The sequence below is a fragment of the Jaculus jaculus genome, chromosome 12 (genome assembly GCF_020740685.1).
Source record: "Jaculus jaculus isolate mJacJac1 chromosome 12, mJacJac1.mat.Y.cur, whole genome shotgun sequence".
Taxonomy (NCBI): Eukaryota; Metazoa; Chordata; class Mammalia; order Rodentia; family Dipodidae; genus Jaculus; species Jaculus jaculus.
The window spans coordinates 51,418,938-51,481,197 of NC_059113.1; the positions used below are offsets into that span (position 1 = coordinate 51,418,938).

Below are 62,260 nucleotides of genomic sequence, written 5' to 3' on the forward strand. Positions count from 1 at the left end.
CTAACTGAGCCAGCTCCCAACCACCATCCAAGCACTCTGAAGTCACTGTGTGAAACTTTGGGAAATTCATGGAAATAGGTCTAATAGCCTAGTCAGGCTGCCCTTAAGTCCACACATACAACCCCAGAGCCTGGGCCCATCCCAGGAATGGGTTCTGTGGGTCAGAAGCAGAACACCTGTTCAATGACCTTCTCTCTCTCCCTTCTTCCTGTTCCTACTTCTCTAGCTTTCTCTCCATTTTCTTTTTTTAGAGCTAATGACATGCCTCAGTTGGTAAGGAGCTTGCCTAGCATGCATGAAGCCTTGGGTTCAAGCTCCTGCATCACAGAAACCTGATGTGGAGGACCACATCTGTAATCCAGCACTTGGGGGGGTAAGCAAGGTGATCAGAAGGTCAAGGTCGTCCTCAGCCACATAGCAAGTTTGAGGTCAGGACACATGAGACTCTGTCTCAAAAAATATATAAGGGCTAGAGAGATGGCTTAGCAGTTAAGGCGCATGCCCGCAAAGACTAAGGACCCAGGTTCGTTTCTCCAGGTCCCACATAAGCCAGATGCACATGGTGGCACATGCGTCTAGAGTTTGTTTGCAGTGGCTAGAGGCCCTGGCACACCATTCTCTCTCTCTCCCCATCTCTAACAAATAAATAAGTTAATTAAATAAATCTTAAATATATATATATAAAGATAAAAGAATTTTTTAATTCCTTATTGTTATTAGTATCTGCAAGGTCACAATGAGGTAGAACATGGTTAAAAATTTGGGGGGTTTTGGAGAATATCTGAATTACTCAAATAACAGAGCCCTGGTATGATACTTGGATTTTAATTATTCAGATAATTGTCCTCATGCTTCACTAATGGAAAGCCATGGGCTTAGAAGGGTTTAGAGACACACTTCCATTCCCCATTGCTTCAAGAAAATCAGATAGCAGTGCCTTTTTCCAGTGCAGCAGTCTCAAAGTGAGGTGCAGGCAGGTGTGAGCACCATCAGGGTTCTGCTAATGGGCCTCTGAAGTCATGATAACATTGCTTCCTTCCACTTTTGTCCCATATGAGTCTGCAGTAGAATTTTCCAGAGGCTACATGAAGATTAATGTCACAAAAGATTGAACTCAGAACCAGGTAAGAGACTCCAGCTGCCCTTGATTAAAGCAAGAACTAAAGACATTCAAAATATGTAAAACAATGTCATTATTTTCACTAAATAAAACTTTATTTTGTAAATATAGTGACATTTATAAAATATACTATTTATATGATTTACTCTTGTTTTAAATGAATTAATGGGCTAATTTTCTGAGATTTCTTTGTTTTAATTTCTGAACTGATGAATGTATCAATAAACAAAATCATCATAAATGAAAGTTCTTTGGTGCTGGGGGTTTAGGTCATAGGCACATCTATGCAGATATTTGGGTGCACATGTGTTGCAGTCCGGTTCGCATTGCTGGTAGAAATCACCCAACCAAGAGCAGCTTCTGGGAAAAAGAGATTTATTTTGGCTTACAGGCTCGAGGGGAAGCTCCACGATGGCAGGGAAAAACGATGGCATGAGCAGAGGGTGGACATCATCCCCTGGCCAACGTAAGGTGGAACACAGCAACAGGAGGGTGTGCCAAACACTGGCAAGGGGAAACTGGCTATAAAGCCCATAAGCCCGCCCCCAACAATACACTCCCTCCAGGAGGCATTAATTCCCAAATATCCATCAGCTGGGGAGCTAGCATTCAGAACACCTAAGTTTAAGGGGGACACCCATAGTTTTTATCAATCTCAATGATGTTCATATATCCCCATAATTCAAGATCTTTTAACTGAGCCACAATACCAAAATATAACCTCAAAAAACCCATAATGGCACAGAATAAATATTCACACTGCAAAAGATGGCATTGGGCATAGCAAAGAAACATTCAACCAATACAAGATTTAAAACAACCAGGGCAAACATTTGTAGCTTCAAGTCCAACAACTATAGCCAGTGAGAAATCTTCAAGTCCGCTAATTCTAACCAGCAACATGTCTCTGGCATTCCAATTCTGCCCCTCCAGCTAGGCTACTCACAGTGCTGGAAAACTTCACTGGGGCCGGTAGCTCCTCGGCAGCCATCTCATGGTCCCGGCATCTCCACTGGGTCTCCACTGCAAGCCACGGTTCATCTTCATGGCCCCATGGGGTCTCTATGCAGGCAACCAGCAAACCAGCTTCACACTGCCCATGGCCATTTCCAAAACACAAGACCGTGTTGCAAACTCAATGACCCTCTTTCCAGCATTTCTTATACTCCACAATACCAGGTAGGGTGCCAATTTGTTAATCCAGGGGGGAATAAAGCAGACTTTGAAGAACAGGACTCCTTGAGCACTCAGGCCCCTTCAAAAGAGTCTACATTCTTCTTGTTGCCCTAGCGCAGGTCAGCTAGCCCAGTCTCAAAGGTTGTAATCTCTCAGTTGCAGCTGAACGGGCAGCAGTTCACCCAAAGATTTTCCTTTCTGTGCCATATCCCTCTGCTCACACCAGTTCATTTCTACGCAAAGCAACCCTGCACAACTTCTCCGGACACAGGTACAAGAACAAGCTTCTCACACAAACTGCTAGCCCAGTCCAGGCACAGCTCTTTCTCACCCTCATAAGCCAAACCTCACAGTCCATAGTTCTTACTGCATTCAGGTCTTGGAGCTCAGACCAGAATAGTCCATTAAGCTGTACTTACAGCACTGCAAGGCATCTCTTAGGCCAAGGTTTCAAATCCTCGCTGGTAGAAATCACCCAACCAAGAGCAGCTTCTGGGAAAAAGAGATTTATTTTGGCTTACAGGCTCGAGGGGAAGCTCCACGATGGCAGGGAAAAACGATGGCATGAGCAGAGGGTGGACATCATCCCCTGGCCAACGTAAGGTGGAACACAGCAACAGGAGGGTGTGCCAAACACTGGCAAGGGGAAACTGGCTATAAAGCCCATAAGCCCGCCCCCAACAATACACTCCCTCCAGGAGGCATTAATTCCCAAATATCCATCAGCTGGGGAGCTAGCATTCAGAACACCTAAGTTTATGGGGGACACACCTGATTCAAACCACCACAACATGTATGAAGAAGTACACATGCACATGTGCGCACATGCATGTGGAGGCCAAAGGTGGACATCAAGGGTCTTCCTCCATCTCTCTCCACCTTATTCTTTGAGATTTGATTCAGCTAGACAAGCCAGCCAGTAAGTCCTGGGGATACTCTTTCCTATCTCTTCTTCCACAGCCCTGGGATTACACCACCATGCTCCACATTTATGTGGATACTAGGGATCCGAAGTCAGGTCCTCATGATTGTGCAGCAAGCACTTTGCCCTCTTGAGCTAATAGCTCCCCAATACCTCTTCAGTCAATTTTAAGAATACAAGAGGCAGGCTGAGAGATGGCTCAGCAGTTAAGGCACTCGTTTGCCAAGCCTGACAGCCCGGTTTCAGTTCCCCAGTACTCACATAAAGCCGGATGCACAAAGTGGTGCACGTGTGTGGAATTTGTTTACAATGGCAAGAGGCTCTGGCGTGCCCGATCTCTCTCTCTCTCTCTCTCTCTCTCTCTCTCTCTTTCTCTCTCTCCTCTCCTCTCCTCTCCTCTCCCTCTGCTTGCAAATAAATAAAATATTTTAGAAAAGAATATAAGATAATACACACAGAGAGAGAATAACATTGTTACAATTAAATCAAATAATTTTTAAGTGGTCTCATTTTATCTTTGCCTTGTCTGATATAATAAGCTTAGAGCCAGACATGGTGGCTTTGTATGCATGCTTGGCTAGGCTGCGCTGCATTCTTCACAAGTCCCCTCGTGTGTGTTTCAGGTTAAAACCAGCCTCAGAGAAGTTTCTGTTGTGTTTGATGGGGAAAGTAAAAAGCTGCCATTTCATACATCATACACACACCCCTTATTGGTGACCCGTCTCCGGGTGAACCAAGCCTGCTGCTGCTCTGCCTGGCCTGGATTCCTCGTCTGTACCTCTGGTTTCTGAGACAGACATGTGTCATGGAGGTTTGGTTTCAGCGCACCATCAACATCATAGGCAACAAGACTGGATGGGAATTGCAGTCAGTTCTCACAGGCTCCACTTGTTGATGTGGTACCCAGCTTCTTGCTTTCCACATCACCATCTTCCCTTCCACCTGACCTCCCTGTGTGGAAGACCAGAGCCCCAGAATGCACTACACTAATACAGTGACTGGAGTCTCACAGAAGGTGGAGCGCAAAGACAAGAAGCCATCAACGCAGTTGCAAGGAAAGTTTCATGACCATGGCTTCTCCCCCTCAGTGTGAAACTGTCATGCATTCTCATGTGTGAGCTGCTGAGGCTGTCCCTCAGAAATGTGGCCACAAAGAGAAGCAGCTGGTGGGGAGATGAGTGTCTCCAAACTCAAGTTGTAGGAGCTATTTGCATTTCAATGTGTCTGAAGCCATCGTGATGAGAGAGGAAAAGGAAGGGGTGAGGAGGCGGAAGAGGGAAAGGTGTGGGGAGAAGGAAGGCTCCTCACTTGAAACAGTGGCTCCCGTCGTCATGTGCGGAAGCATGTTTGCTATCAGGCTGTGGAAGTTGGAGCAAAGACCTCTGTGTCGCATTCTGGCCATCTGTGCCAGCAGACAGCCAACATCTGGCCTGGAGTTAAAGGATACCTGTGCTGTGAACATTCAGCTCTCCTTTCTTTCACTTGCAGTTTTGTTGCTCAAATCTTTTTTAATTAAGCACACCCCCGTGTGGCCAGCACTGGAAGATTTCATGGTTAAAAAAAAAAAGACTTCATGGAAGATTTCATGGGTAAATACATTTGGAGGGTACATTTATTACTTTATGTTGCAAAAACAAATTTCCTCCAAAATTTGATAGCAGAATGCAGTGACACTTATTAACCTACAAAGCTTTGGAGGAACATGGCTGGGTCTCTTCGGCTCTGGCTCTGACTCTCTATCATGGTCATAGCCCAGATGTCAGCCATTGCCCCGTCACCTGAAGGTTTAACTGGACCAAAGATCTGCATTCAAGGAGTAGTACTGTGACTAAGATTACTTACATTGGCTCTAGGTCCCTGTCTTACAGGTCTTATTATACAGGAAGATGTCTTCTCCCAGAACAAGCAATGAGAGAGAGGCATGGGTAGGTAGAGAGGCACTAATATCTTTCATAAACTAATCTGAGAAGCAGTATGTCATCAGTCTGGCTGTACTCTATGATCGCATAGGGAAAGAGAGACATGGAGAAATAGAGAGTCACTAACACTTTTCATAACCTAGTCTGAGAAGCAATATGTCATCACTCTATATGGTCACGTAGGGAAAGAGGCACTAACACCTTCATAACGTAGTCTGAGAAGTAATGTCATCACTCCTGCTGGACTCTGGTCACTTAGGACAATCCAGTCTTCAGTGGTGGGGCCACTATGGAGTTGAGTCATCCTGTGTGGCCAAGGGGAGATAGAACAGTGGCATACAATCCTTCTGCCACATAATTAATTATAATTTATGTTAATTTACTAGTTCATTTGAATTTCATGGGAGAAAATATGAATATCAGCAAGGAAAGTTTTTAAATATTTTATTCATTTATTTATTTGAGGGAGAGATATAGAAGAAGGAGAATATAGGTGCACTAAGACCTCCTGCCTCTGCAAATGAACATCCAGATGCATGTGCCATGTTGTGCATCTGGACTTATATGAGTACTGAGGAATTGAACCTGGGCTGTCAGGCTTTGCAAGCAAGCAACTTTAACAGCTGAGCCATTTCTCCAGCCCCAGAGGAAGTTTTTAAATCAGCCCTATTTGCAAATGAGAAAAATAAAGCAAGAGATCTTTGACATTAGTGGTTTTCAAATAATGTCCCCTCTCCCTTCCCCACACATGTTGTTCTGCACTTAAAACCAAATTATGTTAATTTTTCAATAAATTTACATCGACAGGTATTAAATAGAATCTTCTCTCAATGTTGCATTTTTCTTGTCTAATTTTTTTCTTAAACTCAGGAGTCTAATACCAACTATCTAATAAAAGCTGATAGAAAATAAAATGAATAAGGAAGAAATGAATTGGCTAACGCCCAAACACCACCAGTAAGCTTGTCACGTTTTGAATGTGATTTCCAGTGTGCTTGACATTACCTTGTAGTTTGCAGATTTACTATCACCATTATTCCACACTTGTGCATTTCATTGGGGTGTTACCTGTGGTTGGCAGAAGACTACTGTGATTGCCTAGAGACTGGCTTCCTGAGCTGGATCCAGACAACCACACGACAAGGTGCATTCAGAGGCGCCACCTCTCTTGGCAACCAGAATGCTAATCCAAAGCCAGATGGCTTAGTGGGTAGAGGTGAGATCCTGAGTTTGATCCTGAGAACCCATGTAAAAAGTTGGTTATAGCCATGCATGCCCGTCACCCCAGCACTGAGATGGATGGAGACAGGACTGTCCCTGGGAATCAGTGATCAGAGTCAACCTGAGAGACTTTGTCTCAGGAAAGTTAGGTGGAAGAGCAATAGAGGAGGACAGCAGACATTCTCCTGTGGTCTCTGCACCATGCACATGCGCATGCACGCATACAGACACACACACACACACACGCACACACACACACACACACACACGCACACACCACCACCACCACATCATGCACATACCAAAGGTAGGGAAGATAAGTAAAAATATGCATTGGGAAAGAAAAGGTTTAAATGCTCAGACTCTATAAATTTAAGAGAAATGCCAGAGTAGGAACCCCAGGTCAGCTAAGCATTCCAGGGCTCCTGGATTTTTCATCGTGGGACTTCTGAGGGAAGAAGAGGCTTTTCCACCACATGCAAATCCTTTCTTGTCCTCTCTGGTCACGTCATGTGCAAGCCTGTCATTAGCAGCCCTTGTGAGGTGGATCACCTCCCCGAGTACATGCTCTGCATCCTCAGCCTCCTGCACTACCTGACACGGGAACCCTGGCACAGGGAGATGCCCTTTCTTCCAGTCCCCATTTCCCTGAGGGCCCTCCTCAGTAGTGTTGTTGGTGTTGATTGTGGGGTAATTAGGGCCTCTGCCAGTCTCTGGGGTGGGGAGAACTGTACCTTAGGATATTTCTTACAATCTTCCCACCTCCTCTTCCTCAACAATCCCTAAACCTTGGCTGGTGTGTAAGTAGTTTGTTTTAGTGTTGAGTTCTCTGTTACGATGTGTTTTGGGTCACCTCTGTGTTTGTTGCTGTTTCTCTGGAGGTGGTTGTCAAGTTAGTATTGAGAGCAATACTCATGTCACTGCTTCCTCAGGTTTCTTCTGGACCCCGGTGAATGTAGTAGAGGTGGCACATCCCATTATGAGCAGTCTGCTGCCTTTTCTTGTCATATTGATGGGTCTTGGTTCTCCTCAGTATTCTATGCCATCTGTAAGACAAAACAGAATCTCCAACCAAGGGTAAGAGTAGCTCTGATTAAGGGAGATATGCACAAAAGTTTGAAAGACATTTGATGAGGACACCCACTCAACTTGCCCAGAGCACAGTGGGGCCTTTTCTCTGGGGGTTGTGAGTTTCCTGCCTGTGGGGTGTTGACTTGGCTCCCAACTCTCCCACTGTGCAGGACTGGTGTCCAATCAGAGAGCAGCTGCTCTCTCACAAAGGCTGTGTGCCACTACTGCACAAGTATGTACTTCTTGTCCAGCTGCTGGATTACATAGCTTGAACGGTTTCCTGCGTATTCATGCTGTTGGTGACCATTGAATAAATGACTGGTTGGTATAAACATGGGTAAGATGTTCAAGTTCTTGTAAATAATCCTAATTAAACTATTGTATAATTAATATGCACTCATAAGATATTAAATGAGGTATTTAAATATGTGGAAATAAATAAATGACTACTGCCGAAGGGCTGCTTTAATTCCCAAAGCTTTCTCAGTTAAACCTTTCTCAGCCAGAGAAATTAGCCAAGAGACGTAATTTGTGTATTTTCTCATTTTTTTCTTCTTTTTTGGTTGACAACATCAGTACTTACAGACAACCATGATATTTCCCTCCCCTTCCCCACTTTTCCCTTCACAATTCTGCTCTCCATCCCCTGGCCTCACTTAGGCCTTTCCCCTCCCTGTAATCTGTTCTTCGACTTACATATATACAATACCATCCCCTTAAGTCCTTCCCTCTCCTCCCTCCCGAGTAGCCTTTTTCTAGCTTACTGGCTTCTGTTAAAAAATAGCTTAAAATCAGGAATGGTGATACCACTAGCCTTGTTTTTGTTGCTCAAAATTGTTTTGGCTATTCAAAGTTTCCATGCTTCCAAATGAGTTTTAGGATTGCTTTTTTCTATTTCTATGAAGAATGCCATTGGAATTTTAATGAGGAGTGCATTAAGTGTGTAGATTGCTTTTGGTAAGATTGACATTTTCACAATATTGATTCTTCCAACCCAAGAACATGGGATGTCTTTCCATTTCCTTGTGTCTTCTGCAATTTCTGTCTTGAGTGTTTTAATGTTATCACTGTAGAGCCCCTTTACTACCTTGGCTAAGTTTATTCCAAGGCACCTTTTTTTTTTTTTTTTTTTTTTTTTTTTTGAGGCAATTGTGAATGGGAAAGAGTCCCTGATTTCATCCTCCACATGTTTGTTGTTAATATATAGGAAAGCTAGTGATTTCTGTGTATTTATTTTGTATCCTGCTATGTTGTTAAAAGTGTTTATCAGCATTGACAGTTTCCTGGTAGTCTTTAGGGGCCTTTATGTATAGAACCATATCATCTGCAAATAATGATAAGTTGATCTCTTCCTTTCCAATTTGTATTTCTGTTTTGTGTGTCTCTTGCCTTACTGCTATAGATAAGACTTCCAGTACTATATTAAGTAAAAGTAGGGACAGTGGACACCCTTATCTTGTTCCTGAATTTAGTGGAAAAGCTTCAGTTTTTTCTCCCATTTAGTATTATGTTGGCTGTAGGTTTGTCTTAAATAGCTTTTATTCTGTTGAGATATGTTCCTTCTATTCCTAGTTTCTGTAATACTTCTACCATGAAAGGATGTTGGATTTTGTCAAGAGCCATTTCTGCATCTCTTAAGATGATCATGTGATTTTCTTCCTACAGACCATTTGTATGATGTATTACATTTATTGATTTGTATATGTTGAACCATCTCTGCATCCCTAGGATAAAGGCTACTTGCTTGGGGTGAATAATCTTTCTGATATATTCTTGTATTCTGTTTGCCAATATTTTGTTCAGAATTTTTGCATATATGGTCATGAGGGAGATTGGCCTGTAATTTTCTTTTTTTGTTTATCTTTGTTTGATTTTGGTATCAGAGTGATGCTAGCTTCATAGAAGGATTTCAGTAGAAATCCTTTCTTTTCTATTTTATGGAAAAGTTTGAGAAGCACTGGTGTCAGTTCTTCCAAGAATGTCTGGTAAAAATCACCAATGAATCCATCTGGGCCTGGAATTTTTTTAGTTGGGAGACTTTTTTTTAATTTTTTTGGTTTATTTTTATTTACTTATTTGAGAGAGACAGACAGAGAGAGAAAGAGGCAGATAGAGAGAGAGAATGGGCTCACCAGGACCTCCAACATCTGCAAATGAACTCCAGACACATGCGCCCCCTTGTGCATCTGGCTAACATGGGTCCTGGGGAATCAAACCTCAAACAGGGGTCCTTAGACTTCACAGGCAAGTGCCTAACTGCCAAGCCATCTCTCCGGCCCTTAGTTGGGAGACTTTTTATAACTGCTTGGATCTCTGTACTTGTTATAGGTCTGTTTAAATGGTTTATTTCATCTTGATTTAATTTTGATAGGTCATATGAATCAAGGAAATCATCCATTTATTTCAGATTTTCAAACTTAGAGGTATGTATGTTCTGAAAGTATGTCCTTATGATTTTCTGAATTTCTTTAGTATCTGTTGTGATGGTGCCTTTTTCATCTCTAATTTTATTAATTTTTGTCTCTTCTCTCTTTCTTCTGGTCAGATTTGCTAAAGATTTATCAATCTTGTTTATCCTTTCAAAGAACCAACTCTTTGTTTCATTGATTCTTTGGATGTTTTTTTGTTTCTATTTCATTAATTTCTGCCCAATCTTTTTCATTTCTTCCTGTCTACTAATTTTTGGTTTGCTTTTTCTTTTTTTTTCCAAGGCCTTAAAGTGAAACATTAAATTGTTTGCTTGAGAACTATCTAATTTCTTAATACCGGCACTTAGAGCTATAAATTTCCCTCTTAGGACTGCCTTCATTGTGTCCCAAAGGTTTTAGTATGTTGTGTTCTCATCATCATTTGAGTCTGTTAATTTATTGATTTCCTTTTTGATTTCTTCAATGACTCATTAATCATTCAATAGTGTACTGTTTAGTCTCTATGAATTTGTGTATGCTCTGTAGTTTTTCTTGTTGCTGATTTGCAGTTTAATCCCATTGTGGTCAGATAGAGTACAATGGATTATTTCAATTTTCCTGTATTTGTGAAGATTTTCTTTGTGTCCTAATATATGGTCTATTTTAGAGAATGTTCCTTGTGCTGCTGAGAAAAATGTGTATTTTGCAGCATTTGGATGGAATATTCTGTATATATCTGTTAGGTCCATTTGATCCATGATGTCATTTAACCCAGACATCTCTCTGTTTATTTTTTGCCAGGATAACCTGTCAATTGATGAAAGTAGGGTATGGAAGTCATCCACTACAAGTGTGTTTGGTGTTATCTGTGATCTTAAGTCTAATAGTGTTTGTTTGATGAAATTGGAAGCCCCTGTATTAGGTGCATATATGTTTAGGATTATAATGTCCTCCTGTTGGAGTGTACCTTTAATCAGTATAAAGTGACCTTTATTTTTCCTCGCTAATGTTGGTTTGAAGCTATTCTGTCAGATATTAGGATAGCAACCCCTGCTTGTTTCCTAGGCCCATTTGCTTGAAATATCATTTTCCAACCTTTCCCCCTAAGACAGTGCCTATCTTTTATTGAAAGATGAGTTTCCTGGAGGCAAAAATGGCAGGTTCCTGCCTTTTAATCCAGTCTGCAAGCCTATGTCTTTTGGTTGGTGCAGTGAGGCCATTGATATTAAGAGTTATTATTAAAAGGTGTGCATTTATTCTTTTTTTTTTAAATTTATTTATTTATTTATTTGAGAGCGACAGACACAGAGAGGAAGACAGATAGAGGGAGAGAGAGAGAATGGGCGCGCCAGGGCTTCCAGCCTCTGCAAACAAACTCCAGACGCATGCGCCCCCTTGTGCATCTGGCTAATGTGGGACCTGGGGAACCGAGCCTCGAACCGGGGTCCTTAGGCTTCACAGGCAAGCGCTTAACCGCTAAGCCATCTCTCCAGCCCTTATTCTTGCCATTCTTCTTGTTTTATAGTGTTTCCTGTTTTCCCTTTACTCACTTGTTTTAACTGTTATTTGAGTGTGGTTTATTTTTTCCTATTTCCTCCTGGGTGTGTTTTGTGTGTTTTGCTTTCTCTTCAGTGTGAAGGAGTTCTTCAAGTATTTTCTGTAGAGCTGGTTTAGTTGTCATAAATTCCTTTAGCCTGTTTTTGTTGTAGAATGTTCTTATTTCTCCATCGATTTGGGTAGGTAGCTTTTCAGGATAAAATAATCTTTGTTGACAGTTGTTATCTTTTAGAACTTGGAATACATCATTCCAAGCCCTTCCAGCATTTAATGTTTGTGTTGAATAATCTGCAGTTATTCTGATGGGCTTGCCTTTGTAAGTGACTTGTTCTTTTTCTCCCTAACTGCTTTCAATATTTTTTCTTTGGTTTTTGTTTTATAATATAATTATAATATGGTGAGGAGAGGTTCTTTCCAAGTTTTGTCTGTTTGGTGTTCTAAAAGCTTCTTGTATATATACTGGCATTTCATGCCCAATTTGGGGAAATTTTTCTTCTATGATTTTTGTTGAAAATGCCTACTAAGCTGTTGCAGTCTGGGTCGCATTGCTGTTAGAAATCACCTAACCAAGAGCAGCTTCTGGGAAAAAGAGGTTTATTTGGCTTACAGGCTCGAGGGGAAGCTTCACGATGGCAGGGGAAAACGATGGCATGAGCAGAGGGTGGACATCACCCCCTGGCCAACATAAGGTGGAACACAGCAACAGGAGGGTGTGCCAAACATTGGCAAGGGGAAACTGGCTATAAAGCCCTTAAGCCTGCCCCCAACAATACACTCCCTCCAGGAGGCATTAATTCCCAAATATCCATCAGCTGGGGAGCTAGCATTCAGAACACCTAAGTTTATGGGGGACACCTGAATCAAACCACCACATAAGCCTCTGGATTGAAATTCTTCTCCTTCTACTATACCCTGAATTCTTATGTTTGATCTTTTCATAGTGTCCTGGATATCTTGAATTCCCATTCATACTTCCTATTAGCTTGTTTTTATCTTTGTTGGACTGTATTAGGTCTGTCACCTGATCTTCTAGTTTAGATATTCTGTTCTCTCCATCCTTCTACTAGTGAGACTTTCCACAGAGTTTTTTTTAATTTAATTTTTTTTGTTTTTTTATGTTTATTTATTTGAAAGTGACAGACAGAGAAAGAGGGAGAGGGAGAGAGAGAGAGGGAGAGAATGGGCACGCCAGGGCCTCCAGCCACTGCAAACGAACTCCAGATGCATGTTCCCCTTGTGCATCTGGCTAACGTGGGTCCTGGGGAATCGAGCCTCAAACTGGGGTACTTAGGCTTCACAGGCAAGCGCTTAACTGCTAAGCCATTTCTCCAGCCCCTCCACAGAGTTTTTTATTTGACTGACTGTGTTCTTCAGAGCTAGGATTTCTGGGTTTTCCTTCAATATTTCTATTTCCTTACTCATGTCTTATAATGACCTTCTTATTTTATTAAGCTGGTTTCCTGTGATCTCTTTCAGAAGTTTGTTTTCTTCTTTAATTCCTTTATTTTCTTCTTTGATGCCTTTCATTTCTTCGTTGATTTCTTTGAGTATAGATACAACCATGTTTTTTTTAATCTTTGTCAGGCATTCCACCTAAAACAGTCTCATTGGTGATCATTTTTGATGGGTTTTGTAATTTTTGGTGAGAGTGTATTATCTTAATTCTTTGTGCTTCTTGTATTACAATGTATTGACTTTTACATCCTGAATTTATTTGATGATTGGGTTTTCTACTTATGTGTAGTGTTCTTAGATGTGGTGATCCACCTATATATGCTTTCAGAATATGAGTTTAAGGTGCCAGGTGTAGCTCTTATACCCCAATCCAACCACAGAAGTAATACTCGGTGTTGAGTTTGCCTGCTACTAAGTATTCTAGTGGATGAGGTGAAACAATTTACTGGCAAATTCTAAACTTCAATTGAGCAATATATACATTCAATAAAAATCAGCACAGAGTATACAACTGTGGGAACTAAAACAAACACATAGTCTTATAAAGCCAGAATCCCTAAGGGCGCATGTTGCTCTATATCCTTAATCCTGTCAGCTTGGAGGTAGAGAATTCTGTTCTGAATTGCGTTCCAGGTCACCTGGATCTGAATACAACACTACCCCCAATAATGACAGAAGCAAAAGACAAAGGCCCTATAAACCTGAAAGCATCAAAGACAACAATATTCAAACCCCCCCACAATATAGCTCAATTGAAAATGGTAAAGCCAACCAAGAATAAGTAACCCATAACCTGCCCTGACATGGAAAGAGGGATCAGCATTTCCAATGAAGACCTATGTACCTGTTTTATTTTGTCAGCTTCATTACCTTTTGGGATGGCTTTCAATTTCACCAATGCTGAGTGCTCCCCTCAATCCCTCCATGTAGTGGTGTGGAACTGGAGTTCTGGTCAGCTGTGCTGGATGCCCTGCCACCAGGGGCTGAAGCCGGGGGTTCACGGTTCTGATGGTTGGGGGATGGGAGAGTGCAGGGAGCCTGGAGTTGTACTAGAGTTGCTCATGCAGTCCAGGCTATATCCCTTTCAGTAGCTCCTCAGCTGATCTCAGCTGTCTTTCTTTCAGATTTCTTGACTTTGCAAGGAGGTTGATGAGGTTGGAAAATCTCTTGTTTGGTCTCTGCTTCTGCTGCTTGGTGCCTGGCAGGTGGTGCCAGGTGGGTACATGGAAAGCACAGATCAGGAGGTGCAAGTGCCTTAGTGGGATTCTGGTAGATCTTGGTCTCTCCTCCTTCTCTGCTGTGTCTAAGAAGAACCTATACTCCTTTGCTTTTCAGAAGAAGAGTGTATTTTGCCATGGTTTTGTCCCTCCCTCAGCTGCTTTGGTGTGGCTCCTATACCACCATCTTACCCAGCTACTTTGTCAGTTTTGCTAAAAAAAAAAAAAAAAATTATAAATGGAGAAAGTTAAGCTAATTTGTCATGGACAGTGATTGTTTTAGGGGTTCAGAGCTTTAGTCAACCAGGAATCTGAATTGAGATAGAGAAAGAAAAAAGAATGAAGAAAAATTAACAAGACCTCAAATACATTTGAGACACTATCAAGTATACTAACATATACATACTAGGAAAGTAGCTAACTCATGGTATGTGCAGCATGGTGTGTGTGCATGTGGTATATGCAAGTATGTGCACAGATGCACATGCTTAATGAGTACACATGCAGATGCCAGAGGAGGATGTCAGGTGTGCCACTTTATTGCTCTTCCACCTTATTTCCTCAAGATGAGATCTTTTACTGAACCTGGAGCTTGCACCATTTTTTAATGACATTGGCTGTCCAGCAAACCCCAGTGATCCTCCTGTCTCTGCTATCCTCAGCATTGTGATTACACACATGTCAAGCCATGCCCAGCTTCTTCATGGATGCTAGGAACCAAACTCAGGTCATTGTGCCTGAGCAGCAAGTTCTTGTTCCCACTAAGCCATCTCCTCAGCCCCAAAGTAGCCATTTTAAATGCACAGCAAGCACTCTGATCTTCCTCACTTGTCTGTTCTCAAAAGAAACTATATTATGGGATCTAACTCAATGGGGGTTTACCAGAGCCTACCACCTGGTGGGGTGAGCAAGCATACCTACAGACCCCTCTAAGCCCTCCACACTAGGGAAGGGGAGCCCAGCCCCACCTCCTTCTGTGCTGCCCACATCACCCTGGGAAGGGGTGAACAATGAGCAGCACTGTGAGGGTCACAGCAGGGCATATGGGCTCAATATGACACTGAGCCCTGATAATGGGGCAGTAGAGTGATTCTTTCCTCTCACACTGTGAATACATAATTAGGAAGGAGAAAACTGGAAGAACTACACTTGTGAGACCATCAGTTATCCCCACTGAACCACCTCATAAGAAATGCTCATTAAAACTTCACTAGTAACATAAATAGTCCCTAATACTGTCACAATGCTGCATAAATCACCGCCAATTCTTTTATAAATATTAGTCTATGGCCACACCACCCTGAACATGACTGAGCTCTTTTTGCCTTTTTGTTTTGTTCTGTTTTTTATTTTTCGAGGTAGGGCCTCACTCTAGCCCAGGCTGACCTGGAATTCACTCTGTATTCACAGGGTGGCCTCGAACTCATGGCAATCCTCCTACTTCTGCTTCCCAAGTGCTGGGATTAAAGGCATGTGCCTCCACACCAGGCTGAACTCATTTTTATAAATATTAAAAAATACATATTAAAATAGCTGAAACTATAAAATTTTCTATGGGATATAGAATATATGTATATATTACAATGTTAATATAATTGATATTATTATATTATATACATTTATAAATAAATATAATGTCACGTCAATGACCCAAACTATGAGGAAAGGAAAAGTAAAATAAGGGCCTTGACTCAGTGGCTCTGCACTTGTCTAGCATGTGTGATGCCTTGGGTTCAAGCCCCAGCACCACAAAATAGTGAAAAGATACAGTTTTGTAAGCAATTTAAGACAGTTTAAAATAGCATAATGACTATAGCTACTAATATTGCATTCTGTGCTAGAAATCTACTGAGTAGCTCTTAAATGTTCTTCCAAAAAATTATGGTGACTAAGTGAGGCAATGTGTTAACTAACTTGATTGTGGTAATCATTTCACAATATATGTATATAAAAATCAATGTGCTGTATACCTTTATACAATTTTATTTTGTGAAGTATACTTAAAATGGAAAAGAGGCAAGTGTTGGCAAGGCAATATTGCAGACAACATCAGAAATACTCATTACTTGTGGTTGATAGCCACGTTGAAAGACAGATTGGCAACTTCAGACAAAACCAAGCATATTCTGACCATATGACTGAGGAATCACACACCTGGGTATTTCTCCAAACAAGCTTATAATTACCTCCACACAAACATTCTCATGAGCATTTATAACAACTTTATGTATCACTCTCCAATGCTGAAAAACATCAAGATAAATTCGGTAGTGAATGGATGAACTGTGGCATATTCATACAGTAAGATATTTCTCAGCAGTAAAATGGGATAAGCTATCAATCCATGAAAAGATGTGGAGGAGCTTTGAATACAAATTACATGGCCACCTCTGTTCTTAAGATATGAGCAAGATATTAACATTACAGTGCACTAAATTAAAGAAACCAACCTTAAAAAGACAGCATGTGAATTCAACTATTTGACAATCTGAACAAAACTGTGGAAATAGTAAACAAGACCAGTGGCTTCAAGGGTTTGGATGAGAAAGACAGAAATTAATAAGTAGTTCATAGGATTGTTAGCACAGAAAAATTGTTCTGCTGTAATTGTTGTAATGGTGGACACATGGTGTTAAACATTTGTCAAAATCCACAGAATTTACAAATACAAAGAATAAGTCCTAGCATAAATTGTTGGATTCAATTCATAATAATGTATTAATAGGGTCCATCAATGATAATTTATGTATATTCTCATATGTACTTTATATATATCACCTCTATTATATCACATGCAGTTCTGTGAAAATAGTTGTTACAACATATTATTTAGGAAATAATGATGAGGGAAAAGTTTAGTGCAGGCACAATTTTTTCCAAATTAAAAATTAATTGTAGCCTAGTATGGTGGCACAAGCCTTTACTCCTAGCACTTGGGAGGCAGAGGTAGGGGGATCACCATGAGTTCAAGGCCTTCTGACACTACATAGTGAATTTCAGGTCAGCCTGGGCTAGAGTGAACCCCTATCTCGAAAAAAAAAATAAAAAATTAATTGCATACGTGTGTGTGTGTGTGTGTGTGTGTTGTGTGTGCATATGTGTATGCATGTTCACTTGTGTGTGGGAACATTTGTATATGCAGGTAAATGTGGAGGGCAGAGGTTGACATTAAGTGTCATCCTTGATTGCTCTCCACCTTATTTATTGAGACAGGAAAGCAGGACTGAGTAAAAACATCAGCTGAAGAGTCTAATCATACAGGAATTTTTACCACCCTGGCAGATTCATGCCATGTTCTCCCTGGAAGTGTGAGCTGGAATCCCCAATCCCAAACCTTCTCATATCAGTTTTTAAATATTTTATTTTATTTAATTACTTATTTGAGATAGAGAGGCAGAGAGAGAGAAATAGAGAGGGAGAAAGATAATGGGTGCGCCAGAAACTCCAGCCACTGTAAACGAACTCCAGATGTGTGCACCACCTTGTGCACCTGGCTTTATGTGGATTGTAGGGAATCAAACCCTGGTCCTTAGGCTATTCAGGCAAGCGTCTTAACTGCTGATCCATCTCTCCAGCTCCTGAACCTTCTCATATCTTGATAAACATCTTCTGAAAAGGTCTTTATTTCCAGTGCCTCTGAGCATGTAGGGAAATAATAGTGAGATAACATCAAGACTTCTGCTTTGGTTTCTCTTTAGAGACAGGGTCTCATTATGTAGCATGGCCGGGCCCTAGAACTTGCTATCCTCCCACCTCAGCCTCTCCAGTGCTGGAATTACAAACACATGCCACCACTTCTGGCTTTCACTGATGCTTCTTACCATGAGAACAACCCTGAATTTCCTAGAAAGAGTGACATGCTGCCGGGTATGGCATCGCACACCTTTAATACTAGCACTTGGGAGGCAGAGGTAGGAGGATCACCATGAGTTCGAAGCCACCTTGAGACTAAATAGTGAATTCCAGGTCAGCCTATGCTAGAGTGAGACCCTACTTCAACAAACCAAAATAATTTTTTTTAAGTGGCATGCTATCAGGTGTGGGAACAAGGAGACTTTCTATAAATACATACCAGTATTTTGTCCTCTAGCAATGCAAGTTTAATCATGGATCTATAAATTTGAGCCTCTGCCCAGGAACCAGCACAAGGTGCTCGGCTGGATACAGGAGCATCCTCCCCCAGAGATGGCCCTCTGCTTGATCTTCAGGAAGCCGCACTCTGGGAAGAGTTTGCTGCTGTTGGGAAAAGACACAAGAAATCCAGATGGCAGCTCAGGGTCTCTGTGGATGTTCTACCATGAGACCTTGCCAAGGCTATATTTAGCACAATCTGACTGAGTAAACTCAGCCCAGAATATCAGCTATGATTTACTTTCAGAGCAAGTAATGAATCTCCCAGTTGGAGTTCTATTCTGTGGCTACTGGTTATGTTCTTTGTCCATTGTGTAATCCCACAAGTGCAAATGTGGAGAAGAAAGGTAGACATGAGATAGCCATGTTTACATTGCATCTCTGTACTCACAGCTGTCTGCCCTACTTAGGACATTTTGTAATACAAGATGAAGCCCTTGAAATCCCTTTATTAATTATGGCCACTTGTTCAATGATGCTGACATGAGAAGGGAAAAGCAGCTCCTAGCAACACTTACTTCACAGTAGATTTTCCACTAAGAAACATAAATTCTGGGATTCGCTCAGCTACTGGAAATGGCAGTTCCACTGCAGCAGCAGAGAAATGACCCTAGTAGGTAAAGATATTTGAGCCAAGCTGGAGTTTGAAAACATGGTGACCTGCACTTGAGGCCAGGGAAGTTAACTCCATGTCCATTTATGGGAATTGAATTGGAGCTAGGGCAGGGGTGTGCGGGCATGCTGTGCAAGTGGTAAGTTGAGCAGCCACACTCCAGGAATAATAACCTGACCCATCCCAGGATATCTGCCCAGGACATCTGCTGACGTGCAGGCGCTCCCTTCCAGGTGACTCAGAATGGCTGGATCAGAAAATGACACAACCCAGTATATAACCCAGATTGGATAAGCCAATCCTTGCTTTCAGACAGGTAGGTGTGTGTGTGTGTGTGTGTGTGTGTGTGGGTGGGTGTGTGTGTGTGTGTGTGTGTGTGTGTGTGTGTGTGTAGTTAACAGGGAAAATTTTCCAGGTGTGAGCAGCTTGCTGAAGCAGATGCCCCAAGGATCCATGCAGCTTCTTACACTTGGCCTTCCCGGGACTCTATATAAGTAGAGCCAATAAACTTTTAGACACATGTGCTAAATCACATATATTCTCTCGGTTCTTATCTCAACAAACTCAGCCCATGCAGTAGCTTGGTGTTCTTATAGCTTCCACAAGTTCATGTAGTGATCACTGTAAACTTCAACAAAGTTTCTGAGCCATTACATGGCCCTGAAGGGAAGAAAGCCAGCCTTCTAGGTAGTCATGCATGTCATGACGACTGACCACAGTTAAGATGGCGGTCCCATAAGACTAGATTCTCAACATAATAAAGCAATGTATAACAGCATCCTTAGTTTGCATTGGACATGCTCTGTGATGGCCATAATACCATCTAGGGGCTTGGGGTTCATTTCCTCTGCTGACTAAAGAACTAAAAGGAAGGAAAGGATTTAAAAGAATAAAGTTTATTTCAACATGAGAGAAAAAGAAAGCAAAAAGAACAGACTTCCCTGGGAGAAGGGGATTCCAGAGCTGGAAAATACACAGTACCCAGTGGGAACTAGATTTTTGTTGGATGAGGGAAGCCCCCCAATCCAGAGTCCATGATTGGTCAGCTAAAATGAAGGTAAAGGCACTGGTTGATCCACGATGCATCTGGTACTATGCAGGTCCCACAAAGCCCTCCAAGCCAACCCACCAGGGGCAGAATTCACTTAGGCCAGGAAGGAGGAAGTGGAGTCACCCTCTTCAGCATCTTGGGTTAGAATACAAGGGCCCCGTTCCCTATCTGCCTGCCTAGCCAAGGAACTGTCTACTGTAGTGTTTGTCACACAATGATGAGTTCTCAGTATGCATCCCGTGCTTTTGCATCAGCACGACCATATAAATGTCTGTGATTGACAGGAGCATACAGAGCCCACTCTGAGCCTAACAATTCAGGCAGCATAGCAGATAGCCACTGGTCACATCTGCCCAGGGGCTTTGGCACACCCCACTATGATTGGAAGGTTTCTCACAAGGTGAATCTTCAAGTTCTTTAGAATGTGGTTCTGTAGCCATGTGAAAACTCTTCACCAGCCAGATGGAGCCATGTAAACCTCTCCTACCCAACATCATAGATGGAAACCCTTCAGTGGGCAGAAGCCTTAATGATCATCTCCTTCTGCCAAGGCCATGAGCAGCAGGGAAGCACCAAGGGCTGTTCCGGTTGCTAAAAAAGATGCAACAGCCATGCAGATGTGTTCCCATAGGAGTCCAAGTCTATTGGGAGCATCCTGAGACAACGCATGGTACTAGACTGCTACCTCTGGGTGGAATATCACCCAGATATCAGTAGTTGGGCTGTAGTCATATAAGAAAATACCGTGTGTGTGTGTGTGTGTGTGTGTGTGTGTGTGTGTGTGTGTGTACATGCATGCCATTGTGGGCATGCAGCAGTCAGAGGACAAACTCTTCTTTCATTTTGTTCAACAAAGGGTCTCTCATGGGCTGGGGAGATGGCTCTGTGGTTAAAGGTGCATTTGCTCAGAGAAAGGGTCTCTCTTGTTTGCCATTGTAGATGCCAGAACAGCTGGCCTGTGAGCTCAGGGGTTCTCCTGGCTCCACCTCCCATTGCTGTAGGTACATATGAGTGCATCTCTTTGTATCCAGCTTTAAGTGAGGGCTGAGGATCTGAACTCCAGTCAGCAGCCTTGTGCAGCCAGCGATTTAATCACTGCGCCATCTCTCCCCAGCCTGAAAAGATCCTCTTTTGGACATGCAGCTTTTGAGGGTGATGGGGCCTCTCTCAGCTTTCAAGTTCATGTGGTATGCCAAAGAAGTAAAGAATGTGGACAAGGGTGTGAGGAGGGTAGAAGTAGACTTTATTAAGGAATATATAGAAAAAAAGAGCCCAAGGTAGTGGGAGGGTTCCCCCAAAAGAAAGAGAGGGGGTTGCTGGGTCAGACCAGAGAGGTGGGAACATATAGAACTCCAAAATGTCAGAGCAAACCTGCCTAGGATTTCCACTGATATCCAGGGAAGAAAAAGAAAGGGAAAGGAAACAGAAAAGTTGTGCTTGCTCTTTGAGTTAGAATTCAGAAGGGCAGGCAGGCTTCATAGTGAGGGTCTGCAAGTGACTGCCCCAACGGAAGGGCTTCTTGAAGGTGGAGTACATTATCTCATTAAGGGGATAGCTATTCCTCATGTCTCCATAGCATTCTGTAAATGAAAGGTAGTCACCTGACCAAGTGAGTGATTGACAGGCTCAGGACCAGAGGAACAAAGTTTTCTGGTCTTTTCCCTTTCTAATATTACCAGGGAAACAGGAGGTGGGCTCTTTCTTCAATGACCTTTAAGCCTAATGTCTGCTACCTATAACAGTATCAAGCTACAAATGATTCAGAAAAAGTAGAGGGTATATGTATGTTACAATATGATGGACATTTAATCACTATCCCTGGCTTCTGCTCCTAAATTTCTTTTAACTCCCTGAGTTACTGGAGTGATAGAAGCATCTTTTTCTTCTAATGAGGTAACTCTGGCTGGTCCCACAGATGTCTTATGGTCAAAAAGCCAAGCCTTTGTGCTGGAGAGATGGCTTAGTGCTTAAGACACTTGTTTGCAAGCCTGACTACCCAGGTTCAAATCCAAATGCATGAAGTGGTACATGCATCTGGAGTTGATGTGCAGTGGAGAGAGGCCCTACTGTTCATTCTCTCTCTCTTTCTGTCTCTCTACCTCTCCTTGTAAATGATAATAAATAAATTCTTTTTGTTGTTGTTGGGGTTTTTTGTTTGTTTGTTTTCTGAGACAGGGTTTCACTGTAGCCCTGGCTGACCTGGAATTCACTATGTTGTTTCAAGGTGGCCTTGAACTCACAGCAATCCTCCTACATCTACCTCCTGAGTGCTGGGATTAAAGGCATGTGCCACCATGCCCAGCTATAGTTTTTTTTTTTAAGCCAATCCTTCATTAGAAGCCTGGAACTTTCTGCTCCACACCCAGGCTCATGCAAGAGGAGAGGAGCTATGGGTTGATCATGAACAGCCACTTATTTAATTAATCATGCCTACCTAATGGGACTTCCAAAGTAAACACTAAATATGAGGTTCAGAAAACAACCAGGTTGGTGAGTACATGGAAGTGCTAGAGGAAGGGTCCCCCGAGAAGGTGTGGAATCTCCCTGCCATCCCCCATACTTTGCCCTATGCATCTAGCTATTCCTGAGTTGTAGCCTTTATATGAAAGGCAAGACAGTAACAGTAAGCAGAGTACTTCCTTGAGCCCCATGAGTCATTCAACAAGGTACTAATTTTGAGGCTGGGGTTGTGAGAACCACCTCCTGTGTATCCAAGTTAGGCAGAAGTCCAGGTAATGGGGGGACTTGGTTCTTGGAGCTGGTGAAGTGGAGCGGGGGTAGGGGGGAGTCTTGCGGGCCTGTGCTAATGCTAGGAAGGGTCAGAATGGGATGAAACTTTCATTGCTTTCCCATTGCTATGACCAAATAGCTGACAAGTAGCAACTCAAGGAATGATGGGTTTGTTCTGGCTCACAGCCCAAGATCACAGTCCCCATGGTGGAAGGGACGGTGGCAGGAGCATAAGGCAGTGGTCACAGTGCACCCACAGTCAGGAAGCAGAGAGAGATGAATGCCGGTGCTCAGCAAGCTCTCTCCATTGTGTTCAGTCTAGGACCAATGGAGTACTGCCACGCACAATTCAAGTAGGTCTCACTACCTTCACTTAACCTAAACAAAATAATCCCCCAAAGCCAAGCCTAGAAGCTAACCTAATCTAGGTCATCCCTCACAGGCATGTTCAGAGGCTCATTTCCTACATGATTCCAGGTCCTATGAAGTTGACTGTCAGTATAAACCACCACGGACACCCAGCTGGTGTTCTGGAAGAACCCACACTCTCAGCGTCAGGAGTGTCAAGAGCAAGTTCACTGTGTGTGTGTGTCTGGTATATTATGAGCAAGATCGCTCTCTCTCTCTCTCTCTCTCTCTCTCTCTCTCTCTCTCCCCCGTGTGTGTGTGTGTGTGTGTGTGTGTGTGTGTGTGTGTGTGTGTGTGTTCATATCTACAGACAGAAATGATGACACAGCAACTATGGTGAAAAGTGAAAACTCGGGGACCCTGGCCAGATGGTGTCAGGAATTCTTTCATGGCCTTTGCAATTTGGAACTGTGTTGTCTGAGCCCTCTGTGCTCCTGCAGTGCTCCCTCTTCTAGTTTGTCCTCTAGCAATGCCTACCTTCCAAATTTAACTTCAACATGCTTTACTGAACTGGGAGCGTGCAGTCCTGATAGTCTTCAATGCTGTGTAACAAGTCACAGTGCTGCTTATCAGCTCCCACTTGTCACAGCATGGCTCTGCTCTCCTCTCAGGGTCTCGTGAGTCTGGAAGCAAGATGCCCACAAGGCCCACAGGGGCTCACCTACAGGCTCTGGGGAATATTTGCATTTGCCCTAGCTTAGTTTCCTTCTTCTCAGAAATGACTTCCTGGTAACCATGGGTCAGAGGCGCCCATCTCCACCTGCCTTGATATTCTGCCACCTCTTGATGGCACCCTGCTTTCTCTCCAGCCAGTCCACAGAGAAGGTATCTTTTTATTGGGACAATCCACCAGTCTCCCTGCCTCAAAATTAACTGTACATATAACAAGCTAGTCACCCAAGTCAAACAAATTACCTTTACAGTCCCAGGAAGGACACATCATTGTGGATGCCATAATCCTGCCTACCATCGTGGTTCTAGGGACAAGAATTGCTCACATTTTTTAAATTTGTTTATGTATTTATTTATTTTTATTTAGTGAGAAACAGAGAGAGAATTGGCATGCTAGGGCCTCAGCCACTGAAATAGAACTACAGACACATGTGCTACCTAGTGGGTATGTGTGACCTTGAACTTGCTTCACCTTTGTGCATCTGCCTTACATGGGATCTGGAGAGTTGAACATGGGTTATTAGGTTTGGCAGGCAGGCAAGCCCCTTAACCACTCAGCCATCTCTCCAGCCCCAAGAATGTCCCATGTTTGAAAACTCACAAACTAAAATGAAACGGACTAGTCAATGCATGCATCTAGGAAAAGCATTAATCTCATTGAAAAATAAATAGATTTGGACTTAACTTCATGATAAATAACAAAGTAAGTGCTTAATGAATTGAAGAGTTAAATATAAATCCAATTCCATAAAACTTTGGAGAACAGAGATCAGAGAGATGTTTGATGGGTAAAGTGCTTGCTACCTCAGCATGAGGCCTGAGCAGAGCCCCAGCACCCATATAAAAGTCAAACATGGTGGCTCAGACTTGCAATTCCAACCCTGAGCAGATGGAGACAGGAGGATCTCTAGAGCTTGCTGGCTAGTCTGTCTAGCCTAACTGCTGAGTTTCAGGTCCAGTGAGAGACCCTGTCTACTGCAATGAGGAAGACACCCAACATCGACCTAGAGAACAATGTTGGTGAATAATTATTTTCCCTTTCCATGGGGACAGAATACAGAGACTGTCCATGATTTTCTACAGAGGACTTGAATATCCCCAGGAAGTCCTCGAACCAATCCCTCCAAGGAATGGCAGGTGGCTACATTTCAGGAGCTCATCAACTAACTGATCAAAGGACTGACTCAACCTTCACAAAAGAAAGAAAAAGGAGAAACATAGGCTGGAGAGATGGCTTAGCAGTTAAGGCACTTGCCTGAAAAGCCTAAGGACTAGTGTTCAACTCTCTGGATCCCATGTAAGCCAGATGCACAAGGTGAGGCAAGCACAAGGTCGCATATGCACACAAGATGGCACACGCATCTGGAATTCAATGACAGTAGCTGGAGGCCCTGGCTTACCAATCTCTCTCTCATAGAAAAAAAAAAAAAAAAAGCTTGCCTCAAAATAAAAAAAAGGAGAAACACAAGTGTGCAAATAAGTATCAATGTTTGACCTCATAGGCATTAAATAAAGGCAGATTTATGGACTTGAATTCACTGAAATGGATTTTTACTTTTTCTCCAACATCCCACCCCCTGTATGTTAGAGATGGAATTCAGAGTATTGTGCATGTTAGGCAAGTACTCTTTTTTATTATTATTAATTAGAAAATTTATTGTATGGACAAATCATGTGTTGGTCCCCTTTCTCTCCTCCCTGTCCCTGTCCTACTGAGGGCTGGACTCTGTGGGGTTTATGGGTTATGAGTCTTGAGAGCAGCAGTCATTGTGGGGGGGGGGCAATGCCTCTGGATACTCCTTCACACCCTGTGGCTCTTTCTTCAATGTCCCCTGAGCCGGTGAGGGTTTTATAAATCTACTTTAGTGTTAAGCTATCAGAAACTTCTGAGTTTCTACTTTGATACATTTTGTGTGTCCTCAGTGTCTATCATCATCTAGCCGTGAGAACAGCACTCGTCCTTAACCATTGGCCCATATGCAAAAGGTGGCTCCTCTCATGATATGGAGTCAGCTATCTTTTCTTGTCTGTCATGTTGATGGGTTCTAGTTCTCCCAGGTTTTAACTGCCTTTGGTAGAAGAGGAAACAGATTCTCCAATGGAGAGGAGAGCAACATGAGTTAAAAGGGACAGGCATGATTAATTAAGAGAGATTTTGATGGGCATATCCTGTATTTTGGCCAAACACTAGTGGGACTTCTCACTCAAGCCCATGACCCTCATCTCCACAGGATTCTGACTTGGATCCCAGTAGAGCTATTAGTTCTTTCCCACTGAGAGAATCTCTTATCCAATCATAGAGCAATTAATTACCCACCTAGGTTGACTGCCACTATTGCACAGGTATGTACATCTTGTCTGGCTAGTTGATTTTGTCCTAGGAGGATCCCTGTTTGTTAACAATGTTGGTGGCATTTTCCCCCAGCAGCTCATGTAGCACTTTCCAGCACTATGAAGGCTAGCCATCAGGGAGCTGGCTTCCTTTCAAATTCCAGCATGATCTCTCTATGTTCTGTGTTGGCAGGTTGTGGTGTCTTCATCAATAGTTTTACCTTTTAGCTCAGGCTGAGCTCCACCTACAGCTTAGGATTGTATTTTTTTTTTTTTTTGAAGTTCATGAACATGAAAAATTATTTAATGACAGTAACCTTGAAATTACACATGTCTAAAAATATCACAATAGTCCTACAAGAAGATTTGTTTTGGGGGCAAATTAGGATGGCATTTTTTACCTTTCATACTATAAGCAAAATTAACCAAAATTTCGTAACAGACATTATACGATGGAAAGATCACTCCCTACCATGCACACAAGTGCAATGGTAAATGGGAGCAATGTGTCTGAAAGTGAGAACTTCATGCACATCAAGACCATGTGCACCGTGGCCACCAGGGTGTGGCTCTTTAGGACAGCACTTGCCCAGCATGCAGGAGTCCCTGGGTTTGGTCCCCAACACAAGAAAGAGAAAGACAGAGGGTGAGAAAAAGAAGATAGGGAGAGGGAAAGTGGGGAGGGACTTAAAAATCTTTAAATCTTCTAGCCTAATAATTCTACTTTTAGAACTATATACAAAAGAAGTCAAGAGAAGAGACAGATGCTGTATCAACACAGACATTACAAGAGTGTTACAGAGTTGGAAAGATGGCTTAGTGGTAAAGGCACTTGCCTGCAAACTCAAAGGACCCAGGTTTGATTCTTCAGGACTCAAGTAAGCCAGATACACAAGGTGACACATGCATCTGGAGTTTGTTTACAGCAGCTGCATGCCCTGGTGTGCCCATTCTCTCTCTCTCTCTCTCCATATATATATATATATATATATACACATACATACATATATATATATATTTACTTCTTTCAAGTAAATAAAAATATTTTTAAAAAAGAGTGTCATATCTGGTATTTTTAAAAAATAGGGGATGGGAAGATGGCTCAGTGATTAAGATATTTGCTTGCAAAGCCTAATTGCCCAAGTTTAATTCCTCAGTACTCATGTAAAGCCAGATGAACAAAGTGACACACACATTTGGAGTTTGCTCACAGCTGCAAGAGGACCTGCAATGCCTATTCATTCATTTTCTCTCTCTCCTTGAAAATAAATAACTGACTATTTTTAAAAAATAACAAAAACTGCCAGGCATGGTGGCACACGCCTTTAATCCCAGAATTTAGGAGGCAGAGGTAGGAGGATTGCCATGAGTTCAAGGCCATCCTAAGACTACATAGTGAATTACAGGTCAGCCTGGGCTAGAGTGAGACCCTACCTCGAAAAACAAAACAAAATACCAGGGCTGGGGAGATGGCTCAGTGGTTAAAGGTACTTGTTTACAAAGCCTGTTAGTCTGGGTTTGATCCCCTGTACCCTCGCAAAGCCAGATGGACAAGGTGGTGCACTCATCTGGAGTTCATTTGCAGCAGTAGGAGGCCCTGCCATATACATACTCCCCATCTTCTCTCTTAAATAAGTAAAGTATTTTAAAAAGCAAAACATGGGAGGCAGAGGCAGGAGGATTGCTGTGAGTTCAAGGCCACCCTGAGACTCCATAGTGAATTCCAGGTCAGCCTGGGCTAGAGTGAGACACTACCTCGAAAAACCAAAAAACAAAAAAAAACAAAAAAAAAAACACAAAATTGTCATGGTATGCATGGCCTCACAGTGGCTGACACTTACCTACACAAGACCTGCATAATAGGAAGGGAAAAAAAACTGATGATAATCAAAATAGAAGACTAGTTGGAAAGAAGTGATTCAGAGGAAGAGGGCCTAGGGAGGGGGAGGGGTGAGGGTAGGAGGGGACCATAAACATGATAAGTTGTCTACAGTTATAGAAGTTGTCAATAAAATTTAAAAAAAAAAAAACAGGAACCCCCTAACTATCCAATATACGCTAGGGTTCTGGTTGTGAAGTATTATGTAGACATTAAGAGTTTGGGGAGAGCTACCATGGAGGGAGCTTTGAAAAGCACTCATGTCTAAGAAAGGCTGGAAGGACAGGCAAACATCCATGCTGACAGATGAGAGAATATGGTTTCTTTTTATTTCCAGCACTTTGCAAATTTTTCTCCTAGGGCATTCTTAACTTGGAGTTCTAGGCCCCCTGCTGGTGGAGCAGTCCCTGAGACCCCTCAAAGCTTATTGCTGAACTCAGGGTGTATGCACAGTTCTCCCTTTGAGAGAACAAACTCCTGGATGATGAAGCAAGTTTTCCAATTTGACCCAATTAAGAGGGTGGAGTCTTTTTTCTTTTTCTTTCATTTTTAACAAGAAAATAAAAGAACTGGGAATATGAGTCAGTTGGTTAAATGCTTGTCTAACATGTACAAATCCCTGGTTAAATCCCAGCACCTCATTAACCAGGTGCAATGGAGCATATCTGTAATCCCAGTAGAGGCAGGAGGAACAAAAGTTCAAGGTTATCAGCTGTATGTTTGAGGCCAGCCTGGGCTACATGAAACCTTGTCCAAAAAGAAAAAAAGAAGTCAAGTTCTAGGTTCAAGATAGAGGCATCATGACAAGCTATTTCTTGAACACAAAACTTCATGTATTTTACTTTATTTTATTGTTTGGATTTACAAGGTAAGGTCTTGCTCTAGCCCAGGATGACCTGAAATTCACTATGTAATCTCAGGGTGGCCTTGAACTCATAGTGATCTACCTACCTCTGCCTCCTGAGTGCTAGAATCAAAGGTGTGTGTCATCACTCCCAGCTCTAACTTTCTTTTAATTCCAGGAGATGCTGGTGAGATGTGGACAGAAAGGCATTAAGATTGATATATGAGGGCTACAGAGATGGCTTAGTGGCTAAGGTGCTTGCCACAAAGCCAAAGGACTCAGGTTTGATTCCCCAGTACTCATGTAAGCCAGCTGCACAAAGTGGAGTATGTGTGTGGAGTTCATTTGCAGAGACTAGGCCTTGGCATGCCCATTCTATCTGCTTCTGCCTCTCCCCCCCCCAATAAATAAATAAACAAATTTTATTTTTTTAAAGATTGGCATATGAAAGAAGCCAGTTGGCAGAAGACCAGAAACCCTCCCTCACCTGAACTGCAGGTAGCAATCTAGCATGGGGGTGGAAAACCCTCCTAAACAAAAGCAGGAGAGTGCTACAGACTCCAGGCCCAGACAGAAAGCATGACTTCCCAGCTCCCCATACACAGTCACATGAAAACCTCCCTCACCGTCCACTGAGGCAGAGTCTCTCTTGTTTGCCATTGGGTCCACCAGGCCAGCTGGTCCATAAACCTTGGGATTCTCCTGTCTCCACCTCCCTCTCCCCATAGGAGCACTGGGATGACAAACACACTATGCATCCATCCCCACTTGACATGGCCTCTGGGAAGCAGAACTCAGGTTGTCGTGCTTGATACACTAAGTACTATCCCCAGTCCACCTTTTTCTTTCGTAATAAACTGTCTTTATCTGTTCACTGACCATATGTCCCTGGTGCTGAGAGTTCTTCCTGGGCTTGCTTTCCACCTGGCGGGTGTGTCTGCTGTCCTCCTGCAGGGGGCGACCTTCCTCACAGAGTGTGGAGGGAGAAGTGTGTTTGATCTCGTCCCGCAGGGGGCGTCCTTCTCCACAGCATGTGGAGTGAGAGGCAGTGCTCATCCCCACCAAACTCACCCAATGCCCACCCAGTGTGCCTGAAGGAGGCTTCCACACACCTAGACTGTAGGGCTTCTGGGGGAACCACCTGTGCATGGATTCCAGGTGCTGGAGAGAAAGGGGAGGGCAAGGCCTCTGTGCATGATCATGCTCAGTCCTCCCGGCTCCAGGCTCTGTTTAGCCCTGTCCCAGAGACACCTATGGACTCCATCCAGAAGGGGGCGGCAGAGTAGCAGAACAAAGTAAGATTAGAAGTCAAATTCAGTCCCACTCAAAAGGTCCCCAGCCTTCTCCTCATGCTATCCGAGGCCCAACACTTACCACAGTCCGTGACAGCACAGGCTATGGTGCCTAAGGCTACAGTAAGAGCCATTTTCCTAAGGTGACAAAACTCTCAGCCCATGCCTGGTGACCTTCTCCACATACAGCACACAGGGACGGTCTGAGGCTCAGGGATGCTGTCTCACAGCCCAGTAAGAGTACAGGACTAAATGAAGTCTCCAAGTCAACATATCACGGGGATACTTTGTTGTTGGAGTAAGAGCCTCTAGATTCTAACATTCTGTCCTGGAAGGAGGCTACCTGGCTTCAGGAAATAACTAAAACAAAATTTACAAGGTCCCCACCCAAGGCGGGGAGGGAGCCTCCCAGATAACAAAGTGGCCTGCAATTAGTGCAGGGAGCTCCAGGGATGCAGCTTTCCCCGGTCATCACCCACACTGGCTGGCGGGGGGAGGGGGGTGTTCTGGAGATACAGCTGCCTTTGACTTACCCATGTGCCTGTAAGCAACCCAGCCAACTCCTTGGTTTGCCAAGTTGGATATCAGTGGAATCATTTCTTTGGCCTCTCATAGGTTCCCTACCAGATATGAGTAAACATTTGTTCATGTGACCCAAGGAAAAAAAAATAACACAACACACATCAGCGTTTATTGTATACACAGTAGTTCAGTGTCCAACAACAGAGAAATAAAGAAAATGTATACTTACACAATGAAATTTTTCAGACATGAAGAAGAATGAAGTTACATCATTTGCAGAAAAATGGATGTCATGGGAGATAATCACTCTACCCAAATTACGAACCCTACACTCCAGAAGCAAAGTGTCCAGTCTCCAGGGAAATGCAGACTAGTGGACCATATGATTCAGGCACAGGATTAACCCTGGCCAGATTCTCCCTGGATTGGAGGTGGACTCCTGGTCCCAAACTTGTATTTTTTTCTTGCTGGGTATTAGATGATTGTGTCAGTCTACCAGCACAAAATGCCACCAACCCAGAAGCTTGAACAACAAACATTTATTTATAGAGATGGGAAAGGTCACAATCAGGGTGCTGGTGAAATCACTTGCTAGTGACACCTATTTTCTGGTTTTTCAGACAGTCATCTTGTCCCTGTGTCCTTGTGGTGACAGAGAGAGACAGCCTACACCAAACTGTCTATCTTTTCTTGTAGGGACACTAATCCTACAGGATGAGGGCCCTGCCCTTCTGACCTTACTTAATCTTAATCACTTGCTGAAGACCTACTTCTAAGACTATACTGGGGATTACAGCTTCAACAAATGACTGGAGGGTGTAATTCCTTCCACAGTAATGAAATCAGTAGCAAACCCCAACACCACCAGCGGAAGTCTAGCTTCTATCCTGAACCTCAGAGCAGCTCCAGGTCAGCACCACTCTGATATTTGATGCTCTCCAAATAGAAGTGTCTGTAGATGCATCTCCAGTGAGCATCTGGTCCTTCTGGGGTGCAGCACCTTCTGCGGCTCCACCTCAGGACAAAGTTAACATGCAGCTTCAAATCTCTGTTCCTGGCTCACTCCTTTAATCCAAGCTCTTGGGAGGCAGAGGTAGGAGGATCACCATGAGTTCGAGGCCAGTCTGGGACCACAAGGTGAGTTCCAGGTCAGCCTAGGCTAGAGTGAGACCCTACCTCAAAATATAAAATAAAATAGAAATCTCTGTTCCTGATGGAGCTCTTTTAAGGACAGTGGGTGGGTGGGGAGAATGGAGGCAATTTCCCCTGCACCCTTGCAGACTGTATCCTGCTAAGAGTGAATCCTAAAATTACAAAAAGACTGTAAGAAAATAACATGCCAAGCCTTCAAGTCTTGCAGCCCACTTCAAAGACAAAGAGCCTGGTTTGAAAAACTCTTTCTTTGCCATTGACAACCTTCCTGATTTTTCCATTCCATGGCGTACCTGTTGATAAGTACCAAAGGAATCCAGTGAATGGTCTGGTTTCATTAAAAAAAAAAAAAAAAAACGCATAGGGCAGCCATGCTGAGAAAACAGCTTCCTGAGCAGAAGATAGGGCGCATGGGGAGGTGCTGCGATTACTTCCCCATTGCTGAGCCAGAACACCTGACCAAAAGCAGCTGCCAGGAGGAAAGGTTTTCATTTTGGCTTAGTCTCAAGGGGAAGCTTCATGATGGCAGGGGAGAGAGCATGACCTGAGCAGAGGCTGGACCTCACCTCTGCCACAGAAGGTGGAAAAGAGGAAAAGGGAGCTGAACTAACACTGGCAAGCTAGGGGCTCATAAACCTCAAGGTCCACCCCCAACAATGCAGCTCCTCCAGCAAGGCTCCACCTCCCAAGTTGTCATCATCTGGGGATCAAGAATCCAGGGCATGTGAGATCATGGAGGACACCTCACCCAAACCACCACAAGAGGGAAGCACCCAAGGGTATAAGAGTTGGGACCGCCTTCGCCACAGTGCCTGACAAGAGCCCTTGGCTCCAGGGCACAGAGCAGCTGCCGGAAATCATCCTGGTCTCAGAAAGCTTTGTAGGCTAAGCTGTTACAAAGGCAGGACAGAGGCGTCCCCAGCATTCTCAGGAATCAGGCTAAAGCTCTACCTTGAAGGCTAACACAAGTGCAGAGCCAAGGGGGCAGTCACTGCTAATGGCAAGGGCAGTTAGCCTCTCCTGAGGGTCACTGTGGGCCAGGCTCTACGCAGGACATGTGCAAGTTCCATGGACTGCAGCAGGACTGCAGACTGTTTTGGTGCTCTCCCCCACCCCCGCCCAGATTCACATGTTGAAGACCTAATGTGAGACCGGCTCTTTAAAAAGGTTAAATAGGGCTGGAGAGATGGCTTAGCGGTTAAGCGCTTGCCTGTGAAGCCTAAGAACCCCGGTTTGAGGCTCGGTTCCCCAGGTCCCACGTTAGCCAGATGCACAAGGGGGCGCACGCGTCTGGAGTGCGTTGGCAGAGGCTGGAAGCCCTGGCGCGCTCATTCTCTCTCTCTCCCTCTATCTGTCTTTCTCTCTTTCTCCCTGTGTCTGTCGCTCTCAAATAAATAAATAAAAATTTTAAAAAAAAAAGGTTAAATAACGTCTCCCCGCCTCCCCTCCTTCTCCTAGCTCTTCTCCAAAATGCAGGACCAGCTCCAAAAGAACACTGAGCAACCAGCACAGGCCTTTGCTATAATCCCATAAGGAAGTAGCAGAGGGCCCAACACGCAGCAAACTTCCTGCCTGTCCCCGCCGCTGCGCAGCCATTCCGATGTGGAAGCTACTTCTGTGGCGGCAAAAGCTAGTCACCTAACTATAGCAAGGTGCCGTGGAAGAGACTTAACAGACTCCATTCCTTGGAATTCTAAAATAACCATGAGAATGATCCTGCCACAGAATAAGCAGCAGAGAGGACACAGGCACCCACCTGCCTGCTTCCCACTGGCCACAGACACGCAGGACTGCCTGACAGACACTGTCAAGGTGACTCAACCTGAAATAAATGCCACAGCCAAAATATGTGAAAAGTAACAAAACACACAGAGAACCTGAGTGGATAAAATTTAAACACTCCAACAAGAGGGGCTAAGCTGGAACCTCCTCCCCGCTGACTGGCTGTCATGATTCTGGAAAGCACTGTGCAGCCTGTTGGGGGAGAAAAGTCATTAATGGACCCCGCAAGCACCATGGCTGGCCAGCCAGAGCAAACATGCCAACTGGTACAATGGTGGCATGTCTGTAATGGTGGAAATCAACTGCTCTCTGATTGGACTTGATGTCTACACCACAGGGGAGAATTCATGGTTGGCACTGAAAAGCTAATCAACCTATGGCCAAGGAGGTCATAAGTGCTGGGGGGGTGGGGGGAGCTACTACTGTTGCTGGCCAAATGCATATATTATGCCCACCAAACTGCCCTCTAAACACTTATGTTTATGCCCATATTCTAATACTACTCTCACTTTGGGTTAGAGAATCTTCTCTTTTCAGATGGCAGTGCCCACTGGGATAACTCAAAACTCACCGCAGTGCTGAGAAGTGACAGTGCAGAGTGTCCAGTACTACACGAGACTTCTCTCGCTCCCTCCGAGGGTCAGGGACCATTGTGGAAGAGGTAGTGGAAAGAATGTGGGCTTTGCAATACTATCTTCCAGACACAAAGTGGAAATGACATTTGCGAACTTACAGTGGGTGACATTACCTATATGAGACCGGCACAATTTTTAGAAGAGGGAAGCAATGACATTAAAATAGAAAAGAAGGGATTCAGATGATGGGATAGAAGGAAAAGAGGATTGGTGGGAAAGGACTCTGATCATATGATCATGGCCTATTGTGTATAAGTATGGAGTTGTCAATAAAAAGCTTTTTAAATGCAGCAAAAGACATAAAACAAGATGAATATACAGCAAAGACAAACCAGATGCTGCATGCCTGAAGTCCCAGCACCAGGGAGCCTGGGACAGGAGGATTATGTTTCAGGACAACCCAGGCTACACAGCAAGACTCTGTCCCAAAAACAAACAAACAAACAAAACAAAAAAACAGAAACAGTAGACTAAACTCGGATAGAATTGTCTACACTGAACTAAGCCAGTTCCCATCAATCCATATTGTGTGTCTTCTACTGAGGCTTGTTTTGGAATGAGAAAGAAAAGTCAGAGCCGCTCAAAGTGTAAGTATTTGTTTATTAAAGGACACAGTCTGAAAACGTGTTTAATAAATGTCTGTAAAGCTTATCATGAAAAAATGATAGACCCTGTGTATCAATAACTGATCATTTTACCCAAAGAAACCTGTGGGAATAAAATGATGCATAGATTTCTGGTCACCCAGGGCAGATACACAGGCCCTGTCTAGGCACAGGAGATAGTGCTTACAAAGAATATAGATCACTATTACTCAGCTATGGGATCCACACAGGGAGGCTATTTTTCCCCCCCTGAGTAACTTTTACTTTCTAATACAGTTTAAATAAATGAGATAAAAACAAAATTCTGCCAACAGAGAGTAAAACAAATGTCTCCTCCTTTGCTGAAGTTCGAGTGGCTCTGTCCTGGACTCTAGGGTTCCTAGAGAGTCAAACCAAGAAATTCTGGAAGATGTCGGCCACCTCGACCCAGCTCTGGAAGCAGGCTGGCCCGTGTTCCCTGATCTGCTTCCGCCCTTTGTTGGTGATGACATCCCCATTTTGCTTGACAATCACAAGCTTGGGGATGGCCGTGATGTTGTATCTCCTCCTCAGTTCCCTGTGGGAGAGAAGAGGGGCTAGAGTTAGCTCTTCAGCAATCTGACACCCCACTCACAATGAGGCTACCCATGGGCGTGGTGGTTCCTGAGCTTGTCCTGACCCAGGCTATCGTCTGCAGTAAGTCATTCTTGAACTGTACTACCAACATCGTGGCCACCAGGAACATGCTCAGAATCTGCTGCACGTGCCTAGGTAAGTGAATTTCTCTACTTAATTAACTGTTAAATGTTAAATTCTTGGTCTACCAGCCCTTTTTTTTTTTTTTTTTTTTTGGTAAGGCAAGCCCAATAGCCTGGCCTTTAAAAAAAAATTTTTTTTTCTTGTTTTTTCAAGGTAGGGTCTCACTCTGGCTCAGGCTGACCTGGAATTAGCTATGTAGTCTCAGGGTGGCCTCTAACTCATAGCAATCCTCCTAACTCTGCCTCCTGAGTGCTGAGATTAAAGGCGTGTGCCACCATGCCTGGCTTTAAAAAGAATTTTTTGTGTGTGAAAGAAAGAATTGGTGCACCAGGGCCTCCAGCCATTGTACTAGAACTCCAGACACTTGCGCCACCTTCTCTGCATGTGCGACCCTGCACACTTGCATCTCCCTGTGTGTCTGGCTTATGTGGAGAGTCGAATATGGGTCCTTAGGGTTCACAGGCAAGCCATCTCTCCAGCCTATTGTTTGTTTTCAGACAGGATCTAACTCTGTAGCCCAGGCTGGCCAGGAACTCACTATGTAGCCCAGGCTGAGCTTCACATCTCATGACATCCCTCCTGCCTGAACCTTCCAACACCAGGAGCCCAGGCATGCGTAGCTATGTGTGGCTGGTCGCTCTGGTAGTGGACACTGTGGTTCTAAATGCTTTCTATGTCCTGCTCACAAGAGAGGACACTGTCCAGTATGGGCAAAGGTAAAAGTGAAAGCTCCCTGAGGGCTGCGTGCATGCAAGGCCTGACTGCTGCCCACCTTAGGCATTCAGTGACCTACCACATATGCTTCTTCCTTTACAGTCACCTGTAGCCTATACCACTGTGACTTTTCATGATGCCCGTATTCCTTGGGGAAAAGGATACCAGCCTCCTGAGTTCTGCAAGGCCCCCATCCACCTTCATAGGGATTACCCCCTGAGTACACAGGGCAGCCATGGAAAATCCTTTCCTTGTTCTGCAATTATGAGGCCCTAGTTTGATTTCTTTCACCTGCAACCCTTAGCTTAGGCCCCCAGAGGAAGGAGACATGTGGGAACCCTGAGAATAGCCATGGAATGGGAGATGCATGGGAACCCTCAGGAGAGTAGAGGAAGGGGGATGCATGGAGACCTTCCTAGCCCCAACTAAGACATCTTCATTAAGTTCTCTGCTGCCCCCAGGCACCCAGGTCAAAGACAATCCTTAATTCAAGAAGGAAAGCCCGTATACCCACATTCCACTTGAAGGGGGTGTCACATGCTGCCACCCAGCACTGAGGTCAAACAGTACCCTTCAGTCAAGAAAGAAAAGTAGATAGACCCACAGTCATCAGACAGGCTCACATGCTGCTGCTTCGTGATGCCTGTGAAGCCCTGACAAAACAAATCCCATTCTCTCCCACAAGAGCATCTTGGTAGGTTTCAAAGGATTTAGAGATCATTTGGCTCAGTGGTTAAGGCACTTGCCTGCAAAGCCTAAGGACACAGGTTCAATTCCCCAGTACTCACATAAGTCAGATGCAAAGGTGATGCACGTGTCTGGAGTTCGTTTGCAGTGGCTTGAGTCCTGGCATGTGCCTTCTCCCTCTCTCTCTCTCTCTCTCTCTCTCTCTCTCTCTCTCTCTCTCTCTCTCTTTCTCTAACTCTCTATCTGTCTCTTTCTCCCTCTTTCTTGCTCAAATAAATAAAGACCATCATTCAGAGCATCATGGAAGGGAACCTGAAACCAGTAAGAAATCATTCTTAAAAAAGCATTTGGGGGGCTGAAGAGATGACTTAGCAGCTAAGGTGCTTGCCTGAGAAGCCTAAGGATCCTGGTTCAATTCCACAGTACCCACAGAAGTCAGATACACAAGATGGTACATGCATCTGATGTCCATTTGCCATGGCTAGAAGTCCTGGCATACCCGTTCTCTCTCTTTCTCTCTCTGCCCCTTTCTCTCTCAAATAAATAAATAAGTAAAATATTTTTTAAAAGAAAGTAAGAAAGCATTTGAGGGCTTCAGAGATGGCTTAGTGGTTAAGGCACTTGCCTGCAAAGCCAAAGGACCCAGGTTTGATTCCCCAGACCCCACGTAAGCCAGATGCACTGGGTGGCACATGTACCTGGGGTTTGTTTGCAGTGGGTGAAGGCCCTGGTGCTCCCATTCTCTCTCACTCTCTCCCTCTCTTAAATAAATAAAAAACAATAATAAAAATAAAAAGGAACACAGTTCTCTTTAAAATAAAAAGAAAGCATTTGGCACCGGGGATGTGAATCAGGTGGTAGAGTGCTTGGACGTGGAGAGGACTAGAAGGCTAGGGTTCTCCTGTGCTACAGAGGAAGCTGAAGACACTCCTGAGCTACTCAAGACGCTGTTTCAGAACAGGAGAAATGAATTAAACCAAGGTGTGGCGGCTCACGCCTCTAATGCCAGCACTCATTTGAGGCCAATTTGGGCTGCAGAGTGAATTACAGGGCAGCCTGGGATAGAGAGTGAGATCTGTTTAAGTACATCTTGTAGGAGAAAGTCATGCTGATTACAAAACATGTATAACAGAACAATGTGGAGCTGGGGAGATGGCTCAGTGGCTCGCAAAACCTGTCAGCCCAGGTTCAATTTCCCAGTCCCCTACATAAAACCAGACTCAAAAAGTAATGCAAGTGTCTGGTGTGAATTTGCAGTGGCAAGAGACCTTAGCATACTACCCCCTACACACACACACACACACACACACACACACACACACACACACTTATACATGTAAAAAACTAAATTATTTTTAAAACATTTACTTATTTATTTGAAGAAGAGCAAGAGAATATAAATGGGCAAGCCAGGACCTCATGCCACTGCAAACTAGCTCCAGACATACTACTTTGTGCATCTGGATTTACACGGGTCCTAGGGATTTGAACCAGGCCCTTCAGGCTTTACAAGCAAGCACCTATGTCCACTAAACCATATCCCCATTCCATAAATGCATTTTTTAAAAATAGAATATAAGAAATTAGAGAAGCCACAAACAATTTAATTTTATACCATAGGCCCTCGGAGAAAGGAAAACAATTCAAACCAAGAATCAGTAGACAGAGACATGACAAAGATCTCAGCAGAAATTAATATAAGAGAAACAAAAAAGTGGTACAAGGAATCGATGAAACAAAGAGCTGTTTCTTTGAAAGGATAGGCAAAACTGACCAAAAGAAAGCAAGAGAAGACTCAAATTAATAAAATTAGACATGAAATGAGAACCATAACAATACATACCAATGAAATTAAAATCACAAGGAACTACATTAAAAGCATATACTTCTCTATCTTAGAAATATGTAAAATTGTATATATATATATGTATATATATGTGTGTGTGTGTATATATATATGTATACATACATATATATATATATATATACACATGTAGATAAGCTAAGATGAAATAAATAATTCATACAGACCTATAATAAGCAATGAGATCAAGGAAGTCATAAAAAATCTTCCAACTGAAAAAAGTCCAGGACTAGATAGACTGAATGGAGAATTTTACCAGAGCTTCAAAGAGAAACAGAAATGCTACTCAAACTATTCCATGAGATAGAAAAAGGCACACTGCAAAACTCCTTTTATAAAACCAGCATTCCTGAAAATATTCAGGAAAAAAATTACATTTATATTAAACATGCACACACTTTTTCCTTGTCATTATCCCTTAAATAATATAACCATCTGCATAGCATTTCCTTCTATTTGCTATAATAAGCTACAGGTGGCTTGAAGTCTGTGGAAGGAGGTGCATAGCAAACACTGTTTATACACAAAGGAGGTGGGCATCTTGGATTTGGAACCCATAGGTGATACTGGAACCAATTCCCCTTGGATCCAAGGATCAAGTGGATACTAATCTCAAGTGCTGATAGAACAGACTCTTAGGAAGCTAAAACCCTAAGAGTTACCACAACTCATGCAGCCTGCAGTCCCATCTGTTTAGGTCCCTTCAACTCATGCATGTGATGCCAGCCTGGGCAGCACAGTGAGACCTCATCTCAAAACATAAGCCTAATATGGTGGTTTGAATGTGAAATTCCTTCCATACCTCATGTGTTTGCAATTAAACCTCATATTGGATCCTCAGCTGGTGGAGCCTCTGGGAGGTGGAGCCTTGCTGTAGGAGGTGTGTCATGGGGGGGGTTCAGACCTTGGCATGTTAGAGTCCAGCCAGGCTTGGTAGAACTAGCTCACACTCTTTACTTCCTCCTTGCACTGTGGAGATGTGACACCCAGCTGTGTGCTCCTGTCATGCTTTTCCTGCCATGAGGAAACATCCCCTATAAGCCAGAAAGAAAAAACTCTTTTCCTCCATAAACTTCTTTGGTCAGATGTTTGGTCTCAGCAACTAGAAGGTAACCTAACAACTAAAAGAAAAGAAAAATTCCTACACCAATGACCATATTAGCTACATTTTACATTGCTGTGACCAAACATCTGACAAAAAGTAACTTAAGGAAAGATGTGCCGGGGGTGGTGGCACACGCCTTTTAATCCCAGCACTCGGGAGATAGAGGCAGGAGGATCGCCATGAGTTCAAGGCCCCCCTGAGACTACACAGTGACTTCCAGATCAGCCTGGACTACAGTGAAACCCTATCTCGAAAAACCAAAAAAAAAAAAAAAGTGTTTACTTTGGCTCACAGTTTAAGAACATATAGTCCATCATGTCAGTGGAAGCTTGGCTGCAGGAGTGTGAGGTATCTGGTCACATTGCATCTGCAGTCAGGAAGCAGAGCATGAACAGGAAGCAAGGTCAAGCTGTAAAATTTCTGGGCCTGCCCCAAGTGACCCACAGATCCATGGATGTCCACTTCCTAAAGATCCTCCAACCTTCAAAAACAGCACCACCTGCTGGGCGCCAATTGTTCAAAAACATGAGCCTGTGGGGGGCATTTCACCTTCAACGACAATAATGACTTAGATATTTAATTTAAGAAGCTAAGGAAAGTAACAGTGGAGCAAAAACACAGAAAGAGGTAAAATGCAAAACAAGGCTGAGACAGAAATAACTGGAACAGGAAATGAATCAACAAAACTCAACATAGGAGGGGCCATGAAAGCCACTCTGATTCTTTGTGAGACAAACATCTAGCAAGACAGAGCAAGAGAAGAGAATTCACACAGGTATCAGCAATCAGGCAGGGCTGGCTGCCTCGCAGCCCCAGTGTAGACTTGACCTTGCTGGAAGGGAGGCTGTCAGGAGGATACAACTCCAGGACCACCGTTTCCTAAAGAAGCTGTGCTCGTGGCCACCACCCCAGCAGTTCTGGAAGCCAACCCCTCCTACTCATGCGGGGAGGGAAAGGAAATGTGGGAGAAAGGTGTAAACACACACACGATATAAACACACGCATAGTGAAACGGACACCCGGGGGCCTGCTGTGCTGGAGCAGGCATGTGTAGAGCTGACACCCCAAGCTCCCACACGCAGCAGCTGCACACTCCTGTCACAGCAGTACACGGGGGACCCCGGCCCTTCCTCAAACACAGAAGCCTGGGACAAGCCCAGCAGGACCTGCACATTTGGGATTTAGGCAGCAGGCAGAAAGGATGTGGAAGAGACAAATGTCCCCTAAGAGGAGCCCTTACCTGTGTGCTAAGAGGAAGTTCTGAGGTGCTGAGACACAGCAACCTTTGTGCCACCATGAGGAGAGGCCAGGTTTAACAAGCAGCCACTTCCTGCCTGGTACCAAGCAACCTGACAGAAGGCAAGCCACAAAAGTACATCCTCAGTGACCTCTGGCCTTCTTTGAGCCCAACTCCTGGCTGTGCAGTGCTCATTCAAGCCAGCCCATGACCCTTATAGTTCAAGCTCTTTTGAGTACCTGTTCTTTTATCACTTGCAACATTAAATCCAGTTCAGTCAGGGTCAGGGGAGTAGGACCAGCTGGACTTGAGGTGTGTGTTTACCTGTCTTTCCCTAACTTCTGGCCCTCCAATCTTCACCCTGATTGCCCAGGTACAAATGTCACTTTGGAACCACCACCTTCTCCTGAAGCCATGGCACTATGCTGTGGCCACAGAAAACAGAAATGTCTGGGAGGGCCGGGCATTGTGAGGCACACCATTAATCCCAGCACTCAGGAGGCAGAAGTAGGAGGATTGCTGTGAGTTGGAGGCCACCCTGAGACTACACAGTGAATTCCAGGTCAGTCTGGGCTAGAGCGAGACCCTACCTTGAAAAACAAAACAAAACAAGACAAAATGCTTGAGAGAAATGCTGCTAACTAAGGGATGTTTTAATCATTCCAGGGAAATCCAAGAGCAAGGCCCGTCCTTGGTGCTATAGCAATGTCTGTCTCTCTTCACCTAACCTAGCTACACTGATGTAATGGCTTCCCTGGTTGCCATGGCCACCTCTGACTCCAGTTACTTCCCATCTTAGCTCAGGTTGGACTGCTGCTAGGCAAGTCTCCCCCAAGCACTTGCTTTGCTCACTTACTCCAGGCACCCATGGGAACCATGCAGCCCATAGGAGCCAGCTCCTGAACCATGTCAGGAGCCCTGGAACAAAGTGGGTCCAAACAAGAGCTGCCGCAAACAGAGAAGTATTCTATATCTTGCATGTAAAATAAGGGAAAGGCAGACAAGATCCAAGATGAGCAGATTCAATGGAGGTGCTGAGTTTGGAGATCTAGGAAGAAGCTGGAACCCAGGGCTAGAGGGAATCAACTGGAGACAAAACAGGGAACGATCCCTAGGAGTACCATCTCCTCCCCACTGACTCCCCACTGAGTCAAGGAATCTCGAGCCATTGTCTACCAGAAAAGAGACATGAAGCCCCAACCCATCTGCATGTCCGACAAATCCAAATATGTGTGCAGCAGGTGAGGTGCCCCAGCAGTCAACTGTGGAAGGCAAGGGTCAGAGGCTAAACAAGCTGGGCTTTGGGGTGTCCTGACATGTATGTATCCGCAGAAAAAGTTAACACGATGGATGCCCTTCCCTTTCTGAAGGAGCCCTTGTGCAACTGGGAAAACTTCTCACCCTGGGAGAGGACAGAAAGATAACCCTGCCCCAGGAGAACTGGACTCTCTAAGTAGCACATCCGGAAAATGAGGCAATAGACCAGCACACTGGCCCATCCATCACGAGCCCACACTGTCAGGAGCCTGTCCATGGATCCAGTGAACTCATCCTCTGTGCATCAGTAGGTCCAGACATGAAGCAACTTACTTATCCCCCATGGGTAATCTCAGAGCCAGCTCCCCCAGGTCTACTTACTAACACTATCATCATCTCATCTGCAAAACAACTACTGCATCCTTTCAAAAGCTGCATGTCAACTGAGTGTCATGTATGTCCAGTTACATTCTATAAATGTGTGTGGCATACTTGTGTGTATATGTATGTTCGTTTATGTGTGTGCATGTGCCAGAGGTCAAAGGCAGGTGTCTTCCTTAGTCACTCTCCTTACTTTTGAGTTCTTGTTGAATGTACAGCTCACTGATTCAGCTAGACTAGCTAGTCAGCAAGCCCTCAGGGAGCCTCCTATCTCTACCTCTGCAGCACTAGAATTACAGGTGTGCGTCACTGTGTCCAGTTTTCACACAGGCTCTGGGGATCAAGACCCGCCCCGCATGCTTATGCAGCAAGCATTTTACCAGCTGGGTATCTCCCCAGCCTTTAAGCCATCCTGTAAAGTGCAGGCCCTGAAGAGTTTCTAAGGACACCTCCTCAGCGCTAATCAGCTGTCACTTGGACTTACTATCAAACTGTGTGGTCCTGGCATGATGGGGCCTTACAGCCCTCCAACGCTAAGCCTGGGAATCACCAAAGACCACGTGTCTAGTTAGGAAAATAATCGGATTTCTGTGTTTCTATGGAATTTCTTAAGGTTGGCTTCATTTTCCAGAAAGGAATGGGGAGAGTGGAACATAACTGAAGAACAGACCCAAGAGATCTGCAATCAGTCAATCCCCAGAAATTCGCATGTGCACAGGAGGGGGCAGGGCTGGGACCATGCGCTTTTATGACCTGAGAGTAGGCCTGCGTGTGTTCCCTGACATCACAGGCAGTTCCATGTACCAGCACCCTGCCATCCTCCCCCCTTCCCTGCTCCTCTTCTGACTTCTAGGACTCCAGCCAGAGAGGCACTGAACTTAATTAACTCTTCTCAGATTCGTTTCTGCACCAAGGTCACGGTCACATCAGAAAGCAGACTTTTGTCACACCCTCTGACGTCTGTCTGCACCTAGCTACATCTACAGGGATAACATTCACCTTAATGAATTTTGCCTGTTTATAATTATGAAAACTCCACTACTCCGAGGAAACATGAAATTGAGACGGTGTCCAGCACTGGTTTGCTCCCGCCCTGGCGTCTCCTCCTTCCTGTCTCCCCCACTTCAGTGGCTCTGGTTAAGATTACCCTCGCCTCCGCCGGCCCACCCACCCAGGAGCCTCCAGCATCAGCACCAGTCCAGGGCTTTGAAAAATGCAGATTCCCCGAGCTCTGAATCCTCGGAGTCAGAGTCTGGGGGTACGGCGTGCAAGCTGGGGGATGCCGGGGGGTGGGGGGGACGCCGAGCCTGGGTGCAGTTTGAGCTGCTCCGGGGACTGGGCAGGCTGGAGGGCGACGGGGAGATCAGGCAGTCCCGAGCCCGGGGCTCCACTCACAGCCGCAAGGGGTCGTGGAAGGGCAGCGCGAGCCAGGAGCCGTGCAGCTCGCGCATGAAGCTCATCATCTCCTGCACGCTGCGGTCGGCCGACACGAAGACCACCTCGAAGGGCGCGGGCCGCCGCGCCTCGCCCACCAGCGCCGCGTAGAAGTCGCAGAGCAGCGGCGTGAAGTCGCGGCTGGGCGCGCACAGGCCCGCCGCGAAGTACAGCGCCACCACCTTGTTCTGCAGCGCCGCGTCCGCGTCCACCGTCCGGCCCTCGCGGGTCACCAGGCGCCGGCCGCCCAGCACGTCCACCATGGCTCCGGCGGGCGGCCAGGGCAGCCGAGAGTGCCACTGAGCAGAGGATGCCCGGCTGCGCTGGTGCCCACGTTGGCTCAAGACACCACGAGGGCGACCGACCGCAGGGGACCCACCAGCTCCAGGAGCCCCGGGGGAAGAGCCACTAGCTCCACTGCCAGCTCAAATACACCAGGGCACGCCCGTGGTCACGCCCACTGCCACGCCCTGCTCCTCACCTCCCACTCCCATTAGCCCGCATCTTCGGGTTCTCCCCACCTCCCCAGAGGCTCCGCCCCCACAGCTGCCACACCCACTGAGCAGACCCCCACCTCTGAAAGGTGAAGAGGAGGATGAGGACCACAGGGAAAGGAAGAGTATGAGCATAGGTGGTAATTCTGACCCCAGCAGACTACATCCTGGCTTCCCGGTAGGAATATGGGGGTGCGTATTGATGTTTGATTTGGAGAGCCAGAACGCTACTTACTTGGCAGGTGGGCTGGGGAGATGGCCCAGCAGTTAGTTCAAGGCACTTGCTTGCAAAGCCTGCCCGCCTGGTCTGATTTCCCCAGTACCCATGCAAATCCAGACACACAAAGTAGCCAGTGAGTCTACAGTTCCTTTGTCAAACTTTCTCTCACACACGTTCTCTCTCTCTTAAATAAATAAATAAATCTTAAAAAGAACTTGGCAGGCACTGGATAGGCCCTGGGTTTTTGTTTTTGTTTTTTTTTACAATGAACAAAGTTTCAGTTCCCTGTCAAGATGAAGGAGGCACACCAGTGTAAAGCACATGCCAAAACCCTCAGTAATCGGGATGACATTCAAATCTAGTATTTTTGTTTAATTTGCAAGGAGAGGGAGAGAAAAAGTGGAGAGATATAATGAGAATGAAGGAAAAACAAACTCCAGACACATGTGCCACTTTGTGTATGTGGCTTTTTACATGTACATGTATCGAGCCCAGGCCATCAGGCTTTGCAAACAAGTGCCTTTGACTGTTAAGCCATTTCACCAGTCCCAAAATGCAGTGTCTTAAAAATTAAAAATTAATGGACTGTTTGGGCTGCAAGGTCACTGAGAAATCAAGCTGGAACTGGCCTCCCTGTAGGCCAGCTGACAGAAAGCTGGAAAAAGCTATGTTTTATGCAGCCCTATGGAAGACAGAAGTCATCAGCGGAAATAAATAACAATGGACACTACAAGCCTTAAGTTTGGCCAGCCAGGCTAAATGAGCCAACAGACATGATGGCATGTCTGTTATGGAAGAAACCAACTGCTCACTAACTGGACTGGAGGCCTACTCCATGGGAGGGAATACATTCCTGGTACTGAAAACCTATGACAGGGGAGGTCATTAGCCCTAGGGGTGTAATACCTGCTGGTGTCTGGCTCAGAGTCCATTGCAGAAAAGGGAATAGAAAGAATGTAAGAGCCAAAAAGGGTAGGACTGCTTCGATTCTCTAGGACCTACATAAGCCAGATGCACAAGGGGGCACATGCATTTGGACTTTGTTTGCAGTGGCTGGAGGCCCTGGAGTGTTTGCTCTCTCTCTCTTTCTCCCTCTCAAATAAATAAATAAAATATTTTTAAAAAACAGTGAAAGTAAGTAATATTAAAAGTTTATGGGGCTGGGTGTGGTGACACATGCCTTTAATTCCAGCACTTGAGAAATAGGATCACTGTGAGTTCGAGGCCACCCTGAGAATACATAGTGAATCCCAGGCCAGTCTGGGCTAGAGTGAGACCCTACCTCAAAAAAAAAAAAAAAAAGTTTATGGGGCTGCAGAGATTGCTTAGTGGTTGTCTCCTGTGTAAACATTGAGGGCCTTAGGGAACGTAAGTTTGAATATTCACAACACACACACATTAAGAGATCTGTGAATCCAGTCTTGGGGAGCAGAGACTGGAGAATCACTGGGGCTTCTGAAAGGCAAGCTCCAGAATCAATAAAAGACTCCATTACAAGGAATGACAGGTGGGTAAGTGAAAGAAGGAGACATGACATGATGTACTTTTCCAGTTGCGGCAGGCAAACACACAGGGCCCTGCATTTGCACAAACTTCAGCATACCCTGCACACCACACACTCCTCACCACACATACCACACACATGCAAAAAATAAAAATATGGGCTGGAGTAATGGTTCAGCAGTTAAGGTGCTTGTCTAGGAATCCTAAAGACCCAGGTTTGATCCCTAGTACCCACGTAAACCAGATGCACAAGGTGGTGCATGCATGTGGGGTTTGTTTCTGGTGGCTAGAGGCCCAGGCACACCAATTCTCTCTCTCTCACAATAAATATTTAAAATAAAAATATATTGCAAAATAAAAGTTCATAAATGTGTGTTCACTTTCTTCTGTGAATTTGCCAAGTGTCTGTTAATTTTTTTTAATTAATTAATTTATTTATTTGAGAGCGACAGACACAGAGAGAAAGACAGATAGAGGGAGAGTGAGAGAATGGGCGCGCCAGGGCTTCCAGCCTCTGCAAACAAACTCCAGACGTGTGCGCCCCCTTGTGCATCTGGCTAACGTGGGACCTGGGGAACCGAGCCTTGAACCGGGGTCCTTAGGCTTCACAGGCAAGCGCTTAACTGCTAAGCCATCTTTCCAGCCCAGTGTCTGTTAATTTAACAGAACCATCATGGAACCTTGGAAGTTTCTACCCCAACAGGAACCATCCAGCCTGACTTTGGAAGCTTGCAGCTCCCTCCCACAGAGTCGCTCTATGCTCCCTGCCACAGTTAGCTGCAGTGGTGAAATCCACCCCACACTGCTGGTTACTCAGGGCCTGCTGAGTCCCTCTCAGAGCCTCATGCTCTAGTGAGGCACAGACAGGATCTTCAACTTAGCTGCAGAAAAACCTTCAGAGTAAAGCATAACTACAAGCTCACTGGCTGAGCAAAACCACAGACACGCTTGGGGAAAGTCAAGTGCAGGTATTAGGAGAGGACTCAACAGCTATAGACATACTTTGGGGGCTTTTGAAGTAACACTATGTAAGACTGTGGGAGAATTGGAAGATGTATAGGTGTTTTAGTTGCCTTCGCAGTGCTGGGACAAAACACTCAACCAAAAGCAGATGATGGGAGGGAAGGGTTTATTTTGGCTTTCTGTCTCAAAGGGAAGCTTCATGTGGTGGTTTGAATAGAATAGATGACCCCAATATATTCAGTTGTTTATTTGTAGTTTGCATTCTGTATCCACCTGGCTGGAGGCAATGTCACTGGGTGATCTTAAGGTGTGGTGGTGGGTTTCAGATTTCAGTCTAAAGATATGTAAAGTGTGCCTAGCTGGAGTTCCTGAAGAGTGCTGTGCTGTGTGGCCTTTGGCTTTTAGGCTTGTGCTTATCTCTCTCTCTGCCTGGGCCTGTGAAGGCAGGCCAGCTTCCTCTGCCATTATGGAACTTCCCCCTGGATCTATAAGCTTCAATAAATATCCCTTCCTCCATAATTGTGCCTGGTCTGGAAGTTCATCTCAGTGAACCTGAAGCTATCTGCAACACTTCATGATGATAGGAAAAGAATGGAAATGCAGAGGCTGCACATCACCTCTGCCACAGCAAGTAGAAGACAGCAGCAAGAGTGAGCTGAGCTCTGGCAAGGGGAAAACTAGACTATAACACCCCTAAGTCTGTTCCTAACAACATGCTTTCTCCAGAAAGGCTCCACCTCCTATAGTGCCATCAGCTAGAGCCCAAACATTCAGAACATGAGTTTATGGGGGGACTTCTGATTCAAACCACCACATTCTGCCTCTGGCTCCCATAAACTCTGGACAATTTCATGATGTAAAATGCATTCAGTCCAACTTTTTAAAAAATTTTTTGTTTTTTCGAGGTGGGGTCTCACTCTAGCTCAGGCTGACCTGGAATTCACTATGTCGTAGCAGGGTGGCCTTAAACTCATGGTGATCCTCCTACCTCTGTCTCCCGAGTGCTGGGATTAAAGGCATGAGCCACCACGCCCAGCTCAGTCCAACTTTACTAGTCCTCATCCTTTAAACTGTCTTTTAAAAAAAGTCCACTGCACGCGCGTGCGCCGCCGCACGGCTTCCGCTTCCGGGTGACGCTTCTTTCTCCCCTCCCCCCCACCCCCATGGCGCGCTCTTAAAGCTGGACGGTCGCTATGGAGCTCTCGGCCGAGTACGTGGGACCGGGTGGCGAGCCGCAGCGGCTACGGGCGTCCTGTGAGCCGGCAGGGGACGCCGACCGCCTGCGGGGCCTGTCGTCGGGCGTGGCGCACATGAAGGAGCTTGTGGCGGAGTTCTTCGGCGCCCTGGCTCGGCGGGACGCGCAGGGCGGAGCGGCGGAGGCCGCGGCGACTGCGGGCGACGTAGACGGTGATGAAGATGATGCAGAAGATGAAAATAACACTGATAACAGGACTAACTCACTTGGATCATCTGCAAAACGGCTAAAACCATCTTAGCAATTGTTTTCATGAAATTAAGACTGCTGCTGAGCTGGGTGAGGTGGTGTATACCTGTAACCTCAGCTTCTTGGGAAGCTGAGGCTGGAGGATCACAAATTGGAAGCTAAACTGGGCTACATGTCAAGACTTTATTTTAGAAAAAGGGAAGAGAAAGGAGTAAAAATGTTACTAGATGCTAATCTTCATATGCTGATACTCGAAGAAGACTTGCATTTTAATTTGGCAATATTTGTTGAAGAGAAAACCTTGTTTCTACTAACAAAAATACAATAAATGCTTGGGAATAAAAAAAAAAAAAAAAGTCCAAAGTCTCATCTGAAACAGTCTCTTAACTGTAAGCCTATCATATCAAAACACAAGTTGTATAGATATAATGACACAAAATTAACATGCCTACTGCAAAAGAAGACATAACAAGAAAAGATTGTACCAATGCAAGATCTAAAGCAGGACATAAATCAAATCCTGTAGCTCTATGTCTAACATCTGTGACCAATGGCAAAGTCTTTAGGGTTCCAATTCAGCCCCTCTAGCTGGGCTGCCTAGAGTCTGGGGAAAACTCCATCCTGAATCAGTAAGCCATTCCATGGTCCTAGTATCTCCAAAATCCCGGGGTCTCCATTTCAATCCAGTTCCATGCCATGGCCTTCCAGGATCTCCACACACAGTCTTCAACAACCCTGCTTCTCATCACCCAGTGCCCACCTCAAAAAAAGCCACAATGGGGCTGGAGAGATGGCTTAGCGGTTAAGCGCTTGCCTGTGAAGCCTAAGGACCCCGGTTCGAGGCTCGGTTCCCCAGGTCCCATGTTAGCCAGATGCACAAGGGGGCGGACGTGTCTGGAGTTCGTTTGCAGAGGCTGGAAGCCCTGGCGTGCCCATTCTCTCTCTCCCTCTATCTGTCTTTCTCTCTGTGTCTGTCGCTCTCAAATAAATAAATAAATAAAATTTAAAAAAAAAATTCTTAAAAAACAAAGCCACATTGCAAATCCAATGACATTTTGTTTTTTTACTATATTTGTTATACTTCCATAGTACAGGTGGACAACCAAATTTGTTAATCCAGCAGTCAATAAAGCCAACTTTAAAGACCTGGAAAATACTTTCAGCATTCTTACTACTGGCCCAAAGCAGAACAGCTGGCCAGATCCTCAGAGATGACAATCTGTCAAAGAATTGCAACAGATGTGGGCTGCAGTCCCCCACCCAGAACTCACATGTATTTCCGTGCCATTTACTTCTACTCACAACAGTCTGTTTCTTCTCAACTCAGGACATAAGCAGGACAAAGCAAGTCTCTCACACATACACATACTATCTGTACCCAGTCCTGATAAAGTTCTCTTTCCCAGTCTGCAGTTCTTTCTTCATTTAAGTCTTTCAAACTCTCACCAGAATAGTTCTTCAAATTTTGCTTATGCCATTGCAAGTTGTCTCTTAGTCCAAAGTTACAAATCCTTCTACATTGCTTCTGCAAGTTGGTTTCAAAAGACATAAAGCCACATGGTCTCTCACTTTTTTTTTTTTTAGGTAGGGTCTTGCTCTAGCCCAAATAGATCTGGAATTCACTATGTAGTCTCAGGGTGGCCTCAAACTCATGATGATCCTCCTATCTCTGCCTTACAAGTGCAGGAATTAAAGGCATGCACCACCACACCTGGCTACAGTCATTTTCTTTCATTTTTTTTTTCAAATATTTCATTTATTTATTTATTTGTGAGAGAAAGAGGCAGATGGGGGGGGAGGGAGAGAATGGGTATGTCAGGGCTTCTAGCCATTGAAGACAAACTCCAGACGGATGCACCACCTTGTGCATCTGGCTTACATGGGTACTGGGGAATCAAACCTGGGTCCTTAGGTGTTTCAGGTGAGCACCTAAACCACTAAGCCGTCTCTCCAGCCCACACAGTTTTTGTTTGTTTGTTTTTTGTTTTTCGAGGTAGGTTCTCTAGCTCAGGCTGACCTGGAATTCATTATGTAGTCTCAGGGTGGCCTTGAACTTATGGTGATCCTCCTACCTCTGCCTTCCAAGTGCTGGGATTAAAGGTGTACACCACCATGCCCAGCTCCCACACAGTTATTTCTTAACAATAATGACTCCATTCCTATGGTAAAAATTTTCTGTTGTAGTTACCTTTGCATTACTGAAAAAACCCAACAAAAAGCAGCTGATGGGAGGAAAGGGTTTGTTTTGGCTTACAGTCTCAAGGGAAGCTTCATGATGGCAGGGGAAAGACAACAGAGCAGAGGATGGACATCATTCCTTGCCACAGCAGGTAAAAATAACAGGAAGAGTGAGCTGAGCTCTGGCAAGAGGAAATCTGGGCTATAACACCCCAAATCCCACCCCTAACACACCTCCTCTAGCAAGTCTCCACTTCCCAGATTGTCATAAACTGGGGACGAAGCATTTAAACCACATGAGCTTATGGGGGACATGTGATCCAAACCAGATTAGTTCTTCTAATTTCCTTATTGTAAGAAATTATTTGTATAAGTGAAATTATAAGGAAATTTATGAGGGTACTGGACAAGCTTAGGTATGAAAGAACAATGTGGTTCTAGACAAAAACCAAGATAAAAATAACTTTTATAAAAAACTTTTATAAAATCAAAGGTTTTTTTTACACACAGCTCACACACGCATGCTTTTGCTGTTGTTAAATGTTAGTTTGGTTTCAGTTTTTCAAGGTAGAGTTTCAGTCTAGCCCAGGCTGATCTGGAATTCACTATGTAGTCTCAGGGTGGCCTTGAACTCATGGCAATCCTCCTACCCTGCCTCCCAAGTGCTGGGATTAAAGGTGTGTACCACCATGCCCTGGCCACACATGCATGTTTTAATAGTAAGACTGTTACAATAATCGTGTACTGTTTTCAGGAAGGGAGTGTACTTCTGTGTACATTTTACGTGGGTCAGTCTTTAGTCAGCTGCACTTCAAGCCACATGGTAAGAGAGAGGGGCTCTTTCTTTCCTGTCATCATGAGCTACTTTCCAGCACAGAGAAAAACAATAAAATAAATGGAGATATTTGTACATGGTCAGGCAGAAAAGGGCCCCTATGGAGTAGCGTGATTTTAAGTCCACGGGTCAGAAAGGTCCAGGAAAGTAGGATTCCAGCCTCCATGGTGCTAACTCCTTTCTGTCTCAGTGCTGAACAAAACAGAAATGAGCAAAGGTTGCTCACTATTGGCTCAGCCTGTCTGGTGGGTGGGGCAAGGGAACTTGGCCAGGGAAAGCTTCATGGAAACTCTGACAGAATCATCGGTGCTGTTCTATGAAGCAGGCTGCCAGAGCCTGGGCTCACTGTCCTGGAAGATAGAGACATGTATGGATGAACTCTGGGCTCACTGTTCTCTTGGAAGATTGAGGCATACATGGACAAACTGTAGAAGATAGTTGAGAGGAACTGTGAGCAATTTAAATCTTCCTATGGCATCTTTAACTTGTGAAAATTTAGGAACAGGAGCGAGGGAGATGACTCAGTCAGTAAAGCACTTGCCATACAAGCATGGGGATCTGTATTTGGGTCCCCAGCACCCACAGAAATGCTAGGTATGATGGCATATTCCTGTAATCCCAGTGTTTAGAAGGTGAAGACAAACAGTTCTTCAGGACAAGCAGGCTACTTAAATTAGCTGAATCCAGGCGCTCTCGGTTCAGTGAGTGAACCTGTCTCAATAAATAAGTTGGAGCATGAGTAAGGAAGACACCTGATATGACACTGACCTCTGGCCTCCATACACAGGACCACATGTACATGATCCCATGCACCCACATGCATACACACACTCACATGGCAAGGAATCAAATAGAAAGCATTTCTCAGGCTGGAGACATAACTCAGTGGTTAGGGAGCTTGCCTGCAAAGCCTAAGGACTCAGGTTTGATTCCCCAGTACCCACATAGAGCCAGATGCACAAGGTGGCACATGTGTCTGGAGTTTCTTTGTAGTGGCTGGAGGCCCTAGAGCACCCATTCTCTCTCTCTCTGAATAAATGTCTCTTTAAAAATGAATAAATAAATAAACACATTTTTTTTAAAAAGCACTTCTTTTACTGATAGTACCTCTCACCCCAGAAAATTCCCCATCACAAGTCCTGAAGGGCTATGAGGCTAGGTGTCACTCCTGAGAAAGCAAACTACCTGCAGTGAAGTGAGGGAGCTCTATGGGGTTATGAAGTACTCAGGGGACACTTTCACCCTTCCCTCAGGATATTCACCTGGACCTGGTCACTAGGTGTAGGTGGAAGGACAAGACATTCAAAGGTAGCCTGGGTTACATAAGATTCTGTCTGAAAACAGGAAAGTAGAGGGGAAGAGGGGAGAGAAGGAAAGGAAGAAGGTAGGGAAGGAAAAAATGACCCTTGGCTGCTAGACACCAAATCATTTTTGTTTTTGGCACCAAGATGTGCCTATGGTGATCTCTTTATTTCTAGAACCACTTATGAATATGCAAATATGGAAATTTTTATCTGATCAGCATAGTAAACAAATTAGGTATCACAGTCTGTACATACAATATTGTGAATTTCATGGCTTTCAATATTCATGCTGAGGTCTTATTTCCCAGCATTGTCCAGATGTCTTCCTAAGGGCTGACAACTGAGGTTTCTTTTTAGAACAGTGGTTGCTCCATTGCCAGGAAAGGACACAGAAGTGACCACTGAAGCTGAGGTTGGTCAGTAAGAATCTGTGGGTCCTAGACAAGTCACCCTGCTCAGCTATAAAATGCTTCTAGAAGCAGTTAGATTGCTTCCACAATATGAACAGAATGTATGTGCACAAGAAGCTGGCTATTTCGCAACATTCAAGAGGCTAGAAGTCCCAGGTCAGGGTGTGGCATGTCAGGCCCTGGGGAGGACCTGCCTCCTGCAGTGGAAATAGTCTCCTTGTCCTACTTCCCTCCTTCCTTCCTTTCTATTTATAAGATACCTCTTTCACATGTATGAGAGTGTGGTGTTCATATGTATATAGCCCTGTGTATGCATGCACAGGCCAGATGTTGATGATGAGTGATTTCTTCAATTGCACTCCACTTTATTCTTTCTGGGGGGTGTGTGTGTATGTGTGTGTGTCATATGTGTATGTATGTGTGTTTGTGAGTGGTAGATGCACTCATGTTATAGAGCACATGTGAAGGTCGGAGGACAACATTGGGTGTTTGACCTCACCTTCCACCTTGGCTTTTTTTTCCCCCTCTCTCTCTTTTATTGACAGCTTCTATACTTACAGAAAATAAACCATGATAATTACTTCCCTTCCCCCATGTTCCTCTTCACAAATCTACACTCTGCCATATCCCCTCACTCTCTCCATTAGTCTCTTTTATTTTGATGTCATCATCTTTTCCTCCTATTATCAGGGTCGTGGGAAGGTAGTTCTAGGGGAGGTCATGGACATCAAGACCAATTTCTGTCTGGTTGATTCCTTTGGCTCTTCCATTCTTTCCCCCACATCTTCTGCAACGGGCCCTGAGTCTTGGAAGGTGTGATAGAGATATTTCAGTGCTGAACCTCCTTCATCACTTCTCAGCACTATGGTGCCTTTTGGGTCATCCCAGTGGTCACCACCATCTGAAAAGAGAAGCTTCTCTAACAAAAAGTGAAAGTACCATTAATATATGGGTATTAATGTTAAGTAAAGTGCTTACTGGGCAGTTTGGGGAACATAATATATGTATTTAGCCAGATAAGAGCAGGTGTTACACTCCTAAGGCTCATGACCTCCCCCACCACAGGCTTTTGATTAGGTTTTCAGTACCAGGTATGTATTTTCTCCCATAGAGCAGGCTTCCAAGTCCAATTAGAGAGCAGTTGGTTTCCCCCATAACAGGCATACCATATTGCACCCGTTTGGTTATTTGGCCTGGCTGGCCACACTTGAGGTTTGTAGTGCCCACTGTTTTCATTACTGATGCCTTCTGTCTCCCATAGGGCTACATGCTGTGTAGCTTTTTCCAGCTTTCTGTCAGCTGGCCTATAGGGAAGAAGTTTTCAGCTCAGCCCCAGCTTGATTTCTCAGTGACCTTGTAGCCCACACATGTGGAGTCTTCAGCAATAGGGTCTTACCATCCATTTCTGCTTCCACATTGTTTGAAGCAGAGTCTCTATTGTTTACCACTAAGCACACCAGGCTAGCTGACCCATGAGCTTCCGGTACTCCCTTGTCTCTACTTCCCTTCTTGCCACAGGAAGGCTGGGATTACAGACACTCACTACACCATCCAGTTTCTACATGGGTTCTAGGGATCTGAACTCTGATCATCACACTTGCACTACAAGCACTTTTGCTCGCAGATCAGCCTTTGCAGACCCACCTTATCAATGGAGACAGGGTCTATCACTGAGCATGCAGCTCACCAATTCTGCTGAACTAGCAAGTGCTTCAGATACTCTTGTTCCTACCTCTCCAATGGTAGGGTTAGTGCCACATGGTGCCATACCTAGATTTTTACACGGGTGTACTAGGGATGTGAACTCAGTTGCTCATGCTCCTGTGACACACATTTTACCTACCAAGCCACTCCACCCTACCCCCAACAGCCACCTTCTCAATGTGTCCACCTCCCTAGTAGAGAGAGCTTCACTGTCCTTTTTCATAAGGACACCCATTCTATGCAACCAGGGCACCTCAGGACTCATTAACCTTACTTAATCTCCTCCCATCTCCTGATACAGTCACACTGGAGTTAAGGCTTCAGCATATGAATTTGGGGAAAACAGTTCAGCCTACAAATAAGTACTGAGATAAAGTGTCAGGCACACTGGTCCTGGTTTGGATTTGGGCATTCATTTTCACTCTGGTATGGCATCATCTTAACTAGTAACATCATTTGTCCCCAAGTAAGATCTCATCCTGGGCTTCTAGGGTTGGCACTTCAGCACTACTGAAAGACTTCATAGGAAGGCTGGACTTCAAGAAGTGGTGGTAATCATACCCCACAGGGCCATTGCTGAAAAGGTGGTGGAAAGAATGCAAGAGTCAAAGGATGGACACAAAGTTGCTGCATTCATGACCTCACAGCAGCTGTCATTACCAGCACAAGACAGAGATAATATTGGGCCCAATAGTATGTTGTCATGGATGATGGAGGGGGAAAAAAAGGACATCAAAGTAGAAGAGAAGCACTTCTCTTAATGTTCATACCCATATATTAATACTACTCTCACTTTTGGTTAGAGAACCTTCTCTTTTCAGATGGCAGTGACCTTGGGATGACTTAGAAGGCACTATGGTGCTGAGAAGTGACAGAGGAGTGCTCAGCACTGAAACATCTCTATCACACCTTCCAAGGCTCAGCGTGCATTGCAGAAGAGGTGGTGGAAAGAATGTAAGAGCCAAAGGAAGGACTGGACTCTTTACAATGTGCTCCTCCAGACAAAATGGCCTGGATATCTATGATCGCACAATGCCTGACACTACATACACAAGACCATCATAACCGGAAGAAAAGATCATGACATCAAAATAAGAGAGACTGATTGAGAGGGGGAAGGGATATGATGGAGAGAGGAGTTTCAAAAGGGAAAGTAGGGGGAGGGGGAATTACCATGGGATATTGTTTACAATCATGGAAGTTGTCAATAAAAATAAATAAATAAAAGAATAGAAATTAGTTGAATAGGAGAGGGGATCAGTGGAGGGAAGTGGGAAAAAGAAGACAAAGGGGGACAGTAGGAGGGATTATGTAAATGTTTAAATATTTATTTATTTATTTTAAAAAAGAAGTGGTGGGGGCCAGGTGTGGTGGCGCATACCTTTAATCCCAGCACTTGGGAGGCAGAGGTAGGAGGATCACCATGAGCTCAAGGCCACCCTGAGACGACATAGTGTATTCCAGGTCAACATGGGCTAGAGTGACACCCTACCTCTAAAAACCACAAAAAGAAAAGAAAAGAAAAAAGACGTGGTGGAAGGCAGACCAGAAAGGATTAGGGAGAAAAAGAGATACTGTATGGGTAGAGCAGCCAGTCAATGGTGAGGTGAGCTGTGACTGGGTAGCAGGCAGTCTGCAGGCCTGGGGCTAAATAACGATGCATTTATGGAGCTATGTGCCATTCATCATTTTTGGTGCTTTCCCTATTTTATGTGAATTTACTCAAACCTCAAAAATGTCCCATGAGACATGCATTTAAAAAACAATATATATGTGTAAGTAGATGAACAGATTACTGAGGATGGAATGGCCTAAGTGAGGTCAGAGGAACAGACTGAGTAAAAGAAAGGTGGACTGGGCATGGTGGCATGCACTTTTAATCCCAGCACTTGGGAGGCAGAGGTAGGAGGATTGCCTTGAGTTCAAGGCCACCTAGAGACTACATAGTGAATTCCAGGTCAGCCTGAGCTAGAGAGAAACCCTACCTCAAAAAACCAAGTTAAAAAAAAAGAAAAAGAAAAAGAAAAGAAAGGTGGGGGGAGGGTTAATCAAAATTTAAGAGTTGCAGCCAGGCGTGGTGGTGCACACCTTTAATGCCAGCACTTGGGAGGCAGAGGTAGAAAGATCGCTGTGAGTTCAAGGTCATCCTGAGACTGCATAGTGAATTCCAAATCAGCCTGAGCTAGAATGAGACCCTACCTTGAAAAACAAAAACAAAAGAAAAAATTCAAGATGTTGTTAAATAAGTCATATGGAAACCTTTTTTCTTTTTTGGATAATGGCACACTCAGAAGCCATAGACTGTTAATAGAATATTTTCAGTGCCAGGGATGGGATATCTTCCAGTAAGTTGTTGGCCAGGGACATCCCTGATGCCCTCAAAACATTACAGGCCATTGCCAAGGCTGTTGGTTTCCCATCAGAAATAGGTGGTAAGACCCCACTGCTGAAGATTCCACATGCCTGGGCTGCAAGGTCACTGAGAGATCAAGCTAGAGCTGGGTTGAAAACCTCCTTCCTGTAGACAAGCTGACAGAAAGCTGGAAAAAGCTGCACCGTGTGCAGCTCTATGGGACAGAAGTCATCAGCAGTGAAAACAGTGGACACTGCAAGCCTCAAGTTTGGCCAGCCAGGCCAAATGAGCAAATGGGTGCAAGAGTAGCATGTCTGTTATGGGGGAAACCAACTGCTTTCTATCTGGACTGGAAGCCTGCTCCATGGGAGAAAATACATGCTGGTACTGGAAACCCAATCAAAAGCCTATGGTGGAAGAGGTCATGAGCCGAGGAAGCAGCTGCCTTGTGCTGCCCTTTCTTCCTGACTTTGAATGCTGAGTGATAATGTGAGGCTGGAGCTGTGGCTCCCACCTTAGGGCTGACAGGGAAAAGCCAAAAGAATTTCAGAGGCATCGTCCTAAAACTGTGGTGTTGCTCAGCCTCCAAACCCAAATCACCAATGTCCCGTCTTTGGGGAGCTCCCTCAGTGATCTGTGTGTTCTACAAAGCCCTGGTTAATCAGCTATGGCCCGTAGAGGTGGTTTTCAAGATCATGATTGTTTTCCAGATAGCACCAATGTGATATCTGCCTTCTTCCCTCTAATACATTCACCCTAATAAAGAAGCAATAGTGGTAGGACACACATCAAGTCAGTGGCACTAACTGCTTCCCTCAAAACCACACTACAGGCCAGGGGCTGGTGTGTGGCTCAGTTGATAGTGCTTGCCTAGAGTGCACAAGGTACTATATTCAACTCTTCAGCACTGCATAAACCAGGTGTGATGGCATACCTGTAATACTTCCACAGGTCCAGAGACAGGAGAATCAGGAGTTTAAGCTAGCTTAGAATACATATGGAGTTTGAAGCCAGCCTGGGGTACATAGGACCCCATTTAAAAACAACACAACAAAAGTTACCTCTCAAAAACACACAGGTATTGTGTTGTGCCACAATGTCACTATGGCTCTGACGGCACTAGGTGATCAAAGTTTTTCAGGTCCATTATAAGCTTGTGGGCCCACACTCACAAATGTGACCTGAACTGATTGAAGTTTCGCTGTGTGGCACGAGTGTGTGGTGTTTTTCTTGAGGACACCCACTCATGTGGTTGTCTGAGTTGCCAATAAACTAGTAGTTTTCATGTGATGTCATTGTTTTTGAGTGATAACTGGCAGCTGAATTATGAATATTTACACATGGCTAATAGGTAGACATTAACTTGGGAATGAATAAATTGGACCTATCAATTTAACAGCTGATATCATTTGTTGTCTATGATCTCATCCATTTTTCTGGAAAAAATTAGAGTTCTGCCATTTTTACCCAGACCACAAGCTTGTTACCTTCCCAGTGCTTAGACACCTCACAGGAGAACAGGGTTGGATTAACAAACATGGTTTCTTTCATGTTACTTACTACATCATAAATTTGGAAATCCTTGTTAGCCCACTCTTCTCTGACTGATGCCACACTTCTCTCAGTGGCTTCCATACCATTTCCCAGGCTCTCCACCCGGGAATGATTCCTATTCTGGAAGCAGCAGAATGAAAAGCCAAGTATGTTAGTTCCTTTTCTCCTGCTGTGACCAAATACCACCTGACAACCAGGGAGGAAGGGCTATTTGGCTCACGCTTCAGGAGAATACAGTCCACCATGGCAGAGAAGGCATGGCAGCAGGAACAGGAGCAGGGTGGTCATACTGAATCCACAATCAGGAAGCAGAGGACAGCGAGAGCAGGAAGAGAGAGTTCTGACTACTCAGTGCTGAGCCACAAGGTCTCTCCCTTTAAGACTCTTGCCTCTCTGAAGTTACTCTCTACTTTCTTCTCTGAGTCAGAATGGGGGTTACTCATGTGCATCTTCCTCCTTTTCTGCCTGATAGCAGAGTTCTCCGTATGTGACAGAATACCTGGTCCAAGAGGCTCATGTCCTGGGGGCTTGGTTGCCAGGGGACTGGCTTTTTGTAAGTAGCTGAATCATGAGGATTTCGCTTTCTCCCATGGTTAAGTCTACTTCTAGATTAAAAAAAATTATTTCTTTGACAGAGAGAGAGAAAGAGAGAGAGAGTGTTGGGCATACCAGGGCTTCCAGCCACTGCAAACGAACTCCAGATGCATGTGCATCTGGCCTATGTAGGTACCAGGGAATGAACCTGGGTCCTTGGGCTTCACAGTCAAGTGCCTTAACCATTAACCATCTCTCTCTCTCTCTGCCTCTCTCTCTCTAATAAATAAATAAAAAGATTTGTGGGCTGAAGAGATGGCTCAGTCATTAAAGGAAATTACTTCCTATAAGCAACCAGTGCTTACCAGCAAGCAGCGTCTCTTGATGGTCAGTGGGAATGAAGCAGGCTTGGGTTGGAGGGATCCCACCAAGGCTGAGACAACTGCAGTCATACAATCATAGCATTCTGCCAGAATAAGCAAGAGAAAAACAGGAAGCAATGCACAGGGCTTCCATCAGACAGATGAGGAAAGTAGCACGGTTCAGTGCTCAGCACAGAACATATAGTTCCACATTCCCAGGTTTAAAAGAGACTTGTTGGGAGATTGGCTTGATCCCAGGCCACACTCCTTCAAACCTGCATGAAAGCCACTTGATGCTGATCCCCTGCACTTACAAAGCCTGACGGCCTGGGTAGGATTCCCGAGCACCCACATAAAGCCAGATACAAAGTGGCACATGTGTCTAGAATGTGTTTGTAGCAGCAAGGGGTCCTGGCACACCCATTCTTTCACCGCCCACTTTTCTTGCTTGCAAATAAAGGTGTGTGTGTGTATATATATCTAGGTGGAGGTCAATGTCTGGTATTTTCCTCTCTCCTCTAACTTATTTTTATGGCACAGGGTTTGTCACTAAATGGAAAGTTCACTGATTTGGCTATATGAGCTAACTAGCAAGCTTCAGGGATCCTTCTGTCTCAATCTCCCCGGGGCTGGGATTATACATATGCACCACCAAGCCTGGCTGAGAATCCATATTCATACCAACTGAGCCATCTCCCTGGCCCATTCAAAAATCTAATTAGGGGGCTAGAGAGATGGCTTAGCTGTTTTGCCTGTGAAGCCTATGAACCCTGGTTTGAGGCTTGATTCCCCAGTACCCACATAAGCCAGATGCACAAGGTGGCACATGTATCTGGAGTCTGTTTGCAGTGACTGGAGGCCCTGGTGTGTCCATTCTCTCTATTTCTCTGTCATTCTCAAATAAATAAACAATTTTTTTTAAAAAAAATCTAATTAGGCCAGGCATGGTAGTGCACACCTTTAATCCCAGCACTCAAGGCAGAGGTAGGAGGATCACCATGAGTCTGAGGCCACCCTGAGACTACATAGTGAATTCCAGGTCAGCCTGGGGTAGAGAAGGATCCTACCTTGAAACCACCCCCCTCACATACACACACAAAATCTAATTAGATTTATAGGAGGCAACGCAACTGTGGAAAGTGGGTGTGATTCAAAGAAGTAGGTCACTGGGGGTGTGTCCTTGAAGGGTATCTTACCCTGGGCCTCTCATTTGTCTGCTTTCTGCCCTCCATGAGGTAAACGCTTTCAACCTACCACATGCTCTTTGCTATGGTGTTCTGCCTCTCCCCACTAGATCCTAGAAATCAAATCAACCTTCCTCCCCTATATCTCACTAGGTATTTGCCACAGCATTGAGAGGTCTCATACACAGATGCTAGGCAGTTTCAGCTTGCTTACCCAAGAATGGTCCTATACATAATCAGCCTGGAATCTTCCTCCAGAAGTTTCATAGTCCATGCAATTTGGATCTCACAAGAGCTTTGCTTATCATTTTAGGAAATGTAACCCCAGGGAGAAAATAAAGGCCAGCCTTTGGGGCTGGGGTGTAGCTCAGTTGGCTGAATGCTTGCCTAGCATGCATCAAGTCCTGAGTTCAATCCACATCATCCAATAAACTGGTATAAATAAACAGGCATAAGCTTGTAATCCCAACATGTTGCAGTCAGAGGCAGGAGGAGCAGAAGTTCAAAATCATTCTCACCTCCAGAATTAGTTAGACGTCAGCCTGGGCTACATGAGATCTTGTCTCAAATAAGTGAATGATACTTTTTTGGACAATGGAACACACAGAGGCATAGATTGTTACTAGAAAATTTTCATTGCCAGGGATGGAATACTTTCCAATGAGTTGTTGGCCAGGGAGGTCCCTGATGCCCCCAAAACATTACAGGCCATAGGTGAGGCCCTTGATTTCCCATCAGGAATAGATGGTAAGTCCTTATTGCTGAAGACGCGATATACTTGGGTTGCAAGGGCACTGAGAAGTCCTGCTGGAGCTGAGCTGAAAGTCTCCTCCATGTAGACCAGCTAACAGAAAGCTGGAAAAAGCCATGCTGCATGTAGTTCAATAGGAGAGAGGAGAGAGAGAAATCATCAGTGAAGATACTCAACAGTGGATACCTTAAATTTAGCCAACCAGGCCAAATGAGCCAGCGGGTGCAATAGTGGCACGTTTGTTATGGGGGGAACCAACCAGTCTCTAATTTGACTAGAGGCCCACGCCATGGGAGGGAATACATCCCTGATACTGAAAACCAACAACAGAGGTAGT

General features: G+C 44.7%; 2 protein-coding genes across 2 annotated transcripts; one reads left to right on the forward strand and one right to left on the reverse strand.

Annotated features, from left to right (window-relative positions):
• Positions 1 to 34,690: 34,690 nt before the first annotated feature.
• Positions 34,691 to 44,434, reverse strand: Nxnl2 (nucleoredoxin like 2). The gene is made up of 2 exons (XM_004668344.2): positions 44,092 to 44,434; positions 34,691 to 35,269 (listed from the first exon to the last, which is right to left on the reverse strand). The coding sequence occupies exons 1-2, from the start codon at positions 44,391 to 44,393 to the stop codon at positions 35,101 to 35,103; spliced, it is 471 nt and encodes a 156-aa protein (XP_004668401.1). The 5' UTR covers positions 44,394 to 44,434; the 3' UTR covers positions 34,691 to 35,100.
• A 4,069-nt stretch (positions 44,435 to 48,503) lies between these two features.
• On the forward strand, positions 48,504 to 49,096 carry LOC123453737 (EKC/KEOPS complex subunit GON7-like). Its single transcript, XM_045131545.1, has one exon. It carries the CDS (start codon positions 48,504 to 48,506, stop codon positions 48,804 to 48,806), a length of 303 nt encoding a protein of 100 aa, XP_044987480.1. The 3' UTR covers positions 48,807 to 49,096.
• Positions 49,097 to 62,260: the final 13,164 nt, after the last annotated feature.

Bases quoted from the DNA above. Each gene is read 5' to 3' on its own strand.
- Nxnl2 (XM_004668344.2), bottom strand. From the start codon at position 44,393: ATGGTGGACGTGCTGGGCGGCCGGCGCCTGGTGACCCGCGAGGGCCGG. The intron at 35,270-44,091 runs GTGAGTGGAGCC...TCTCTCCCACAG, and splicing joins TTCCACGACCCCTTGCGGCT to GGAACTGAGGAGGAGATACA.
- LOC123453737 (XM_045131545.1), top strand. From the start codon at position 48,504: ATGGAGCTCTCGGCCGAGTACGTGGGACCGGGTGGCGAGCCGCAGCGG.